Below are 63042 nucleotides of genomic sequence, written 5' to 3' on the forward strand. Positions count from 1 at the left end.
ATCCAAAGCGACCCAGTGTCCAACTCTGTTGATTAGTGCTGCTGTGAGCATAAAAACAGTTTACCCCTCATCTTTCACTCTGGTTCAGGTTTTCTTACCCTTCCAAGTGAGGAAAATAGTGTCACCTCATCTCAGGACACCAGCAGTTCCTTAACGTCGGCTACTACTCCAGTCCACAGCAGCAACTCAGACCCAGCCACCAGACCTCCAGGGGACTCCACCAGCTCTCCAGTCCAGAGTAGCACCTCTTCTCCAGCCACCAGAGCTCCTGAAGACTCTACCAGTACTGCAGTCCTCAGTGGTACCTCGTCCCCATCCACCACAGCTCCAGTGAACTCTGCCAGCTCTCCAGTAGTTCACAGTGACACCTCTTCCCCAGCCACTAGCCTTTCAAAAGACTCCAACAGCTCTCCAGTAGTCCACAGTGGCACCTCTTCAGCTCCAGCCACCACAGCTCCAGTGGATTCTGCCAGCTCTCCAATAGACCACGGTGGTACCTTGTCCCCAGCCACCAGCCCTCCAAGGGACTCCACCAGCTCTCCAGTCCACAGTAGTGCCTCTTCTCCAGCCACCAGAGCTCCCGAAGACTCTACCAGTACTGCAGTCCTCAGTGGTACCTCATCCCCAGCCACCACAGCTCCAGTGGACTCCACCAGCTCTCCAGTAGCCCATGGTGACACCTCGTCCCCAGCCACCAGCCCTCTAAGGGACTCCACCAGCTCTCCAGTCCACAGTAGTGCCTCCATCCAAAACATCAAGACTACATCAGACTTAGCTAGCACTCCAGACCACAATGGCACCTCAGTCACAACTACCAGCTCTGCACTGGGCTCAGCCACCAGTCCAGACCACAGTGGTACCTCAACTACAACTAACAGCTCTGAATCAGACTTGGCCACCACTCCAGTTTACAGTAGCAGGCCATTCTCTACTACCAAAGTGACATCAGGCTCAGCTATCATCCCAGACCACAATGGCTCCTCAGTGCTACCTACCAGTTCTGTGTTGGGCTCAGCTACCAGTCTAGTCTATAATACATCTGCAATAGCTACAACTCCAGTCAGCAATGGCACTCAGCCTTCAGTGCCAAGTCAGTACCCTGTTTCTCCTACCATGGCCACCACCTCCAGCCACAGCACTATTGCCAGCAGCTCTTACTATAGCACAGTACCATTTTCTACCTTCTCCAGTAACAGTTCACCCCAGTTGTCTGTTGGGGTCTCCTTCTTCTTCTTGTCTTTTTACATTCAAAATCACCCATTTAATTCTTCTCTGGAAGACCCCAGCTCCAACTACTACCAAGAACTGAAGAGGAACATTTCTGGATTGGTGGGTATCAGCCTAGTCTCTGCCATGTGTCCCCTGACATAACTCTTCAGGACTGCATGGCTCTCACATCACTCCTGAGTCTTCTCCTCTTCTCCCAGTTTCTGCAGATTTTTAACGGAGATTTTCTGGGGATCTCTAGCATCAAGTTCAGGTACAGTTCTGGATTTGACTTGGGGGAGGCATGGGCAGTCTCGTGACTTTGTGGTGTCGGGATGGGGTGGGGGTGAGGAGAGGAGTGCTGAGCTATAAGCCGAGAGTCTATCTGAGCTCCCCGTTTTCTGTGACCAGGCCAGGCTCCGTGGTGGTAGAATCGACCGTGGTTTTCCGGGAGGGTACTTTTAGTGCCTCTGACGTGAAGTCACAGCTTATACAGCATAAGAAGGAGGCAGATGACTATAATCTGACTATTTCAGAAGTCAAAGGTGAGGTGATAGCCCCAGCTGCAGCCTGGCACCATAGTATGGGGTTCTACCGCCTGTTTACTTCTGGTGCCAGGAGTGGGAAATCCACCTCCCTTGGGACTTCCCTGACCACCGTTTTCCCTTCTAGTGAATGAGATGCAGTCCCCTTCCTCTGCCCAGTCCCGGCCTGGGGTACCAGGCTGGGGCATTGCCCTGCTGGTGCTGGTCTGTATTTTGGTTGCTTTGGCTATCGCCTATTTCCTTGCCCTGGTAAGTCTCAGGCCTTCCGAGGCGCGGTGTGCCCTGGGTAAGTGGAACCCCGCTGGCCAGTCCAATCTCCTGTCTCCGTAGGCAGTGTGCCAGTGCCGCAGAAAGAGCTATGGGCAGCTGGACATCTTTCCAACCCAGGACACCTACCATCCCATGAGTGAATACCCTACCTACCACACTCACGGACGCTACGTACCCCCTGGCAGTACCAAGCGTAGCCCCTATGAGGAGGTAAAGTGTATCCCGCAGCAGCTTGGGCCAGCGACCTGGGCAGGGTGGGGCCTTATGAAGGGGAGCTTGGGAAACCCAAGGAACCCCAGAGAGGTGAGCAGTTGGAGCCCGGCAAGGTTGGGAATGGAGGTCGAGTTCTGGGAGACCATGGGAGACAACAGAAAAAAAGTGTCTGCACTACCAGTCTTCCCCCAAAAGCCTCGCCGTCGTCTACCTGTACCAATCTGTACTAATTAGGATGCCCAGAGGTGAGGCGAGGAGATCCTGTGCCCCTGGGAGCCCCGCCCACTGCATTCCCCGCTGACCTCCTAGGGGTCGGAGAGTAGATACAGGGGGCTGGGGTAGGGTGGGAGGGCTCTGGCGGAAGAGATTTCTCTTGCTAGATGAGTGTGCTGAGGGAGTTTTAGGAAAGCAAGGGTCCCTCTCTCTTCCCTCCCTCAGGCCTTTCCCTGCGGAGTCTCGTAAATAATTACTGTGGCCACCTGAGACGGAAAGGCTAGTGAGACAGAAAAGCCAGTGGGTGGGGAAGGAGACAAGCACGTCCTTTTCTTGCCCCACTTTCCTCCTCCTCCAGATACACACACACACACACACACACACACACACACACACACACACACACACACAGCTCTTTGGGCCAGAGGATCAAAAACTAAAAGGAGAGAAAGATAGGCGGGGCCTACAAGAGGGCTAGGGACCTACAGCCACGCGGAGGGGGGTGGGGGAAGGGGGCCTTGGAGTTGTGTGTTTACAGTCACCTGGCAGCTCTGGGGCCAGCAGGTGCACACTCGGAATTAACCCCTTGAGAGCTTGCCAGGCCCCTGGCCCCAGGCGCCTTCAGGGTTTTACCTGGAAGATTCTTTTTCCCTGAATTTCTTTCCCCTTCACTCAGGTTTCGGCAGGTAATGGCAGTAGCAGCCTCTCTTATACCAACCCAGCTGTGGCAACCACTTCTGCCAACTTGTAGGAGCAAGTCACCCCACCCACTTGGGGCAGCTTTGGCAGTCCGCTCCCTCAGTGGTCACTGCCAGACCCCTGCACTCTGATCTGGGCTGGTGAGCCAGGACTTCTGGTAGGCTGCTCACGTCCTTTGTCAAGGACCTCAACTACATAAGTCTGGTGAAGCCCAGCCCTGCCCTGGGGGACACTGGGGTAGTGGTGGCTCTCAGAAGGACTGGCCTGGAAAACTGAAGACAGGGATGGGAACCCAAACATAGTTGAATAAAAGATGGCCTCCTGTTAGTTATGCCAGCTGTGGTTTTTCATCTGCAACTCTTGGGTCAGAGCGGCCAGGACGAGGCTATAAAGGGCCTGGAAGAGGCCTTTGGGGGAGGACTCCCGAAGGCAAGGAGCCACAGAGGGTTGGAAGGCTGGCCGCATTCGAAAACAGGGATATGGGGAAGAGGTGACACAGGGACACAGAGGTGGCCTGAGAAAGAACCAAGGAATTGCCTCTCTCCTGTGCCTGGCGGCCCTGCAGGAAGGAGGAAACGAAACTTAGGCAAGCTCCAGTGGGCCTGCCCCAGACCTGGCCTCAGCTCGCACCCATGACTCTCTTCGGAGGCCAGCCCATGCCCCTCTCCGACTGGCACAGTGCCCTTAAGGCAGCTCTATTCTTAGCTGTCCAGGTGTGAAGCAAATCCTTGGACCACAGATAACAGTAGCAGAGTCAACACAGCCGTGATAAGCCAGGGCTGGGACAGATCCGGGTGCTGTTGGCACCAGGCCCTGGCCCTCAGCCACCCCACCCGCCACTGCCTCTGGGTGGGCTCTCTGGCACCCTGGGAATGAGGAAGTGGTTCTAGTTCCCTGACCCCTTTAGGTCGACACCATGCCACGCCCTCAGCTACATCCCCTCAGGGTCCATGTCTGCGGTCCAGATACCCAAGGTAAAGTTCTAGGCAAGCAGTCGGTGCTGCGCCCCCTGGCGGTGAGAGTCTGTTGGGGTCTGGGCCTTAGGTGTAGTAGGACCTCCTACCCTTGGGTGTCGATGGGTCGGACCAGAAATGATCAGGAATGGTCTCACTCTAGGAAAACAGAAATGTGCCTGGTGTCACAGTTTATTGTTTATAAACCATGAAAATTACAGCTGTTGCTCAGCATAGGCCTAGCAATGCCCACTGTACGGAGGCAGTAGCAGGCACCAGAGGCCTAGCTTGGCCCAACCCAATGGGGACACCAGCCTTAACTGAGTTCCCAAGGGAGACTTGGCACGTTGGCATGGGTGCTGGATAGGTAAAGCATGCAAGAGGAGAAGAGGGACAGAAGGGACATGCAGCTGGAGGGTATAGGGACCCAAATAAATCAGGATAGGTTCTCCTCTGTCTCACTGGGAGGCTCAAAGCCTGGCTGCCAAGGCTGCAGTCAGCATCAGTGGGGCAGGGGGGCTTGGCAAGGCAAGGGCAGAGTTGTTAGTCATATCCAGTGTTCCAGGCGCCCTCCTGGACAGGCCAGGGACAGAACAGGGCTTTCTATGCCTTGGTTACGATGCCAAGGGCGGGACCTGGGTCAGAGACATGATGAGTCTGCGGCCTAGGCCAACAGGTAACACAGAGAATGAAGGACATCCAGAGATAAGCAGAGGAAAGTCCCTTAGTCAAGGGAAGCCCTGGGAAGACACCGCTGGCAAGGTATGGGGCAGGGCCACATGGTTAGGGAAAGGCTGGGGGAGAAGCTGTTGGGAAAACAAACTCGATGCCCAGAGGCTTGGGGAGCAGAACTCAGGTCTGAGAGGGGGCCTGAACAGCTCAGTCCAGCTTGGCAAAGCCCCCAATGGTGACTTTCCTCTCAGGCTTGGTGCCCACGGGCTCCTGCAGCTGAACAGCGCCACCCCCAATGAAGCAGAAGGCAGGGCACACAGGCCCTGAGCAGTCCAGGGGGCACTCCAGCAGCCCACGGAAGGACACAGCATCCAGGAAGGAGACCCGTCCCCGCTCGTAGTCCAAACAGATACCTAGGCGGGGTGGCAGGGGCACTGTGCAGCTGGCAGCGGGGCCATCCCTCCCTGTCAGCCCCGCATTAGAACTCGCTCCGGAACCCAGCAGGATCTTGCCCATGCCGATGGTCAGGAAAGCAAAGGGTGGTAACGCCTCCACGGCAGCGTCCTCAGCACCGCTGTCGTGCCCACTGTCTGGGTCGTATCTGTAGGAGGGGGAATCCAGAAGAAAGATGTTGGGAGGCAGAGGAAGGGAGTGGGGTGGGATCAGGGAGCTGGGTGGGATGTTGGAAGGATGTTGGGGGACAGGAGGTTGCAGGTATTAAGGTGAATACATGTTGAGGGGGGTTAGACTGTAAGTCTCCAGGCTTTTGTCTGTGTAGGAAAGGTGAGTGCGTGAGAAAGGTGTCATGGGGAGGAAGAGATGGACTGTTGGTACAGCACACTGGAGAAATGTGGGTCTTGTCAGGATAGAAGGTGCTGAGAATCGTGGTGCTAGGGAAATCAGGTTAGGGACACGGCTTTGGCAGCCGGGGATGTTGGAAGGATGAGGTCACCGTGATTAAGACGAGGTGGGGTGAGGGCAGGAGCAGAGTAAGGATGTCGGAAGAGAGGTGGGGATGCTTTGGCATCAGGATGTTGGAAGGATACAGGAGTACGGTTGACAGAATTCCAAAGGGAATCTGTGCTGGGGAGGAGACATCTTGAGGAAATGGGATGCTGGATGATAAGAGAGCTCGGAGAGAAGGTTCAGGACTGAAATGAGGGGATGTGAATGAGACACTGAGAGGCAAGGACGGCTGTGGAGATTTGTTTAAAGGAAGAACATGGAGATGTTGACAAGGCAGGTGAAGGAGGTCTCAGGGAGAAAACTTTTCATGGGAATCTTAGGACACGGGATCTTAGACAGGTGCTGAACTGGGCTCGAGTGACAGATGGAAGGAAGAGGTAACAGCTCTGCCTTCTATTAACCCTTTTTCCAACCATACACTCTGAAAACCTCAAAGTCTCTTCTGCTGAGCCCACATCTCTTCCGTCCACAAGCCTCTCGGGCTGGCTTCCATGCTCCTTGCTCTTACCCAGCCCCAGTCCCACCTATGAAAGTCTGGAGGCCCGTCACCACCCTCGCCAACCCCAGCTTCTTTCCCAGAGCTTCATTTCCCCCACCTCCCCCCTTGCAGAAGGGCCTGACCTGGGGCTGATCACATCCGGGGCACCCTGGAAGCTTTCCTGAAGCTTGCTCTCCAGCCCGACGCCCACCTTGACCAAGTAGGAGGCAGGGTCTACCGCACAGGCCCAGTAGCTGCGGCCCTGGGTCACAGCCACATCACCCAAGACCACGTCCACACTCAGGTGGCAGCCCGTGAGCAGCCGCTCAGCAGCCAGCAGCAAGGGAAGCCCTGGGATACTCCGCACCGCTCTCTGGTCCTTGCTGATGGCTAGCCGCTCTCGGCTCGCACCCCAGCGGCCATCAAGGAAGAAGTGCAGGACTGGAAGCAGGAGGTTGAGACAGAAGGAAGGATTTCAGGGACACACTGGTACTGGGGACTGTGGGGTGTCAGCACAAACACTGGGAATTTTGGGCACAGGGAACAAATTGTCAAGGAATTCAGTCACCAGGAGCTGTCAGGGGCCCAGGGGAATAGGGCGTATGAAACTGAAATAGAGATGTAGGGAAGAGAGAAGCATCCCAAACAGACTTGGGAAGCCAGGAATAGCCGAAGTGGACTGGTGGGCAGAGAAAGCAGTGTCCCATCTCTAGCTAATTCAATGATTCTGCAACCCATTCTCCATGATTTGTCTGTGGGCCATCTCCACTATGGTCCTGTTCCACCTGGTCCCATTCCTAACGCCGCTGACCTGAACCTTTCATCCCACACTTTGGTTCCCATACTTGACCCCTCAACCCAGCCCTTTCACCTGAGTGCTGACCACACTTGGCAAGCCACTTCCCTAACATTGACTGAGCCCTTGCTATAAGTCAGAAGCAAGGTTGTTTTGTTTTGTTTTTTCGAGACAGGGTTTCTCTGTATAGCCCTGGCTGTCCTGGAACTCACTCTGTAGACCAGGCTGGCCTCGAACTCAGAAATCCGCCTGCCTCTGCCTCCCGAGTGCTGGGATTAAAGGTATGCGCCACCACGCCCAACTAGAAGCTAGGTTTTTATACGTACCATTTAATAATGGTGTCATTACCAAACCACTCTATTAAATATTATTATTACTTCTGTAGAAGAGGACTCTGAAGTTCAAAGAAGGAGAAAAATGTGGCTCAAGACACAGTTGTCAAGGGGCAAAGGTGGGCTTAGAACCTGGGCAGTCTAGCTCTAGAGGAAGTGAGTACAACTCACACATTAAATTGTACAAATTATATAAATTAAATTGTATTGCACTGCTCTTCCGGTGCCCATTGGGATTGAGCTGAGTACCTGGGCCATCCTATACCCTCTGCGTGAACATCTCTGTCCACCACATGAAGCCTCTTGTCTGTGTACTCACCAGGGGCTGGGGGTGTGTGCAGGTGCACATCTTCACTGTACTCTCCGTAGCCAGCCTTGTTGCAGCCACGGACACGCAACACGTACACAGAGCCCGTGTCGGGGTTCTCAAGAAGGGCGCTGGTGCCCCTCACCTCTTCCCGGCGCTGCCAGCGTGTAGGGCCTGGCTGGGCGGGGACATCTGTGCGCCGGAATTCAACGGTGTAATGCCAGGCAGGTGGTGAGTGAGGGGGCAGCCGCCAGCACAGGAAGATTTGATCATAGGCAAAGGTGCGTTGGGTGTCTATGACGGGCGCTTCGGGCACTGTTGGAAGAAACAAGGGGGTCAATCAGGACCTGGCACGGAGAGTGGTTCAGGCAGGAAAGAGGAAGCAGCGGGAGCCGGGGGGGTGAGTGTAGGTGAGGGAGCTGGGGAAAGGAACTTTCTAGGCACTGGGTGGACAAGGCAGGGCCCAAAGGAGAAAGAAGTGGGCGAGCACCGGACAGGGGCGGAGCCCGAACTCTGGTCCTAGTTTGCCACTACCCTAATTTGGCCTGAAGTGTGCCACTTTCCCTCTCTGGGTCTCAGTTTTCTCTTCAGTCAAATGACAGCATGAGACCAAATGAGTTCTGAGGACCCTCATGGCTGAGACTCTTTGAGGTAAGAAGGAGCCCCAGAACGAGGCAGGCAAAGGCCACTGGAACCCAGGCAAGAGAGCCCTGAGCGGGGAGGGAGGTAGAAGGATTGGGAGGGAGGTAACAGGGTCAGCAAGACGGAAAACAGGAAGGCAGCAGAGGGGAGCGAGCTTGCTAGCCGAGCGAGCGGTGCATGAAGGTCAAGAGGAAGAGAATGGGAGTTCAGAGGGCAAGGGTCAAGATAACGAAAGGTCAGAAGGACCAGGGTTATGCAACAGTCTAAGGAAGGAAGGTGGAAGGACCAAGAATTCAGGGTACATTAGGAGAGAAGGAAGCAGTATGTGGGTGGCCAGGCTGTGTGGGAGCACAGGGAGAGGAATAGGGCGGGGCCCAGCGGGTGGCAGGGCCCCCAGGACAGGGCTGCTGACTTGCCTGGGGTGCTCCGGAGCAGAGTCCGCGGTGGCCACAGCCTACAAAGAGAGAGGGAGAAGCAGCGCTGAGCGCGGTAGGATGGTGTGGGTGTGGCGGGGTTGGCTGGGTGGGAGTGGCTGGCCAGGCCAGGCAGGAGGCCAGGAGGTCCCTGGTGGGCACTGCCCCCCGGGTCCGCTGCAGGGGGGAAAGGGAAGAAGGTTCTGGTTGGACACGGGCCTGGCTAGCTCCTTACCTCTCAGGAAGCTAAGCTCGGTCAACAGCTTCATCTCACGCCCCACATCCAGCTGGCAGTGGCGGAAGGAGGAGCTGGCAGCTGGCCGGAAGGTCTGGAGGGCCTCGGTGGCTCGGGCAATCCTAGAGCGGGGTAGGCAAGGGTCAAGTATTGCCAGGTGGGCATCAACCCCTCCCTGGCATCCTACCCTACCTATCCCTAGAGCCACTGCATCAGAACTCCCTCACTCTTGAGAAACTAGCATCAGGCTGGCCAAATGAAACCCCTCGAGGCAACAGCTCTCCACCCGTGTATTCTAGCTACTGTTAGTGACACCCACGGAGCCCATCTCCCTGGAGCCTGCACCCTTCCCTTGTGACATGCCCCTCGGTACCTGTTATGCAGCTGTTTGGCTGCTTGTACAAAGCAAGGCTGGTCTGTTTCCTTAAGGACTTCCTGCGCATAACCCACCAGACCGGAGCCATCCAGCAGGCTCTGGTGTTCATGGATCTGGGCACTGAGCCGAGATAAGCGCTCTTGCTGGCATTCTTCGATGGCCTGAAGCAGTGAGGCCCGCTTCTCTTCCAGCACAGCCCCTAGTCCCCGAACCAGCTGGGACACCTCCTCTTTCGCCTGCTGACCACTCACCTGTCCAAGGAGGAACACCCAATGGATAAGAGACTTACACCAGCACTTGCACCCGCCCCCAAGACACCACACCATACTATGCTGGGGAATTTTGTTCATTTCATCTATCCCTCTATGGGGCCAGGATCATGACTGGCAAAGCACCTATACCACAGATATGGTCACCTCCTGACCATTTGTACTAACTGTCTGAATGCTCACGTTGTAAGTGTAGGCTAAAGGGAAGCAAGCCCCTTCTATTTCCTAGATTTTTCGCTTGATATAGGAAGCCAAAATGAATATAGAACAAAAATACAAGAGTCCTGTTAATTTTATATCTACTTAAGATCTTTTTTTTTTTTTTTTTTTTTTCGAGACAGGGTTTCTCTGTGTAGACCTGGCTGTCCTGGAACTCACTCTGTAGACCAGGTTAGCCTTGAACTCAGAAATCTGCCTGCTTCTGCCTCCCAAGTGCTGGGATTAAAGGTGTGCGCCACCACTGCCCGGCTGGGATCTTTGAAAAAGTATTTTTATGTGCATAGGGGTTTTGCCTGTATGTGTGTCTGAGGACCAAGTGTGTGCCTGCTATCTGTAGAGGCTAGAAGAGGGTATCAGATAACCTGGAACTACGTATGTTTGCGAGCCACCATGCGGGTGCTGGGAGTTGACTCTGGGTCTTCTGGAAAAGCAGCCAGTGCTCCTACCCCACTGATCTCTCTTTCCAGCCGTTATTTGGGGATCTCTATAAGAGACAGGGTTTCATGTACCCCAGGCTGACCTTGAACTCACTGTGTACTGAAGAGAGATCCCCCTGCTTCAATTTATCCAGTCTTGGGATCACAGCATAAGACATGGTGACCCACTTAAAAGTTTAATTAATTAATTAGTTTTTATAATTTAAAAAATATATCATTTATTTATATTTTTTTGTGCGTTGGTGTTATGCCTGAATGTATGTCTGTGTCAGAAACCCTGAAGCTGGAGTTACAGATAGTTGCAAGCTGCCATGTGGGTGCTGGGAATCGAACCCAGGTCCTCTGGAAGAGCAGCCAGTCCTCTTAACCACTGAGCCAACTCTCCTTCCCTTATTAATTTAACTTTTTTAAAAGAATAATTCAGGTGCTGGAGAGATAGCTCAGTGAGAAGAGCAAGTAAGCACCGAGCAAGGACTGAGCTCACTTCTTAGCATCTATCAAAGGTAGCCGAGTGACCTGTAATGACAGGTCCAGGAGATCAGTACCTTGGGACTCCATGGGCCACCCCTCTGCATGGGGTGTACTCACAGACACACACATTCCATGGGCCACCCCTCCGCATGGGGTGCACTCACAGACACACACATCCACACATGCATAACACCCGAGGAGTTATTCTAAAACCATACAGTTGCATTTTAAGTATTTATTTATATATTTATTTATAAATTTAGTAGCACCCTAACTGCATGCCAGAAGAGGGCAACAGATCCCTTTATGGGTGGTTTTGAGCCACTATGTGGTTGCTGGGAATTGAACTCAGGACCTGTGTAAGAGCAGCCAGTGTTGTTAATCACTGAGCCATCTCACCAAACCACTGCAGTTACGTTTTTAACTTCGTGTACTAATGCAGCAGAAGGTATGCCTACTCTTTCAACATATTTTTTACCTTAAAATATCTGTTTCATTTGTGTGTGTGCGTATGTGTATATGAGATTGTGTGTGTGTGCGTATGTGTATATGAGATTGTGTGTGTGTGTGTGCGCGTGTGCGTGTTTATGTACACCACATGTGTGTAGAAGCCCCTGAAGCCCAGAGGACGGTATCAGAGCCCCTGGAGCAGATTCCAGGTGATCATGAGCTGCCTTGTAGCTGCTGGGAACTGACCCTGGGTCCTCGGCAAAGGCAGTAGGTGCTCTTAGCCACTGACTCGTCTCTCCAGCCCTCATGTGCCCCCGCCCCCCGTGATGGAGATGCACATGCCCCACCACAGGCCCTGTCCATTCCAGGGCACTGTATTTGTGAAGAAATGATGGGATACGTGGATTTATGGGCTGGAGTAGTCGATCCTAACCATGTTGCTAAGAGACAAACAGGGAAAGGCTAAAAACTAGTGGGCGTTAAGAGCTCCTTTAAATAGTTGGTCATTTGGATACATCGCAGCCCCAGTTTCCAGTATCCGTCAAACAAGACTGTTCTGGGACCTCAGTGTGTGAAGGAGGGCCTTTTCCAAAATATCCTCCTATCTGGATGCACGTCAGAAAATGCAGTAAATGCCCTTTCCGAGCCTACAGTTTGTCCAGCAACTGCAACTTGAAGTCACCATTACACTAACTGCTCATATTTTACTCTAGCTCTTTCATAGTCTTAATCTTTTTATTTCTCACCCAAATAAGAAAGGCCACGCCACGACGGCACTAATGTCCACGTGTGGACCACTAGCTGCAGCACACTGGTGACTGTGCCATCACCACCATCTACTGCACTGCCCGCTAATCCAGACAACCCAACAGAAGGTGCTTGTTCCCCACCCCAGCTTCATGGTTGTGCTCATGTTGAATCTAAGGATATTTGAGCTCCTTAGCCCCCAGCTATTGCCCTCCTACGCTCCCTGCAGCCCCAGCTCCAGCCCAACCCAGGGTACTGGTGTTCTTGCCAATGAAGTTTAACCAGAGCCTCCACCAACACACACTCTCCAACCGTGGGCTCTGAACTGGCAGTAAGGCAATGGGACATAGCCACCCACGAGGGACTGAAGGCGCACGTCCATGCCCTTCCTCACCTCAGTGTGCCTGATGGTCTCTTCCAGCTCACAAATCTGGGTCTGCACAGTGTCCTGGTTTCCCAAGATGTATGCCAGGCTCTTTGTTAGCTTATCCTAAGGGCAAAGAAAGAGGTGGGCATCATCCTGGCTCTGCAAGAAGCAAGTCAGTAGGAGGTGTGTGGTGGTGTGTGTTAGTGCTAGGGCTGAGGAGGTAGGGGGTCTTTACCTTGAGGGCCTGGTAGGCACTGAGCACTGGTGTGATCTTGTGCCCACTGTGGGTACGCCGTACTCTGCAGAGTTGGCACACCAGTCGTTGACATGTCTTACAGTAGTGGGTCACCTCTTCCTTGTGGTCTGGACACATCAGACCCTAGGGATGTAAAAGATAATGAAACAGTCAGCCACTTGTGTGTGTAAGGATGCTGACCTACCAGCAATTGCTTGCCCCTCTCCAGCAGTCAAGAGAAGGAAGTGGAAATAGCTAACTAGTTATTGTGCTCCCTAGCGCCACCCAATGGTGAACACCAGGCATTAAAGCATTTGTGAACTGACCAAGCCATGGCCTAGCACTGCTCCTCCATCTACTTCCTAAGTTCATAGTATAACAATGGTGATAGAGTTCACCTTTGTTCACCATTGCGCCCAACTCCTAGAAAAGCATCCTGCATAGAAGCAACTTTTTTAAAAAATATTTTTATTAGGTATTTTCCTCATTTACATTTCCAATGCTATCCCAAAAGTCCCCCATAACTTTTTTTTTTTAATAAAAACTCTGGGGCAGAGTTTTTCTGTGTACTCAGGCTGGCCTTTAACCTCCAAGTCTCTTTATTCACCCTTCCAAGTGTTGGGGGCTCAGGCACGCGCCACCATGCTTAGCCAGATAACAAACATCTCCTGTGATCCTATCAACAGCCCTGCAGGTATAGTTACAGCAGAGTAGATTCTCTCATCTCTATGCAGCTGCTGAGATGAGAGACCCATAGATGTTGAATCTTCTGTTTAGTGGATGTTAGAGACATGGTCTGATAGACAGCCAGGTGTGATGGTGCATGTCTGTAATTCTAGTGCTCAGGAAACCGAGAAAATGGGATTTCCATGAGTTCAAGGCTAGCCTGGGCTATATGGCAAAACGCTGTCCTGTTGTTTTTTCTTAATATTTTATTTTGAATTATGTGTATGTGTCCATGTGTAGAAATGTGCATGTAAGTGCAGGAAACAGAAGAGGCCAGAGGTGATGTACCCCTGGAGCTGCAATTACAGGGAAATAAATGTGATTCTCTGGAAGAGCTCTTAATCAGAGAGCTGTCTCTCTCCAGCTCTAAGTCCCTGTCACGCACACGCACACGCACACGCGCACACGCGCACACACACACACCCTTACCTAGCCCTCTTTAGAACTCCACATGCCAGTCATCTCCAACCCCTGGTTCAGCACCACTGTGGCCCCTCCCACTTCAGACCGCGCAAGAACTGGCTCACCTTGGGGCGGAATGAGAGAGTGGGTAGCGTGGGCTCATGCTGCGCCTTCTGCGTGCCCCAGGGGTGGAAGAGCTTGAAGCATTCGTTACAGAAGGTAGCTCGACACTCTGTGCAGCCCTTGGTGGCCTCTAGTGGTGGGGGCTTGCACAACTGGCACAGGATGGCTCCTCCCACACTCACACTCTGGCGGTACCTCTCCACTACTCGCTCTAGGGTCAGGTTTCGGAAAAGCCCGGAAAGGCCCCTCTCCCCCAGCTCCACATCGCCCTGGCAGGCTGGGCACGGGAATAGGATCGTCTGGGGGTGCAAGGCACCACGCTTCCGCCCAGGGTATGTCCCAAAGCCTGTAGATGGACCCAGGAGGCACAGGTGAGAATTACAACTGGCTGGGGTGGGTGACATCTGGTCAATTAAAACGTGGAATTTCATTGCGCCAGAGATCAACTCTCATTAGAATTTCAGACAAGCAGTAAGAAGCTCCACCCCAGAATGACAGACAGATGCCCCTGACCCTCTTCCATCTTTCTACATCCCCACCCCATCCCACAGGCCCCAGCCCCACCTGACTTAAGGAGCCGGTCCAAGCGATCTGGCTTGGGGAGAGTTCTCCGAGAGAGGCGGGGGCTGCGGGTAGAAGGGGTGGAAGCAGGAGAAGTGGGCTCCGAACTCGGATCCCCACCATGGCCTATGTACCCCTGCTGGCCCAAAACCTCCCGGGCACAGGCCTGGCACACGTTGTGGGTACAAGGCAGCACTAGTGGCTGCTTGTACATCTCTTGACACACTGGGCACAGCAGTTCCTTCTCCATGTTCTTCATGCTTGTCTGTGGAGGGACCAGGAGGTTGTGTGAGAGCTAGGACACTTGGGCAAATCTCAGCCCGGTCCCTTGGCTGCCAGGAAGGGCAGCACAAGCTACCTACTGCTTTGGCCCAGTACCCGCCTTCGTTGGTTCACACACCTCCCCAGCTCTCTGTCTCTTGCTTCGGCTCCCCTCTTGGGGAGCTTAAGGCCCATCAAGAAGGTACAGTTGGAGCTCTGGCCTCCCCCACCATCGCGCCCCACCCCCATCACTCCCGCTGCAGCAGTGCTGGCAGGCAGTCCTCCCGCCTCACCTGTCTCCATCCCTCCATCTCTGGATTAATAGCATTTATTTCAAGGGCACCACCCATTCTACAGCTGGGTGTTGTCCCCCGCCCCTTTCTCTAGCAACCCTTAGACGCATGACTGCTCCCCGCGGCCAGGGTGCGCTAGCTCTCTGAACCGGCTGGGCACTGGCCGGCGCCCCAGCACCCATCCTCCATTCTTCAATTCTATTTCTTCCAGTCTCCCCAAATCAATCCATCCCTCTTCGCCTTCTTATACTAGAGCTATCAGGCCCAGTCTGGTGGAGAAATTCGGCCTGCTTCAACCCTTTGCCCAATCTGGGGTGGGGGAGGAGGGAGCGCCCCGCCTACCTGCCCCCTCCCCACCGGAAGTATCCCTCCCCCTTTTGGTGAGGGGTCTTCTGGCTATTCCCCACCCCCACACCTCACCTTGGTCCCTCTCTTCGCAGCCATCCCGGTCAGGGGCGCAGCTGACACAAAGGAGGGAGGGAGAGGGAGGGAGGGGGAAGGAAGTGGTGGGGGGGGAGCAGGGTTGGCACCGCCTCTGGGAGAGACGGGCACGGGTTACCATGGCAACCGCAGGCTGCACGGCAGCTAGCGGGGNGGTGGGGGGGGAGCAGGGTTGGCACCGCCTCTGGGAGAGACGGGCACGGGTTACCATGGCAACCGCAGGCTGCACGGCAGCTAGCGGGGGGGGGGCGGGTTGGGGGCGGTAGGGTGGGGGGTCGGGAGGGGTCCAAATTGGGAACTGGACCCAGGAGCGGTTTTTTCATCACCACCACCACCACCCGTCCCGCCACACCTGTCCTCAGTTTCTTGGAAAACATCCAAGCTCACACATGCCCCTTCTCATAGTCCTGGTGCACGCCTGGCAGCTACCCCAAGCCTACCCGCTGGGTCCGGGCAGCTTCTCGCTGCCTACACCCCAGCAAACGGGAGTCTCACCACTCGGCTGTCCCCAGGATCCCTCCACACTTGCGTCTCCGCCCTCCCAGTCATTTCTGACTTAACTAATCCCTTCTCTATATTCCATATTCTTCCTGGACCCCCACCTGTTCAAGGGTCTGGCTTGCCCCGACCCTTTACATCCCCACCCTTCCCCTTGACCCCACCTTAACTCACACTGATGCGGACTAGTGCATCCATGATGGAAGTGAAGGTCTGCATATCCTCACCCTCAGCCATGGCCCTACTGTGCCCGCCCGCCCCCGGGTGCCCGATCCTGGCTGCTGCTGCGAACCCGGGGCTTAATGCAGGAGCCGGGTGGGGTGAAGGGAGGGGTGGGGAGGGTGAGATGTCACTGCGCATGCTCCAGGGACTAGCTTCGAACTGCGTCCGTCGAGGTAGGGGGTGGGAAATAGTTCTTCCCACGTGGTTCTCCAAAGGCGGTCTAGGGGGTGGGTAACATGGAAGGGTATTTGAGGTAGGAACCATTCCTCCTATTAGAAGCTTGCATCGATTCCTGGTCATACTAGTCACATAAAGCAAGAAGCTCGTTTCAGAGGAAGAACTCCAGGTGGACAGTGCTACATCTTGGGTGGAACATATCTTCGGGAGTTGTTGAGGCAATTATAGTGGATCAGGGAGGTCTGAGGAAGTTGTACGGGAGATGACATGAATAGCAATGAAGGCACAGGTGACTCTAGGCCATGGGATCATGACTAAAAGATGTGAGTGCAGCTTGTCCAGAGAGACAGCAGATGCCTTGGCTACAGAAGGCTGGAGACCAAGTAGGGCGGTGGCCTAGAATGCTCTTCGAAGCATTATTTCCTCCTTGCCGCAAGAGGGCGCTGCACCCAAGGCGCGTAGAGGAAGAAGTAAAGCAAGTCCACGTTGGCCCCGACGCCTGCGTACAGACAACCGCGCCGGCTTTGGCTCCCCTCTTTCTCCAGGGACACGGATTGGACCACGGACGGGGCGTGATGGGTAACCGCACCGGCGGGATGCCCGGGCTGCACTAGCGGGGGTGGGCGTTGGGGTGGTCCTCTTTTCTCCGTAGCCTCGGTAAAGCTGACGTGTCCTGGGAACTAGCATTTCCTCCGGACAGGCGGGAACTTGGGTGTGCAGGACCGGGTGGTTCCTGGAGGTCGCCGTGGGGTGGGGGCTGGGTCACTTGGAAGTGGTTGGTGAGCCAAGCTCGGGAGTGAATCTTAGCCTGACTCTTTTTTCTCATTTATAGTAGTCGGTACCGGGACCTCCTTGGCGCTGTCCTCCCTCCTGTCCCTGCTGCTCTTCGCTGGCATGCAGATCTACAGCCGCCAGCTGGCCTCCACCGAGTGGCTCACCATTCAGGGGGGCCTGCTGGGCTCCGGCCTTTTCGTCTTCTCCCTGACTGTATCTTCCTGGCTCTGGAAGGGGAGGCGGGGGTGTATGAACAGAACATGGGCGGGGGTGGGTGGCAAGGGCTTTGCGGTCCCTCTACTTCCTAGCCCTGTCTTGTTGCGTGAGTTTCTCCTTAATTACATCACCCAGGCCTTCAATAATCTGGAGAATCTGGTCTTTGGTAAAGGCTTCCAAGCAAAAATCTTCCCTGAGAGTAAGTGAAACTCAATAGTTAACTGGACTCCTTTTTTTTTAAAACTTCTCCCAAACATGATGCCGAATTTCCCTGTGCTTAGATGGTAAAGGAGAAATACATTTGCTTAACACAATCTTGAAGACAGAAGATGCTCTCAGATTAAGCATTTTATTGGAGCTGGAAGAGAAGCACAGAAAGGAAAGGGGGGAGGTGAGGGGAGGGAGAGGAAAAGAAAGAAAAAGGCCAATCTGGTCTGCTCTCAGGACAGGTTTCAAGTGAACAGTCAAGCCTGGGCTGATGTCTGATAGGCATCCTGGAGAAGGTGTTCTTTGTCCCTGTGAGGAAAGAAAGCAAGACCAAGCCCACGGAGGGATTCTGATGTGGAACTGAGCCCGCACTATTGACTGCTGCTGGAGGAGATTGTGAAGTCTGTGTTCACTGGGATGTTACCAATAGCAGGACCCCTGACAGAAGGAGAATAGAGAATAACCCATGCTGGCCTTGAACTTCCTGTGTGGCTGTGGATGACTCTAAACCCTTGACTGGCTGATCCTCCTGCCTCCACAGTTTATGAGGTGCTGGGGGTTGAGCCCAGGGCCTTGAACATGCTAGGCAAGCTCTCTCCCAACGGAGGCACATCTTCAGCCCTGATAGACCAGTTTTTGTGTGTGAAAATCCTTGTTAGATGGTTCATATAGAGATCTGATGGAGAATAGGGCTCATAAAACAAAGCCAGCATCAGGACCAAGCCACTTGGAAAGCCACGTGCTGGGAAAATCAAGCTGTTGTAGCCCCGTGAAAGACTCACCCAGAAACCCCGAAGCCCGCCATTGGCTCCAGGTTGATGTCTTCACGGCCCTGTTGCAGGTTCCAGAGCTTCCGCCCAGCAATGCCCAGAGCTTCTGTCTCTTCCACTCTGTCCCATGTGTTTCTTATATGCTGAAAGAAATTGTTGGAAGGCAAAAACCGAGTCTTTCAGCCAGACAGGGATGGCACAGGCTCTTAATCCCAGCACTAGAGGCAGAGGGAGGCAGGTCTCTGTGAGTTCAGGGCTAGGGCAATCTACAGAGCAAGTTCTAGGACAGCCAGAGCTACACAGTGAAACCTGTCTTGAAGTGAGAAGAAAAAAATCCTCTTCTTTGCCTTCCTTTCTGGCTCCAGCTGGACAAGTGGACCTCTTAGCCCCTTCCATCCTCTCATCCATATCCTGTCCTCTTAGAGAGGCCATAATCCTCTTTCCTAAGTCATGGGAACAAGCCTGCTCTCCGCCCTTCTAGAACATTGTATTTATTGATTTACTTTTGAGGCGGGATCTCACTGTGTTGCCCAGGCTGGCCTTCCCACTGTGTAGCCCAGGCTGGCCCCCCCCTTGGATTCCTGAGCTTACGTGATGCTTCCTGCCTTATCCTCTGGACTGGCTTTCCCAGCACGTGTAGGCATATACCACAGCGTTCACTTTCTTCTGTGTATGTGCGGGGGTTGGGGGGCTAGGAAGTTAAATGACACATGGAGCCAAGCTAGTCAAACAAAACGCCATTCATATCTTCCCTTCGTGTCCTGAACAAGTGTTCAGGCACAAGGCATTTGAAATCCCTGCTTTTGTCAAGGCATACCTATTTTGTTTGTGTTGTTTTTCTAGTCAGGATTTCTCTGTGTAGCCCTGGCTGTCCTGGAACTCCCTCTGTAGAGGAGGCTGGCCTCGAACTCACAGAGATCTCTCTGCCTCTGCCTCTAGTGCTGGGGTTAAAGGTGTATGTCCCCATGACGTAAGTTTTCAAGCAGGTTCCTCACAGGGTTCTAGACTGCTCCTACTTTTCTGTTGCTCTTTTGAGCGCCTCCTGATTGACACTCCCTCTTCCTGTCTCCCCAGTTCTCCTCTGCTTGCTGTTGGCGCTCTTTGCCTCGGGCCTCATCCACCGAGTTTGTGTCACCACTTGGTACGTATCTGACAGCTGGGCAAACGGTACAATGACACCGTGTCTTGTGGGACCAGATCTTCCTATGGTGTTAATCGTCCCTTCCCTTCCCACCATATGCCACCTCTTCTGTTCCCCCACCCCCTGTTATTTTTTTTAAAGTTTTATTTATTTATTATATGTAAGTACACTGTAGCTGTCTTCAGACACACCAGAAGAGGGCATCTCATTACGGATGGTTGTAGCCACCATGTGGTTGCTGGGATTTGAACTTGGGACCTATGGAAGAGCAGTTCAGTGCTCTTAACCCCTGAGCCATCCCCCCTCCCCGTTTTTGTCCTTAGTTTCCCAGGCCTAAATCTGAATTCTTTACCTGAAGCTGGTGTCTGCCTTAGTAGCAACATGCCTATTGGTATAATGACTTATTTTCACCCACTAGCTTCATCTTCTCCATGGTTGGTCTGTACTACATCAACAAGATATCGTCCACTCTGTACCAGGCAACAGCTCCAGTTCTCACACCGGCCAAAATCACTGGCAAGGGCAAGAAGAGAAACTAACTGTGAATGAGTAATAAAGTTGGGTCTTTGTAGCTGTGTCTGTGAACTGTGACAGTTGACTTCATCTGCCAGTGCCCGAGCTGGGCAGGTGCTGCAGCATCCTCGCCCTCCACTGACAAGAGTCATTGTGGGAGAAGAATGCAAAAATGATCGGGGTCTTAACCTATGGGGAGAGAGGTTAAAGAGTAGATGACACAGGAGGACCTGCCTTTCAGAACCTAACTGGTGTGCGTGCGCGCGCGTGTGTGTGTGTGTGTGTGTGGGGGGGGTATGTGCACATATGTGGGGGGGGTGCACACTGCGTGCGTGTAAGGACCCTGGGTTGGTCACTGACCCTTGCTTCTTCACTCTGGCAATCTTGTTTCCCTCCCCCATTTATCTTGTCTTCAAGATAGTAAGAAATCCATAAGTCTTTTCAGGTTAGATCAAAGAGCAGCCAGCCCACAGCCTCAGCCAAGTCTTGATGAAAATGAGGCAAGTGGCCCCAGATCCTGCTCTGTGCTGTCATGAGAAGCAGCTCTCTGTCCACAGTGCTTGTCCTTTAGAGCACCAAAGTCCCCCCTCCCCTCTCCCAGTGGATGCTCCAAACTTTAGGAACCACCCATTTTGGTCACTTTTGTATACTCAGTAGTGCCTGAGAGTGGGAAGTAGGTTGGTTGAATGAAAAAACTTATCCTTCAACCCTTCTAGGACAAAATCCTGCACATTTAGAGGCACCTAAAGGTTAGGGAATAAGGCTCAGTAAAGATGAAGCCAAGTGTTTAAGGAGGTCTGGTGAAGGATTATTAAGAGGTCACACTGCCCAGTCAATCACTCTTTACCTGGCCCAGGAGGAGGAACTGCACACTTTGCATAAAGTGCCGACAGAGGGCGCTGTGAGCCCATCTATCCTGGATACTCAGGCCGACCTCTCCCTGCATATTGGTCCTAAAGGACTAGGCGGTGCTCTAATTCTTTGGAAGCCAATCTAGGGAACTCAAGAGGCCAGGCACCGTACTGGAAGGCTAGAAGCATCACTTCCTGTTCCTGGGCTAGGAATTGGGCAGAATTTTCAGTAGAGATCAGTCTTTCTGAGCGTGGCAGTTGAAAGCTCATCTACTTGAGGTTGAAGTGTGGCGTGTAGAGCCCTCTGAAGGAGGGTGTCCAAAACAGGTCCTGGGTCTATGGGAAGGTTCTAGGTGGTACAGTCAGACCTTGATTTTCTCCTTGCCTGGAGTAGGAGCACTGGGTAGGACACATAGCCCTGGGATATGGCCTCCTGAGGGTCAGAGGCTTTCAGAAGGCTTGGGTGGAGTCAGGCAGTTAACAAATACCACTTCTAAGGTTTAGGAATGTGAGGGGAAGATCAGAGGTGACCCAGCAGTGCTAAGGAATCGATGCATCTGCTGTCACCTACTGTGTAGGACCAGGGGCAGTATGTGCCTCGGGATAGTGACCCATCCCTCAGGAATGGGTGGATTCACAAGGCAGGTCGGCGCCAATAGCAGCTTTACACTCAGCCTATCTGTGGTGTCTAGTTGTAGGCTATACACACCTGACCTGCCAATTAACCCTGACAGAGATATCACAGTCTCTAATCACCATCATTAGGTAAAGGGACCCGAGGATATGGTGCCTTCCAAGACCTGAAGGTGAAAGAGACAAAGGAATTTGGGGTTCCTGGGACTCTGCTCCAGCCGGGTGGCAGAAGACCTATGGGAGAGCAGGGCATCTCCCCACCCCCACTCCCCGGAGGACAGAGGGAGGCAGATGTTTCCTCCTGTTCACTCACACGTGGCAGCGACACCCACAGGCACCCGCCCCCAACTCCGGAAACAGAAGTAAATAATACGTGGGCGGAGTCGCTGTAGTCTGGCCCGAGGCTTCTGGCCCCTGACCTGACATGCTCCTTGGAGTCAAAGGTGATACCACCCTTCAAGAAGGCAATGGGACACTGAGACTGAGGCAAGTGGGCTAGATTGGCCTCCCTCCCCGGGACAGGCACAAGCATGAAAAGTGCCTGGCATTTAGGGCATACCAATGGGACAGGGCGGGACCTGGGGGCGCCCAGGGCAGGCGGGAGGGCTGGTCTGCGCCAGCCCTTGGCTCCAGCCCTTTCCGGCCCTTATTGTCCTTGGTGAGAACCGGACACTGTCCTGTTCCCACTGCCCCCTGCCTCCACAGCTCTGCTCCCCAGGGCCTGGGGAAGGATGTTGGGAAACAAGAGAGAGGCAGAGACCCATAGAGACAGAGAAGCTGAGAGACAGAGGCACAAAGGAAAGGGTTCTGTGAGAAGGATACACTGAAATCCATTGTGAAGTCACTGGGTGGTGGGCTCTGTGGGAACCTTGGTAGAATGGGAAGTTGGCAGCCCTGCCTTCTTTGGGGGACTGCTGGAGTCTACAGTCCTTGACAGGTTACAAATAGTGCTACCTCCTAAGCAAACAATGGCCAGAGCCCTAAGGCAGACAGCCGGGGCACTTAATTGTCCCCTTTAGGTACATTTCTTGGCTTCCCTTCCAGGGAAATGGAAGTTCCTGGGGGCTCAAGGGCCAGAGCCAGGATCTGGTTCCTCAGTCCACCCTTTCTAGGGCTGAGAGCCAGATGTGCAGATACAAGCTGTACCATAGATGCTGCTTGGTTGAGTTCCTACAGAGGCACAGGGAGAAGCCCCTAACTGGCTATAGAGTTAGGCGTTCTCAAATACCTATAGCAAACAGCTTTAGGTCAGCTACTGGGAGTGAAGACTTCAAAGCTTTCCCTTAGGCTCCAAGGGGCAGCCACACCCAGCTAGGCTCTTCCGCACTCTTCAGGCCTGTGCCAGGTGGGAATCCTGGGCCCCACAGGTCTCAGCAGCTCCTTCCTGGGATTCAGATCCTTTGCCAACTGGAGAGAGATCCAGGTCCCTAAATCTATAGAGGTTCCAGCGACAGTCAGAAAAAAACAGGCATGCGTCTACTTAACAAATTATTTTTCTTGTACATGTAGAGTGTATGTGGTGTCCTCACATGTATGCATATTCACAAGCACACGGATGGGTGGATAGGCACACGTAGGCATGCAAAGTTGGAGTTCAAAGTTAAAGTCTAGTGTCTTCCCCAGCCTCTCCTTATTTATTGAGGTAGCGTCACTGAATCTGGAGTTCACAGACTCCAGTTAGTCAAGGTAGCCAGCGTGTCCTGGGACGCCCTTGTCTCTGCCTCCTGGGTGCTGGGACTACAGGAGGTTGCCATGGCCACCTGGATTTTTGGGATATGAACTCCTCTCCTCACCCGGCCCTTTCTCCACTGACCCATCTCCCCCAGCCCAACATGAACAGTTAGTTAGCATGGTGTGGCAAGTGTGCTAGCCACACAGTCTCTATAGGACTCAGAAATCCCCATGATAAACTAAGGTTCTATTATGTCCCTTCAAGGTCTGTGGCAACGGGCACACCGGATTTGCTGGGCTATTCTGTGTTATGTATATTTGAAAACTCAAAAGTAAAAGCTCATTCTTTTTTTATGGACAATTCCTTCTGTTTTCCTAGAGGATCTGACTCCAGCTACACTGGGGGACAACACCAGAAACTTTAATTAGAGCCATCACCACCACCACCACCACCCCACCCCACCCCCGAAGCAATAAAGCCTAAGCCAAATGGGTTTCCTCACTGTGAGGAGGGAACCTCAAGGTTCCCAGAGAATGTCTCACACCTTGAGAAAGCCTGGAAAGAAAAGCAGAGGGGGCCTCCAGGGCAAGAGGCAGAGGCTTCACTGTGAGCTTAGGGGAACTGGAGAGCAAAGACACTGACCCAGGCTCAGCAGAGAAGGGCTGTATTCTCTGTGTCTAGGTAAACTGCCCTGAGCTCTGCCCTCAAGCACTTTGAAAGGATTTCTGGGGCTTGGGTGTGTGCATCCACCTGTGTGGGGAGACTAGGGGTGAGGCTAGTAAGCGCAAGGTGCAGGGACCCACCCTTTCCAGCCCTGTCTCTAGACTGTGCTCCAGGCCAACTTTAGGTTTGTAGGCACTGTGAGACAGTGGGAAAGAGACACTTCTTTTTTTTTTTTTTGTGGGGGCGGGGAGGGGGGATGTTTCGAGACAGGGTTTCTCCGTAGCCCTGGCTGTCCTGGAACTCACTTTGTAGACCAGGTTGGCCTCCAACTTAGAAATCCGCCTGCCTCTGCCTCCCAAGTGCTGGGATTAAAGGCGTGCGCCACCATGCCCGGTTGAAAGAGACGCTTCTTAAGTTTGTTATTGCTGCTTAATTTAATGTGCTCAAGTGTTTGCCTCTGTATATTTATGTACACCGTCTGTGTGCCTGGTGCCTGCAGAGGTTGTAAGAAGACACTGAATCCTCTAGAACTGGAATTACAGATGGTTGTGAACTCTCCTACGGGCACTGGGAACATAGCCCAGGTCCTCTGTAAGAGCAACAAGTGCTCTCAACCGGAGTTGTGCCGTTTTTTCCAGCCCTGGTTGCTTTTTGAATCAAAGTCTCATGTATTCCAGGCTAGCCTCGAATTCCTTGTGTTGCTAAAGATGACCAGTTTCTGGTCCTCTTACCTTCACCTTTCCAGTATTGGGATTGCAGGTCTGAGCCACCAGGCCTAACATTATTTGGAACCAGGTGTAGATCCAGGGCTTCCTGCACAGTAGCACAAGAGCTACATCCTAGCTCCAAGAGAAGCACCTTGAATTAGACAGTTCAGAGGTGTAGTTTGAACTCTGACACTGAGCAGGTGAGTGACAGAGGCAGATTGAGTGACAGGAGCAAATTTGAGTGACGGGGCAGATTGAGTGACAGGGACAGAGTGAGTGGTTTCTCCACACTTTAGACACCTTGTCTGTAAAATGAATTGAATAATAGCTACCCTAGATTATAGGGATAAAGGTTTGAATTAAATCTAAATCCTGTGGGAAGTCTTTTTTTTTTTAAGATTTATTTATTTTATGTATATGAGTACACTGTAACTGTCTTCAGAAACACCAGAAGAGGGCATCAGATCCCATTACAGATGGTTGTGAGCCACCATGTGGTTGCTGGGAATTGAACTCAGAACCTTTGGAAGAGCAGCCAGTGCTTTTAACCGCTGAGCCATCTCTCCAGACCCGGAAGTCTTATATTTAAGAAACGTTTGTTTTTATTCTTTTCTTTCCTTTTTATTTTGTCTTTTTTTTTGTTTTTGTTTTTGTTTTTTCAAGACAGGGTTTCTCTGTGCGTGCCTGGCTGTCCTGGAACTTGCTCTGTAGACCAGGCTGGCCTTGAACTCAGAAATTCACCTGCCTCTGCCTCTTGAGTGCTGGGATTATGGTGTGCACTACCAGGCTGGGCTGAGGAGTATCTTATATGATGATGACACCTTTTGGGGCGGGGCAGGTACTAAGGTCTCACCATGGTAGATGAGTACTTTAACACTGAGTTTTAGATGAGATTAATTTATCTTAAAGGGGGCGGGGCAGGGTGCTGGAGAGATGGCTTAGTGGCTGAAGCGCTTGTACTCAGTTAAAAACTGGGTTCAGATCCTCAGGTTCCATATAGACTGCCAGATGGGTGTGGTAGCCTATCTGTGATTTCAGGCTTAGTGGGTGGAGACAGGAGGTTCCTAGAACAAGCTGGGTGGCAGGCAAGACTAGCCCCGTAGAGTGAGTGAGTGAGCTCCAGGTTTGCATGAGTGATGCTGCCTCAAGGAATATGGTGGAAGAGCGATTAAGTATGATTCTCTCTCTCTCTCCCTCTCTCTCTCTTTTTTAAAGATTTTATTTATTTATTTTTTTAAAAAGATTTATTTATTTATTATATGTAAGTACACTGTAGCTGTCTTCAGACACTCCAGAAGAAGGAGTCAGATCTTGTTACGGATGGTTGTGAGCCACCATGTGGTTGCTGGGATTTGAACTCCTGACCTTCAGAAGAGCAGTCGGGTGCTCTTACCCACTGAGCCGTCTCACCAGCCCCTTTATTTATTTTATATATTTGAGTACACTGTAGCTCTCTTCACACACCAGAAGAGGGCATCAGACCCCATTACAGATTGTTGTGAACCACCATGTGGTTGCTGGGAATTGAACTCAGGACCTCTGGAAGAGCAGTTGGTGCTCTTAACTGCTGAGCCATCTCTACAGCCCCAAGTACAATTGTTTTTATTTTGTATTTTTTTAATTTAGTTTTTCTTTTTTTTTCTTTTTTTAACTATTACTTTTTAATTTTGCGTGCTCACTCGGAGTGGGGTGTGTGTGTGTGTGTGTGTGTGTGTGTGTGGTGTGGTATAAGCCAAAAAAGGTGGCTGGAGAGACAGCTGTGGGTGCTGGGAACCGAACTCTTACATTTTTGGTTGTGAGCCTATCAAGTACAATTCTTGACATCACTATCTACACACACAGACACACACACACACAGACACACAGACACACACACACACACACACACACACACACACACAAATAGAAAAAGGAAAAAGTGAAGGAGGCCAGTGGAGGTCACTTACCTAGCACACAAGAAATCCAGGATTCAACCCCAGCTTGAAAAAAAAAATAGATTGGTAGATTTTGTTTGTTTGTTTGTTTGTTTGTTTTTTGTATTTTTTGTTTTTTGAGACAGGGTTTCTCTGTGTAGCCCTGGCTGTCCTAGAACTTACTCTGTAGACCAGGCTGGCCTCGAACTCAGAAATCCGCCTGCCTCTGCCTCCCAAGTGTTGGGATCAAAGGTGTGCGCCACCACTGCCCAGCAGATTGGTAGATTTTGAGTAAAGCAGATGCTGTTTCTGTCGTGGATCAGCATCATCTGAACAGCTGAAGGTCAGATAGTTAGAACAAGACATGGCTGTCCCTTAGTGGGAGGGAGCTGAACGGGAACACAGCCTCTGGACTTGAGCTGAAATACTGGAACTTTCCTGGGCCTTGGCCTGCTGAACCACCCGTCAGACTCTGGACTTGGCTGATTCCATGACTGCTGAGCCAATTCTTTAAAAGTCAGTCTACCAGGCCCCTTCTCTCTGCCACTGGCTCTGATTCGTGGGAGAACCCTGACTCATGCGCTGTTTTCACAAAAGGAAGGAAAGGCTAGCCTGACTGCGCGACACTACACAATCTTGGGACTGGCAGGCAGCACATTGTCAACACTCACAGTTGCTGTTCCCATGGGCTCCGGCCTCCAGCTTCAACATTTTTTTTTTTTTTTTTTTTTTTTGGTTTTTCGAGACAGGGTTTCTCTGTATAGCCCTGGCTGTCCTGGAACTCACTCTGTAGACCAGGCTGGCCTCGAACTCAGAAATCCGCCTGCCTCTGCCTCCCGAGTGCTGGGATTAAAGGCGTGCGCCACCACGCCCGGCCATTTTTTTTTTTTTTAATGTATATGAGTACACAGCCATTGTCTTCAGGCACACCAGAAGTGGGCATCTGATCCCGTTACAGATGGTTGTGAGCCACCATGTGGTTCTGGGAATTGAACTCAGGACCTCTGGAAGAGCAGTCAGTGCTCTTAACTGCTGAGCACTCTCTCCAGCCCCTTGAATATTGTCTTGTATTACACGTATTTATTTGTGTGTGCTCTGTCCGGTATGCCTGTGGAGAGTAGAGGATTAACTGTAGGAGTCAGCGCTCTCCTTCTGCACTGTAGAGTAGAGGACTAACTGTGGGTCCGAGGGATAAAACTCAGGGCAAGCCCCTTGACATGATGAGCTACCTCCCCAGCCCTTTTTCAGCTTTCCTGGGGTACAATCCTGCTATATTGTACCAGCTGGCATGATGCTTGCGACCTAGCCCAGGATGGTTGCAAGCATGTGACCATCCCTTAGCCTCAGCCTTCTCTATGATGGATGTTTCTCTCTACCTGATATAATAAATATTTGTTTGCTTCTTGTCTCTGTCTTACAGTATCACCTTATTGAAAGGAAGGGATTTGTCTGCTTAATAGATCGGCTTAGTAGGTAAGTCCTAATTGACTAATTTTTTCTTTTTTTGCAGAAGTGAAGCTTCAAACCCAGAACCTGTGGATACTAGGCAAATACTCCACCACTGATCTACACTCTGCTCAGAGCTGCTCATTTCTTACAGGAGAGTCTCACTGTGCTGTGTTGTCTAGGCTGGTCAGACTCAAGCTCAGGCTAGCCTATGGCTGCAGCTCCCTGAGTCTCTGAGACTAGGACAACATTGTACTTCCTTAACTAACAGGTGTTTTAGGTGGCAGGAGGTTCTTGTGCCTACAGATAAACAATAGGGAACCCAGGAATGTCAAACACGAAGCACTGTCTCAGTGTAGGAGAGCTCTACCTGTTTTCCACACAGAAGGCTGGGAGTGGATGTAGTTTGTAGCCTGGTGATCTATGCAGTCTGCAGGGCCATGGTACAACCAAACCCCCAGACTCTCCCTCCCTAGACCTTTATATTCAGTTTTGTTTCTTAGTCAACAGAACCCATCCTTAGGGGAGATGTTACACGTGCTTAATAGCTTGGTGACTTCTGTGCTCTATGTATGACAGAGACCACAGGAGATTCTCCCCTAGGCCCTTAAGCTGTCAAACCCATCTTTATGGAAGACGTCATATGTACTTTGCAAAAGTATTTCAGTGTAGTCACGCCTGAAGCCTCATTGTGCACACGGGATTGAGATAATTGTTACCAGGAAACTTTTTCCCAAAACTGTACATTTAGACATGTTTAGTCTAAAATAAACTGCCTGGGTGTCAGACCTTCGAAGTTTGAACCAGCACCGTGCTACGTTGTGTCGAACCTCATTCCCTTATTGCCTCCTGCCGATTGTCTCTGTGATGGCAGTGGGCATTTGCAAAGACCCCACTGGTGTTTATGACAGGACAGTCAGGACAGCCACCAGTCGCATACCACGGCACGCTGGGCTCTTCGGGGGAAACCCAGCTTCTGCCTTGAGGCAGTTTGAAAACACTAAACTCAGATGAGCCCCATGGTTCTGCCAACTGCTCAGGTCTATTTCTGGGTCCGTCCTCCCTAAGGCTGCCATGGTTTCCTGTCTGGATGCTTTAGGGCGACTTCTCTGAGAACCCTGATTCGCCTGAACCCTTTCCCTAATCAGGACGACATCTTTGATTTGTCATTACCCAGTAAAGCCTGTCTGTAATTTTCCCAGTATGTGTTTTGTTGATTATATGTATGACTGTTGTAACCCCCAGGAAACTGTGGGGACCTCACCTCGAGGGCAGGGATGGACAGAGTCTGACTACCTGGAGCCCTCCTGAAGGACTCAGTAATCATCCGTGGGTACCTGTATGTAGATGAACCCCTGACCAAACCCTTACCTTCACCATAAACACATCTCCTCAAGCTGCTGGTGGCTGACCCTAGGATTTGTGCATGCTAAGCAAGCTCTTTACTACTGAGCTGTACACCCCTGTACCGATACCTTTTTGACTTATTTGCTTTTATGTCTGTGCTTTGCTTGCTGGAATGTATGTGCACGAGGTGTGTGCCTAGTGCCTGCAGAGAACAAAAGAGGCCACCAGATCCCCTGCAGTTATAGATGGTTGTGAACTCTGTGGAGGTGCCGGGGACTAAACTCAGGTCCTAAGTGCTCTTGCCTGCTGCCAGGAGTGCTTTACAATAATTGTTTCTTTATTAAACCGGGTGTGGAGGCACATGCCTTTAATCTAAGCACTCCAAGGCAAAGGCAGGCAGATCTCCATGAGTTTGAGGCCAACCTGGTCTACACAGAGAGCTCCAAGACAGCCAGGAGTACATGGAGAGATCTCATCTCCAAAAACCAGGAAAAAATAGATTTTTAAAAATTAATTCATGATATGTACACTGCTGTCTGTGAAGATCAGAAGAGGGTTATAGATCCTGTGGGTTAGAGTTATAAGCAATGGTGAGCTAGCTGATGTAAGTGCTGGGAGCTGGACTCAGGTCCTTCAAAAGAGCAGTATGTATCTCTTAGCCACTGAGCCATCTCTCCAGCTCCCTAATACAACACAATAGTTTTACAGGGGTCCCCAATCACCTGGTCCTGACCAGTTTTCCCAGCCTCTCCTGCCATTTCCACCCTGTGAAGCATTCGTAGTTCTGGAGACAGCCACAAGAATTACTCAGCATGAACTGTCACACCTTCAAGCCTTTGTTCAAGCTGTTCCTCAGCTTTGCAAGCTGCCTCTGCACGCTGCCTCTCGACCTAGACAGCTCTTACTCATCTTGCCAGAGTGGAGTCAGGTTCCTGGGCATCCCTGAAGTCTTCTCCGCCTCAGCAGTCCAGCCTTGCTTCTCTGCGTTCTGGTTAACAGTAAACCTTCCTCACTCTTCAGTGACTAGGACAAGGAGCCCTCAGGATTAGAATGTGTTTCCTTCTGAAACCTAAGCTAGAAAGGTAGAAAATTGCCAGCAACCACAAGCAGAAGGAATTTCTCTGAGACAGTTCTGATCAGTGAAAGGTCGGTGAAGGCAGTGTGGGTTCTTGGGAAGTGTTTAGCAGATACTATCTTTACTATGTGGATAGGTGTTTTGACTGCACATAAGACTGTGTACCGTGGGCAAATCCCCTGGAACTGGAGTTAATGATGGTTCTGAGCCACCATGTAAGTGTTGGGAATTGAATCCAGGTCCGCTGGCAATATGTGCTCTTAACTGCTGAGCCAATTCTCCAGCCTCCATATAGCTGTTGTTATTGCAGTTGCGGTCCCCCCCCTCCTTCTCCTCCTCCTCCTCTGTCTTTCCAGTCAGGGTTTTTCTGTGTAGCCCAGGCGTTCTAGAACTTGATATGTAGACCAGGCTAGCCTTGAATTTACAGAGACCTGCCTTCCTCTGCCTCCTGGTTGCTTGGGACTATACACGACAGGCCTCTTGCTTCACCTTTCCAAAAGCCGAGATTACAAGCCCAGGTCATCACATCTGGGTCCCATATTTACTTAAAAGTGCGCTAGGTGAAAGGGGCCTCCTACTGGGTCAGGGCACCCCAAAACAAAGTTCTCAGCACCAAGGTGACTTATCTGCCCCAGAGGGACAAAGGGTGCGGGAAATAAGAGGCAAAGATTAGAGATAGAGGAGGAAGGAGAAGGGGAAGGCAGCAAGTGGAGGGGGTAATATTTGTCCCAGAGGACAAAGGACTGCCTCTGAATAGAGAGGAGACAGACAGGGCCCATGGGCAAATGGCGGTTTATAAAGGCAAAAGGGGGAACCCCCACTGTGTTAGGATGAAGTGTTTTAATTTTTTTTGTTTGGTTTTTCCAGAGACTGGGTTTCTCTGCGTAACACCCCTGGCTGTCCTGGAACTCACTCTACTGTAGACCAGGCTGGCCTCGAGCCCACAGAGATCCATCTGCCTCTGGGATTAAAGATGCGCACACACACACACCCGCATTAAGATGTTTAATTTTGATTGGACAGGTGGAATGGATGAGCCAAAGGGGGCTTTTGCTTGCTGGATTTCAGTACTTTGATAGCTGGACCTTGGTGGTCAGCCTCAGGGGGAGGAAGTGGCCGAATAAGGGAATGGGTCTTGGTGGCTGGCTTTAGGAACGTAATCTAATAGTTTTCAGTAAGGCAGAGGGGATGGGGGAGAAGAGCAGGTCTGACAGAGCCCTGCCCGCCATGCTCGGTTGTCTGCAGTCTCTTCACTAGGTAATTTTTTTAAGGTTTTATTTTTACTTGCATGTCTGTCTGTGTCACATATGTACAGTGCTCTGAGGCCAGAGGGAGGTATGGAATCTCCTGGAACTGGAGTTACAGGAGGTTGTGAGCCTCCAGGCCTGGGAATAGAAGGGAACTGAGGTCCTCTGCCAGAGCAGCTCGTGCTCTAACTGCTGAGCTGTCTCGCCAGCCTGCAGACGAGCTATTTTGGTATAAGGTATGAGGTTGAAATCTAACTTTTCTTTTTTAAACAGCAAACTAGTTGCAGATTTTTCTGTTTTCTGTGTTTGGTGCTGAGGACTGAACCCTCGGCCCTTCCTCTGCACTCAGCCACATCTGGCCCTCCAGAGGTTCTCCCAACAATCCATATTCCTTGAGATCCCACCTCTAATATGTGATGAATTAGGATACTGCTCATTTAATTTCTTCTCCCCCCCCCTTTTTTAAAAAAAGATGTATATATTTCATGTATGTTGAGGACACTGTCACTGTCTTCAGACACACCAGAAAAGGGCATCAGGTCCCATTACAGATGGTTGTGAGCCACCATGTGGTTGCTGGGAATTGAACTCAGGACCTCTGGAAGAGCAGTCAGTGCTCTTAACTGCTGAGCCATCTCTCCAGCCCTCTTCTCCCTTCTTAAAGATTTATTTTTTTTTAAAGATTTATTTATTATTATATGTAAGTACACTATAGCTGTCTTCAGACACACCAGAAGAGGGCGTCAGATCTCATTACAGATGGTTATAAGCCACCATATGGTTGCTGGGACTTGAACTCAGAACCTTCGGAAGAGCATTCATTGCTCTTAACCACTGAGCCATCTCTCCAGCCCAAAGATTTATTTTTATTTTATTGTTATTGATAGGTTATTTCTCAGCCAGTGAAGTGAGTCAATTCAAGCCAGATTAGATTATATTAAATGCAGGTTTATTGGAAAACTGCTCTCAGGTGAGTTCACTGGCCCCAAAGACTGAGGCCAGGCAAGTTACCGTGGGGAGGTTGGAGTGGAGGGAGAGAAAGGGTGCAATCAGAGAGAGAAGAAAAGAAGGGGAGGGTTAGGGAGGGGGGAGAGAGGAGACCAAGATGTCTGCATTATATAGGGAAGAGCCTCTTGGGGAAGGGCAGCCCAGCTCCTGGGTTGGAAGACAGGGTATGCTAGGTAGGGACTGAAGGATGTTGGGAGAACCTGGAGGTCAATTCTGCTTTGATGTGCAAAATATGTATCCCAGTCCCTTGTCCCAGGGTATAAAACAGTTTTGAGCATTTTGTAGGCACGCCTGGCCACCACCAGCCTGCAGAGACCAGAAAAGAACATTGGGTCCTCTGCAGCTGGGGTTACAGATGACTGTGAGCTGCTGTAGGTGTCGGGAACCCTGGGCTTAACCAATGCTGTTAACCACTGAGCATCTCTCCCGTCCCTTCGGCCCTTCCTTTTCTTGAAGAAAATAAGCAGAACCTTGGTGCTCTGCATCTTTTTCTACCTCCCAGCTTCAGCCCTTCAAAAATAAAAAAGAATTTAATAATGATCATTGGCAGAAAGATAACTATTCACTGGGCAGCCTGCGTGTATCTTGGCCTGTGGGACACCGTTTAATGGTCACAACATGCTGCAGTAGCCTCCAATTCTGCTCTGTTTTGTAGCAGGAGTCTAGCCAGGCCTGTGTTTGCCTCCTTCCTGAGTAGGCCTGAGGCCCCACCCTTCTGTCAGCCTTGCTTTTCCTGCTGTAGGCTGAGACTCTGGAGCAGCCAACATGCAAGATAGCATTTGGGTGTGGACAAGACCGTGGGGATTAGAAGCATCCTGGGCATTTCATATCCAGGGCATACTACAGGGCCTTTCCTTTCGGCTTGTATTTCTGGAGAGGGATGGGGGAGAACCTTTGTGAGGGGCATGTTCTCATAGGGAGGTCGTCACCGCGGGCAGGCATTCTTCTTTAAGGAACTGTCTTTAACAAAGGAACTTACTTACATAGTTATGGAAGTGGGTCAGTTTTACAAGTATCTAATGAAAACTAGCTCTCCCTCCCCCTCCTGTCCTCCCCTGCTGAACTCCTGTCTCTCATCCCAAAGCTGCTGCTTGCTCCTAAGATTTTCATCTCTATTTCTAAATAATATAAGATTGTTTTTCTTTCCTTCCTTCCTTCTGATTTCATTCATTTATTTATTTATTTATTTATTTATTTAGGTGATGACCTTTGTGCCCACTGGCACGGCCTCCTAGTAGACTCGCCATAGAAGGAAGATTTAATTGTCACTGATTCTCATTTTCCTAACACACAGTCTTACTTTACCTCCTTGACTTAAATGTATTCTAAGTTTTAGCTAAATTTTTTTTTTTTTTTTTTTTTTGGTTTTTCAAGATAGGTTTTCTCTGTATAGCCCTGGCTGTCCTGGAACTCACTTTGTAGACCAGGCTCGCCTTGAACTCAGAAATCCACCTGCCTCTGCCTCCCGAGTGCCTGGATTAAAGGCATGCAACACCACTGCCCGGCAGTTTTAGCTAATTTAATATTTAATTTTTACATTGCTATTGGTGTGAAAATGAGCTCAGGAAGAATGTGAAGAGTTCAGTTGAATGCGATCCCAGGAGCCTGAGCATCAGGCCAGCCTGGTACAGGCCACAAAGCAAGGCTAGAGAGAAAACTTAAAAAAAAAAAAAAAAAAAGGAAGAGAGATGTTTGAGGGGTTGGAGAGATGGCTCAGTGGTTTAGAGCACTGGCTGTTCTTCTAATGAAAGGTTAGGGGTTCAATTCCAGCACCCACATAGCAGCTAACAACTGTCTGAAACTCCAGTCCCAAGTGATTTGACTCCCTCACACAGACATACATGCAGGCAAAACACCAATGCAAGTAAATGAAAAATAAATAAATCATGAGTGAGAGAGAGAGAGAGAGAACGCCAGAGGACCAGTGAATCAGCTGTGAGATTTCATCTTCTAGAAATGTAGAAGCTACTTGCATGAAGCCTCATCAACACGACTGGCTAAACCACCACACTTAGAGACCTAATAGACATGCTAACCTGGAAGGAGGAAAACTCATGAGGCCTCAGCTCTCTCTCTATATAGATGTTAAGATCATGTGATGTCATATGCCTTTCATCCCAGCACTCAGAGGCAGAGGAACACTGATCTCTGAGTTCAAGACTAGCTTGGTATATGGACTAAGTCCCAGGACAGCTAGGGATATATAGAGAAACTCTGTTTTGAAAAAAAATCACAACAACAACAAAAGATGATCAAGTACAGTTCTTGTAGCAGAGCCAGGTTCAGTCACTGCCACTTTGCTTATAACCATCAGTAACTCCAGTCCAAGGGGATCTGACAGCCTCTTTTAACCTCCTTGGGTAGCAGGCACATGTGTGATAAATTCATACATAGAGGCATACCGTTGATACACGGAGAATATAAATCTAAAAAAATAAAATGAGGCCATACATTGAGAGAGAGCAAGGGAGGGGTTGGAGGAAGGAAATGGAGGAGGGAAAGTAGCATAATTATACTCTCAAAACAAATTTAAATTATGATTAAAAATTCTGAAGGGCTGGAGAGCTGACTGAGTTCACCCTTGTCTGTAACTCCAAGCTCTGACACCCTCACACAAACTTTCATGCGGGCAGAACACCGATGCATGTAAAATAAAAATTAATAAATGACTTTTTAATTGAGGCCAGCATGTGGTGGAGCACACCTTTGAACCTAGCAGGAGGCAGAGGCAGGAGGATCTCTGTGAGTTTCAGGCCAGCCTAGGCTATAGAACAAGAGGTCCAGGATAGCCAGGGCTACACAGAGAAACCCTGTCTCAGGGAAAGGAAAGAAAGGGAACAAAAAAAGAAAACGGCACATTTCACTCTTGTCTGTCATCTCAGTAACATGTTTTTTGTTTTTGTTTTATAAATAATAATTGTTGGTTAACATTGAAGGCTTTGAGAAAATAAGGGTTTTGGTTTGTTTCTCTTTTATTTTACATGGATGGGTGTTTTGCCTGCATGTATGTCTGAGCATGTGTCTGGTGCCTCGGGAAGTCATAAGGTGTCGTCAGACGCCCTGAAACTGGAGTTACAGAAGGTTAAGGGCATCATGTGGGTGCTGGGAATGGAGCTCAGAGGATCCTCTGGAAGAGCTGCCAGCGCTCTTAACTGCTGAGCCATTTCTCCAGCCCCTCTGGATTCCTTTCTGACATACCAAAGTAAACTAAATTTCCAATCCAGCTACAAAGCTTTGAACAATGGGTCTTTGAACATTTGTTAATTTTTATTTTATGTGCACTGGTGTTTTGCCTACACATGGGTCTGTGTGAGGTCTTGGAGTTACAGTCTACTTCTATCTCCACTTTGTGATTTCCAAGTGGACCCTCAATCCACTCAGACCAGATTTTTTTTCCCTTTAAATCAGGGCCTTCTTTATGTAGCTCATGTTGGCCTTGAACTTGGAGCAGCCCTGCCTCCTGAGCCTTGGGGTCACGTGGATGTCGCCAGGACTTTCTCACTCCTCATTGACTCGTTTTCCCGACGACAGAGTTGCTTGAGGGAAGGTTTGCTAACACACACATTTAATTCTAGCCCGGGGAAAGCAGAGGCAGGAGTAACAAGGGTTCAGGGCCATCCTCAGCTACATCCCATGCTCTAGGCCAGCCTGGAATATATTACATTAGACCCTGTCTCAAAACAAAGCTAACACCAGGCTGGAAACAGCTCAGCTGTTAAGTGTGCTTGCTGCTCTTCCAGTGGACCTGAGTTTGGTTCCTAGCTCCAGTGTCAGACAGCTCACAACTGCCTGTAACTCCAGCTTCAGGGGATATGATATCCTCTTCTGGCTTCTGCAGGCACCTAAATGTACCCAGTATACGCTCAGATAGCCACATCTACGCACACATAAATATTAAAACCCAAATAACCCAAAAATCAAGCTAAAGAAAACCCCCTTGTTTTATTTAAACTGTTATCTCTAAAGGTAACCAACCTCTTTTTAAAAAAAATTAAAAATAATAATTTATTTGTATTTTCTGCATATTGATGTTTCACCTGCATGTATGTCTGTGTGAGGGTGTCAGATTCCCTGGAACTGGAGTTACAGACAGCTGTGAGCTGCCATGTGGGTGCTGAGAATTGAACTAGGGTCCTCTGGTAGAGCAGCCAGTGCTCTTAACTGCTGAGCCACCTCTCCATCCCCTTGCAAGCAACCCTTTATCATATCCTGTAATGGTCACGGTCTTCTTTCTTCTTCTGTTGAATTGCCTTGGAATCACGGGTATATGGGCCTGTGATTTGCGGTTCAATTTGACATGACCAGCCTATTTCTTCAAGACAGGATCTCAGATTGGAGTTCAAGTTTATTCTGGGTACTCTGTAAAATCCTGTTTCAAAATAAAAAGGGCTCAGTGGTTGAGAACTTGCCTAGCAGGTGTGAGGCAGTCTGTTCATCTTTGCTGATTGATGGGTGTGTTGGAAGAATGCTTGAATAATTGAATGAGTGGGCTTTCTGCCCTGGAGAACCTAGTTTATTTAAGGGGGGCGACTTAACACTCCCATCTTAACGCAGCGATTCGGCGTATCCTCAGATTGTCCACAAGTTCCAGCCGGTATCGATGTGGGTCTCCAGAACAAAACAGGGCAAAAACTCTTCTGAACTCAGATTTTCGAAGAGCGGTGTATAACCAACCTGGATCTGAGCGCGGCCGAAATTGTCCTAAGAACTACAGTTCCCAGAAGGCAGCCCGGAAAAAGGGCGGTAGTAGAAAGGGACTTCCGGATGCTGATGCGGGCCTTGTCAGCGCGACACACGGAGGTACGCTTAGGTGGCGGGCAGAGTGGAAAGATGGAAATGGGTGGCGGCGACTGGGAATAAATGTCAGATGCAGAGCGGGGATCGGTAGAAAGAACCCTTATAGCTTTGATTTTTCTCTCTGCAGCCAACATGACGAAGTTAACACAGTGGCTTTGGGGACTGGCTCTCCTGGGCTCTGCCTGGGCTGCCCTGACCATGGGAGCACTGGGCTTGGAGTTGCCTTTCTCCTGCCGAGAGGTCCTGTGGCCACTGCCTGCCTACCTGTTGGTGTCCGCTGGCTGCTATGCCCTGGGCACGGTGGGCTATCGCGTAGCTACATTTCATGACTGCGAGGACGCTGCCCGAGAGCTGCAGAGCCAGATCGTGGAGGCCCGAGCTGATTTAGCACGCAGGGGACTGCGCTTCTGACACCTAAACCCATTCCAGTCTGGACATCTTTCCTCATTCCGAATTAAAATGCAGTTTTATTTTCTAATCTTATGTAGTTTTGAGTATGGAGGATAGGGATGGGGTGGGGTGGGGTGGGGTGTGGGATGGGGATTCTATATACTAGAGGTCAAGAAGTGAGTGGGCAGGAGAATCACCTTATCAGGCCTTACTTAGCTTTGCATTTTGATGGTATTCTGTTCCCTTCTCAAGATTTTCTTTTTCTGTTTGAAATAGGATGCCATGTACCCTAGAATGGCCTTGACCCCAGCCATTTGGCTGGGGATTATTTCGATTCTAACGTCTAATTACAGGCTAAACCCACCATGACTAGTTTATGTCATGCTGGGCTTCAAACTTGGAAGTCCACAACTGAACTATATCCCCAAAACAGGTTTGTTTACTTATGTATATGGTTTTAATAAGTAGTTCAACCTGGCCTACAACCAACCTGCTGTGCTACCCAGGCTGCCCTCAACCTGTGGTCCTCCTGCTTCAGCTTCAACCTCGGAAGTGCTGCAATTACAGGCTTCCCATACAAGGCTGTGCAGGAAACATGGGTCCCTAACTTCCTTCCATTCTTCACAGCTTTCAAGTTGGTTTTGTTTTGTTAGTTTGTTTTTGAGACAGGGTTTCTCCATGCAGTCCTGACTGTCCTGGAACTCAGTAGATCAGGCTGGCCTCGAACTCAGAAATCTGCCTGCCTCTGCCTCCCAAGTGTTGGGATTAAAGGCGTGCACCACCACTGCCAGGTTCCTTTTCTTTTTAAAAGGTCTTCCTGGATCTTTCTAACTTCTAGTTGTTTTTTGTTTTTTAAAGATTTATTGCCAGGTCTACAGAGTGAGTTCCAGGATAGCTAGGGCCACACGGAGAAACCCTGTCTCGAAAAACAAAAAAAAAAAAAAAACAAAAAATATTTATTTATTCTATGTGTGTGAGTACACTGTAGCTATCTTCAGACACACCAGAAGAAGGCATCAGATCCCATTACAGATGGTTGTGAGCCATCATGTGGTTGCTGGGAACTGAACTCAGGACCTTGGGAAGAGCAGTCAGTGCTCTTAACCACTGAGCCATCTCTCCAATCCTAACTTCTAGTTCTTTCAAATCCCTTTTCTGAGCCAATCCTACAGGCCTCCAGGCACTAGGCCCTCCATCTGTCAAGTCAGGCAGGTTGGGAATGGTGAAGAACACATCACTCTGCAGGCAGGGGTGGGGTACAATTTATTTTAAGGCACATTCAACTAATACCACCTCAGCCTCCGAAATGAGAAAAGATGATCTCCTGTAAAAATGTGATTTCATCCCACAGGTCCTATCTGCTCTAAGGAAAGATCTTTGGTCCCTTTAGTTTCAAAGCCATCTTTTTCTCACAACCCATTGCAGCTATGGAACTGGTCACAAGGACCAGCAGAAACAGGAGCTCTGTTTGGTATCGACTTGGCACTCGGGTGCCTGGGGTCAGGTCTGCAGGAGGCGGTACTTCCTGTCTTGCTCAGGAGGGTACTTGCAGAAAAGCCCGAGGCGGATTAAGCTGGTGAGAATTCCTGGAAGGTTGGGCACCTGCAATCAAAAAGCTGCTAGAAAGACCAGACTCTCTGCTTTGTAGACCCAACGTCCCTATCTAGAGTTTGCTTACCGCGATGTATGGGTCTCGGAGGCGAAACCCATAAATGGACCAAGAGGCGGAGCAAAAGAGCGTGGCAATGGTCAGCGAGAAGGAGAGGCGCTGGGTTGATTTAGTCTGAATGATCTTGGCCTACGGCAAAAATGTGCCTGGTTCAGGTTCATAGAACCATTCCTGAGTCCTCCCAGAGAATGTCCTCACGGAAAAAAGACCACAATCCCTGTTGTGTGTCTTTCATTCAGCCCTTTCCTGCATCCCACTCACCTACCTCTGCTACCTTGATTTCTTCCAAGAGCTGGGCCCCGCCCCCCGCCCCAGTATTAGCCAGTCCCTGGTTCAGGGAGCCTAGCCCTTCTCCGCTTCTCCCCTACCTCTTGGCCACCCCTACTCACCAAGTCAGCCAGTGGGGAGAGGTACATGCTGATGGTAAAGACGCTACAGAAGAGGCCTAGCTGCTGAAGCCGGGCCTCAAGGTCCGGCACCAGAAGCCAAAAGTAGCCATAACCCAGGAGAAGGACAGCCAGCAGGGTTGCCGTCTGCAGGAGCACACCATGCTGCAGGGGAGAGGCGTCTTACATGCATCTATACCCAGAACACTCATCTCTCTGCTGGAATTGCCTCCTCCTGTCTTCCGCCATGCTCTAATGGGGAAATCAACTTTTTTTTTTTTTTTCGAGACAGGGTTTCTCTGTGTAGCCCTGGCTGTCCTGGCACTCACTTTGTAGACCAGGCTGGCCTCGAACTCAGAAATCCGCCTGCCTCTGCCTCCCGAGTGCTGGGATTAAAGGCGTGCGCCACCACGCCCGGCGGAAATCAACTTTTATCCCGGCCTTCATGTCAGCCTCTCACCACTCAGTTATTTGAGAGAAGTCTCAGCCACACAACACTGGAGGTCCCCAGGGAAGGGGAGAACCATCTTTTTTATCTCCCTCCCCTTTTAATGTGAGCTTCACATACATGTACAATAAGAGACCAATAAATGTTAGCATGACTGAGTGGGGAAGCAGAGCTAATGGCCATTCTTAGCCATTGGCCCTGGTCCTAACCCTAAAGGAACTACCAGACAGTATAGCCCTCTCCCCCGAGCCTGTTGGGGGAGCACAGGATATCCTGACACCACGGGGCTGGGGCTGGGTAAGCCACCAGCATTTCGAACAAGGGGAGGGTGGGTGGCTCTGTGTGCATTTTGAAGGGTTGACTTCATGGGCAAGGAGAACCACAAGGGCCTTCTAGGAAAGGGAATTAATGCCGTCCCACTAAGCTTCCAGGAAATAGAACTGTATGCTCTGCCAACATGGCCAGCTGTGGGGTGGAGGTGAGTCCAAGGGAGGGCCTCTACCTTCTGGGGACTGTAATGCAGATATGCCAGGATATAAAGAGTCTGAAGCACGGCCCCCACGGTATTGACGATGATAAGGGTCCCGTCTCCCTTCAAGACTCCATAACTCAGCCAGCTCAGGTTGCTGTGAGGGAAGGAGGATTAGGGTCCAAGGGGCTGCTGGGGTTGCAGCGGGTCCCCAGGGATCTCTTGCACCTCCCGCAGCCTTTCCCATCACAGCCAACAACACTCTCACTTGACATCCGTGGTGAGAAAAGGCAGAAACTGGATGTTGTCCACGCTCCGTGTCCTCTGCATATGCCTGAGGTCCGAGCTGGAAGGGATCCAAAGGAAATTGTTAGGAGTGGGTAAAAGATTCCTCGGTGTTTGCTAGTCATCCTGAACGACAAGCAGATCTCCCCCCCTCAGGCCAAGAGGCAGCCTCGCCTTGGACCCCAGATCATCCAATCCTATTCCACTATTATTCTGGGTTCCAAAAGCAGCCAGAAATTGCAGCCACGTCTCTTGCCCGCTTTCATTTCTTGACTTCCTGCCCCAGCCCAGTCCATCCGCACTCTCACAGGCCAGTGGAGAACATGCCCAGGGTGAAGAGCACGCAGGCACTGGAAAGGAAAGAGTCTGCCACGCCGCCCGCCTCCATCCCACCGGAGCCGGTTCCCTAGCCCAGCGCGGAGTTCCAGCAGCTCAGAGGAGCTGCGGAAGGCGAAGCTCCGCCCCTCCCCGTGGAACCGCGCCGGAACCCGCCCTCGCCCGAACTTCACCGGAACTGGGGACCCAGCCAAACCAGCGCCGCGTGCTGGCCGGGTGGTTTGCTGTAATGTGCGGGCCTGGGTCCTGATCGTGCCATTCAGATTGCGTTTAGTGGTTTTAGTAGTGCCCCTGCATTTGTCCCCGGCCCGGCCCGGCCCCTCCTCACACTGCGCACCCCTTGCATCATCTAGACCACTAGTCTCAACTTCTGTGTTCTTGTATGCTCTTGTGTGCTGGACCACAAACCTCAAATTTAGTCTCTCAGGTCTTCAAGGAGCCCCCAGTCCATTGGTTACCCAGCTTTGGGAGGGTTTTCCTGGAGGTTATTGAAACCTCTTTCCAGTCTGTCCCCCAATAGCAGGAATTGCCATCCTCTTTCAGATGTCCTCTCTTACACGACCTGCCCTATCCAAGGACATGCCTACCCTGGCCCCCTGTTCCAACAAACTTGCTGCTGGGAACTTTCCCTCCCAGCCTCCCACGCGGCTCTGCTGGTGGGGCAGCGCACATGCTTCAGCTGGCATCCAGCTCCCTGACTCACCCAGACAGCATGAGTACCTGCATGGTGTGCCAAAGCCCAGCGCTCGAGGCTGGTGAGGTTGGACAGGAAGAACAAAGAGTGGGTGTGGAGAGGAATCTATAGCCCACTCTTGCAGGGAGTTGTGCAGAACCCTCAGGAGTAAACACTCCTCCTTTAGCCTGGTAAGAAGCATGTATTTTTTTTTAGAAAGAGATAAAATAAAAAAATAAAACTAAGTTTTGTCATGTATTTTTTTTCCTGATCCTAGCCATTTATTTATTTTGTCTTTTACTTACTTTTTTGGTTTTGTTTTGGTGAGACAAAGTCTCACATTGTAACCCAGGCTGGCATTGGAATTTTGGCAACATTGCTTCAACCTTCTGAGTGTTGGGGTCACAGGCAAGAGCCACCATGCCTGGCTACTTATGTTTTGTGCTCCTGAGGACTGAACTCAGGGCTGACACATGTTAGGTAACCCTCTACTTCTTGCGGTACATTTCCAGCCTTTTATTTTTGAGTTTGAGGCAAGGTCTGAGTTGCTCATGCAATCTCAAGTTTTTAACCTTCCCACCTCAGCCGCAAGAGGAGCTGTGCATTATACCTGCCCCCCCTCCCCCCACGTTGCTTCTGTTTAGCACACAGCCTAACACACAGCGGGGACACTGTGGTCACAAATCAACATGGTGGGGCAGAAAAGCAAGTCCATAAAAAAACATCAATTTATTTTGAATCCAAAAACACGGTATAAAAAAAACCCTGCAGTCATAGAAATGAGCAGACACAGCACATATATATACAGACACTGTACATGTGGGCCCTGCCCGTTAAGCTAAACTCCACAGACTGTACACACGGGCACTGCCCTTACATCTACACTCTAAAACCAGGCTGCTTTCAGTCCTCCTGTTGGCACAGCTCCAGGGAATGTTGCCCCAGGGATGGGGAGGATACAGTCAGGGCCGGGCTACAAACCTCTCTGGCAGCCCAGCAGGTGGAAATCTTGCAGAGATGCTGGGTCAGCCCAAGCTGCCTCTCCTGTACCTGGCTCCCCCGCAGGAAGCTGTCTCAAGCTTTTCCTTCAGTCAGTTCATCTGCACATTATGGCTTCCTTGGAGAAGGACGTCTTTACCAAGTTCAGTGTCCAACCGCATGACCTCGGGCTCTTTTTAGCCCTTCTCCCACTGAGCCCTCTTAATGGGCCAGGTCTGCACATCTTGTTTCTTTGGCTTAAAGGTAGAAACTTCAGGTTAAGGACCTTTTCCACTTCTTTCTCCATCCCTCTGAAGTGGAGGCAGGGATGGCACAGTCGGGCTGGTTAAACTCTTTTCGGTTAAAACCCTTAATACTGAACCTTCTAAGGCTTCATGGTGGCGTCTTGTGCATGTAGTGGGAGAGGTTCCCAGGGCTGGGGCTTTGGGGTACTTATCCCTGCCCCTTAGTCCCATTCCAATCCATAAGCCAGGGCAAGCGTACACCCTCACTGAGATTGCAGCAGCAGCAGTGGTAGGAGCAATACTGCCCAGACCAGTGGGAAGAGGCGGGGGGCGGCGCTGTAACCAATGCTGTGCAAAACCTGTACTTCCGGGTCATCTGTGAGGTGAGAAGGCAAAGACAGACAAGGTAAGTGTTTGCATCGGCTTCCAGCCACACAGGATTTAGTCAGCCCGTATGTGGCTAGGGAGCCACCTTACTCCTCAGCCTCTTTAAACAAACCCCTTCCTGTGACCCAGACCAAACTGGCTCAGGCTACCTACCTGCTTGGAGTCTCTTCTCCTGTGGGTTGGCATGGGCCTGGGGACTATGAGCTGAAAAATAAGAATGGAAGTAGATCAGGCTTTTTGCACCAGGAGGCAGAGAGGCAACTTCCACCCCCATCCCAGATCACTAGACCACGCCCACCCAGCACGGATGGAAGGAGGTGGTCCACAGGGCCTGACACTCACTGATTTTGCCATCGACAGTCACCTTCAGCTTCAAGCACTGGGATTCCTGATGGTAGATAGGTTTGGCTGTAAAATAAATCCATAGGATGGTAAGGAAAGAGCCTTTGCTAAGACAGGAGCTCAAAATTGTCTGACTCGTGCCCTGTTTAATTTTTTTTTTCTTCCGAGACAGGGTTTCCCTGTGTAGCCCTGGCTGTCCTGGAACTCACTCTGTAGACCATGCTGGCCTCAGACTCAGAAATCTGCCTGCCTTTGCCTCCCAAGTGCTGGGATTAAAGGTGTGCGCCACCACCGCCCGGCTGCTCTGCTTATTTTTTATTTATTTATTGGAGGCAGGGTCTCCTTACAGAGCCTGCTCTGGGACAGACTATGTAGACCAAGCTGGTCTCAGACTCACAGAATTCCACATGCTTCTGCCTCCCAAGTGCTGGAATTAAAGGTGTGCACTTTAATTCACACCCCACTAAGGCTAAGTCTCTTGTGTCTGCTTTCCATCTCCCTATCAGAGTGCTGGGATTACAGATGTACACTATAGCATCTGGCTTTTGATGTGGGCTCTGGACAAAATTTAGGTTGTCAGGATTGTGCAGTAACTGCTTTTTAAAAAAACTTAATTAAATTTTGGGATGACAGGATCTCATGAAGCTCAAGCTGGCCTTGAACATGTTATGTACGGTTGAGGATGCTCTTGAATTTCTGATCTCCTGCCTCTACCTTCTGAGTGCTGGAATTATAGGCAAGCATCACCTCCCTCCCTCCCTCCTTCTCTGTATAAAATATTTATTCAGTGTGTGTGTGTTCCATGTTTAGAGGTCAGAGAACAATTTGGGAAAGCAAATTCTCTCCTTCAGTCACATGGGAGCTGGGGATCAAATCCAAGTTGTCAGGTTGGCAGCAAGCGCCTTTTTATTTGCTGAGCTATCTCATTGGCGCTCTCTCGCTCGCTTGCTCGTTTTTGTTTGTTTGTTTGTTTGTTTGTTTGTTTAATATGTATGAGTTCACTGTTGCTGTCTTCAGACACACCAGAAGAGGGCATCAGGTCCCATTACAGATGGTTGTGAGCCACCATGTGGTTGCTGGGAAATGAACTCAGGACCTTTGGAAGAGCAATCAGTGCTCTTAACTGCTGAGCCACCTCTCCAGTGTCCCCCTCCCTCTTGTGACAAGGTTTCTATATGGTAGCCCAGGTCAGCTTTAAACTAACCTTCCCAACTCTCCTTGCTTTGGCCTCCCCAGGGCTAAGGCTGTAGGTGTGTCCCACCAGACCTGTCCCTACTCACTTCAATTCCTTTCCCCCGTCTGCACCTGATTTTAAAATTTAATCTTTAAAAATGTTTTTAGAGCTGGAGAAATGGCTCAGTGGTGAAGAGCACTAACTTTTCTTCCAGGGGGCCCGAGTTCAATTCCCAGCAACCACATGGTGGCTCACAACCATCTGTAATGGGATCCGATGCCCTCTTCTGGAGCATCTGAAGACAGCTTTGGTGTACTTATATAAATTAAATAAATAAATCTTTTGTTTGTTTGTTTGTTTGTTTGTTTGTTTTGAGTTTTGAGACAGGGTTTCTCTGTGTAGCCCTGACTGTCCTGGAACCCACTCTGAAGACCAGGCTGGCCTCGAACTCAGAAATCCACCTGCCTCTGCCTCCCGAGTGCTGGGATTAAAGGCATGTGACACCACTGCCCAGCAATAAATAAATCTTTATATATAGAATGTTTTTAAGCTGGGCGTGGTGGCGCACGCCTTTAATCCCAGCACATGGGAGGCAGAGGCAGGCGGATTTCCGAGTTCGAGGCCAGCCTGGTCTACAAAGTGAGTTCCAGGACAGCCAGGGCTATACAGAGAAACCCTGTCTCAAAAAACAAAAAAACAAAAACAAAACAAAACAAAAAAAAACAAACAAACAAAAAAAGAATCCTAGAATGTTTTTAAAGGGGCTGGAGAGATGACTCAGCAGTTAAGAGCACGGACTGCTCTTCCAGCGGTCCTGAGTTCAATTCCCAGCAACCACATGGTGGCTCACCACCATCCGTTGTGATCCGATGCCCTCTTCTTGTGTGTCAGAAGAGAGCAATGGTGTGTGTGTATATATATATATATATATATATATATATATATATATATATATATATGTATATATATGTATATGTATATGTATATATATATATATATATATCTTTAAAATATTTTAAAATTAACTTTACTCTTGTGAATGCTTTGTCTGGGTCCTGTGCTGTGTGCCTATTGCCTTCAGAGGTCAGAAAAGGACACTGGATCCTCCGGAACGGGAGCTCCATTGGACTTGTCGTTGCTACGTGGGGCTAGGAATCGACCAGTGCTCTTCACTGATGGACATTCCTATCAAATCTGTTTTAGGCAGGGTCTCGCTTTGGTGCACACTGACCTGAAACTTGGCACCAGGATTACAGGGTGAGCCCACACCTAGCTAGCTACCCGTGGCATTTATCTACGTTCTGACCAGTGTGCAGCCCCATCTCCCGTTCTCTGGAACAACGCTCAGCTTTAGCAGTGGAATGACAGGGCCGTGGACTCTGTCCCCTCCACCCAGCCCATCTCACGCCCCCAATCTGAAGTTGGGTGAGGTGTTCATGTGTAACCCCCTCTTTCCCTGGACCATATTCTACCATGCTGACCTAGACTCAGCCAGAAGACTAAGGCCCGGATCTGGTCTTCACAAAGCCCCTGGCCTGCCTGGTCTCAGAATACATCAACAGGTTTCTGCTGCCCTCAGGAGAAAGTCTGAACCCTCACTAGTATCTGGGCCTGAAGAATCTGTCCGACCCACATTCTGAGCGAGCACAGCACTCTATTTCATGTACTCTCTTTCCAGGAGCTGTCACCCTCCTTTTGTACGTGTGCCCTCCTGTTCCAGTCATTCTGGACTCGGCCTTTTCTGTCTTTGACCTCGGGCAGGCACATGGGTCATTTTCCCAAGTGTCGGGGCTGGAGAGATGGCTCAGCAGTTAAGAGCACAGGCTACTCTTCCAAAGGTCCTGAGTTCAAATCTCAGCAACCACATGGTGGCTTGCAACCACCTGTAATGGCATCCGATGCCCTCTTCTGGTGTGTCTGAAGACAGGGTTCTCATATACATTTTCCCAATGTCTGGTGTTCATGTCTATCATACACTGCTCTCCTGCCCTGCTGATTTATTCGGGATCCTTCCCAGCTTCCTCGAGGACAGGGGCTAGGAGTGTTTTTGACCTTTGTTCCCATTTACCAAACAGAGTGCCTAAGACACCTGAAGCTCGCACCACATCCCTGATGCGAATGGGAGAAAACTGAGTTTAGACTCTGAAGGGGAGGCTCTCAGCTACTTGACTCTCCACTAAGCATGAGGCCACCAGTGCTCTGAGGCCTGCCCCTTGTGCACTCACAGATGTAGTAGTAGCTGTGTCCTTCCTTGAACTCCTTGCCCAAGATGAAAGGCGTGAAGCGCTGGAATTTCTCAGACAGCTTCTCCGGGCCATGCTTGGCACTGGGCTGGTTGCAATTCCACCGGACCTGGTCCTTGGACTGGGGCTGGCATGCCACATACTCCTGGTGCTCCACCATGTACAGTGTGTATCGCTCCATGGCTGCATCTGCCACAGAGTCGCCCTCGTAATGTGGGCAGATGATGTCTAGGTAGTCATTCAGCTGCACGTGCACCGTGTAGTCCTCCTCACGGAACCTGAGCCCGGGCAAAGCAGGAGGAAGCCATTCAGTCAGAAGTCAGCCCAGAGCCTTGAACTTCCAATGCATTACATTGTCCCTCACATCTCACACTGGGGTCCCAAAGGCTTTCCAGAACCTCATCTCCCGTATTTACTGATCTTGACTTCTTCGTTCCCTCACTACCCATCTCTTACTCATTATCCAAATAACATCCACCAAGAGTCTCTCGGGTACCGAAGTGCCTTCTAGAACACTCCAGGCATTCGCCCGAGCAAGGGATTCTAAACATTTCCGTAGCCCAGTAGCCCACTTTCCTTTCTATTCTACTGATGACTGTTCCCCGGGGACTTCTTTAAATGCTGGTGTATAGACTGCACTCTGGGCTGATCTGTGCTTAGGAGCCCAGGTCTCTTTCTCCTTCCCATCCTTCTGAGCCCTGTCACATCCCTGTCTTACCCCATCCCGCCCGCCCCTCACACTGAGTCTCCCTCAGATTCCCAGTGTACTTCAGCATCCCAACGCCCAGACCAACAGATTCACAGATAATCAAACCCTCTCAGTGTCCCTCAAACCTTCCTTTCCTGTTACTGTTACTCGGATTTATGTCCTCCTGATCTCCTCGGTCCACTTTCTCACTCCTGAAAATCTCTGTGATTTTATCTCCAAGAGTAACAATTTCGCCTTCCCCTGATGAAACACTGTGATTCTTAGACCTGAGGCTGCCCCAGCCCTTCCCTCCTCCCCAGGTGGAGCCAGCTCCTCTCCCCTGGTTGGTCCCCCCAAGCCCTGCAGGCTCCAGCCTGACTGCCCACTGGCCCCTCCCCCTGAGCTCCAGACACCTGGCTCCAGCCTGGGTAGGGTCTCAGCAGCAGGAAAGTGCTTCCCCCCTCCCACTGAAAGCCAGGCAGCTTCTCTGAATTCCCCCAAGCACTGCCAGGGAGAGGCTCAGCAGAGCTGCCTGCCAACTTGCTTTCAACCCGAGTCCTTGGCATGGGTGGTGCCCATGGTGATGGTGGGGTTCCACGGTGGCCACCCACTACCCAGTCATCATGACCCCTTAGAGGCCTGGCCTTGCAACAGCTTGCAGCCTCTAGAAAGAGACTTACCGGCCCCTCCCCCACGGGGGGGGGAAGAGAGAGAGAGAGAGAGAGAGAAGCAGAGGGAGGCTTTTAAAATTCCTCTCTGGAGAGATAAACATAGAAGCCATTTCAGAACAGGTATTTCAGCTCTGGGCCTGGCGTCTTTCCCCTATTCCCGTGATGGGCACTGACTCACTCCTGCCTCATCCACCTCGCTACCCGCCCAGGCGCTCTTGAGAGCCTGTGAAATTTTACCTCGTCAAAAGTGAGCAGCCCCCAGGACCCCAGGGCAGCCCAGGACTGGTTTGCCCCAGTGCTGGCCTCTGGGCACAAGCGGCAGAGAAATCTGATAGCTGAGTATCTGTCTCTCCAGGACCAGGGCCTAGCTCACATGGCACCTTTCTCTGCCACTGCCTTTGCCTGGAGCCTGGTGAGCCCAGGATTAATGCCCACTACCCTGAGTCACCTATGCAACCCTACACCCGCCCTGTTCATTGCCACCTCATCTCTTCCCCCAAGCTGGGCCTGGCTAGACCGCCCATGACCTCCACTCTAGACTGGCTTTCCTGTGGCTGTAAATAAGACAGGGTTATGTGTGTGTCCAGAGGGCCAGGGCTGAAGCTATACTTAGCGTACTATCTCCTACACTTAACCTGCCTGTGACACTTAGTCTCCATTTGGAAAAGGGGGTTCTATTAGTGGTGGGGAAGACAGGGAGGGGGGCAAGGAAGAGGCTCCTTCCTGAAAGAGAGGAAACCTGGGAGCTTGGGAACGGAAAAGGCCAGGGTTCCCCCCTCCCTACTCATGACTTCCCGTCCCCTCCTCCTCCTTCAGCCGACACCTGGCATGGGCATAAACAGGGACTTTGCTCTTTCCCACTACTAGGGCAGGACTAGGTCAGGAAGGCAAGGGGCAGGCTCAGGGGCAGGCGCAAGGGCTGGCGGGCCGCAGCAGCACTCCAGGGCCAGGAAGACAGCGCCTTCAGGGTGGCAGCTGGCTCTATCTTGCCCTCCGACATGCCCTAGACAACAGACCCTCGATAGGCAGTGCCAGTGGAAACTGGCCCAGCATCTCTCTCAGGGGAAGGGGAGGCAGGCTCACTGGATCTGGGAGGGATTTAATGGCATTCTGTGGCCTCGACTTCTCATCTAGGCTGCTGGGCGGCTTCTTCTTGTTCCACCATATCCCCCTCTTAGGTTTTGCCCTAACACTCTTCTCATAACTTGAAGAAACTCAAGGGCAAGAACAAAGGGCCCGACAGTGTCTTCCTCTCAATACCATTTGCTTCATAGCCCTAAAACCTGCTCTGGAGAAATTACCTCCTTCCTGTTACAGCCTTTGTAGCCCTGTGAAGCCCCACTCTGCTCCTCCCTAAGCTTTCCAGAGACACTCCTCTTACCAGTCCCTTAGTGTGACCACCTCAGCCACTCCCTCGGTCGACCCATGCACAGCATGTGCCTAATTTATGCCCCCCCCAAACCTTGGAGGCACTCTTCAGGGTCTCTTAAACACAGAATGAATACCTAATGCCCAAAACTTAGATTCCTACAGAGGTTCTTTCCAGGGCCCCCCTGAGCGCTGTGCTTACTCTTGACGTCCATAGGTGCCTGTTAGTATACAAACGCCCAAGTGGCACACAAAAATGAGAGTGCACAGGAGTTTCATGGGACTTAGAGAGCCCCGGAGGCCAGGGCCGACGTTCCAATTCTTAAGGCAGGAGCACCCAGCAGGAGATCCTTACTTTAGAGTGATGAGGTTACAGAGGGCAGAAAGAGAGGTCTGAAACAGCCAGCGCCTGTGCAAGCAGGCATGAGCAGGTCGGCTGTTGCCAGGTAGTAAGGGGAGATACAGACAGAGGTGGGGAGCTATAGAGTCCAACCCATCCCTGGCCACCTCTCCTAGGCGCAGGCCAGGGGTTGGCAGGGACAGTTACCCTGCGAAAGGCCATTGCCAACCCGGCACCCAGGATGCCAGGGAGTCTCAGGGCTTACTTGGGATTTGAACTGTTCCAGAAGACGATGTGGCGGTCAGCAGCGGCCAGACTGCAGCACAGACCCAAGAGAGGGGCCCAAAGGAACTCCATAGCGCGGGGCCGGGCCAGGCCAGGACGAGAGCTCTGCAGTGTAAGGTTCCCACAGGCTTCTCCACGGTACAGTAGGCACCACGATCACAAATCTGGCCTCTTCGCTGCTCGACTCCGCCTTTTGGGCTGGCGCCTCCAACACCAGCCCCGCCCCCGCCCCGCCCGACGCGCGCTGCCCCAGGGCTTGATGGCTACGGTGGAGGTGGGGGAAGGGAAAAGGCTCTGGGAGGAAGGACTCCCATATCTCAGGGATGGAGAGCGCTCCGGGGTCTGCACAGATCCTCTCATAGCTGTGTGTGCTCTCTTACGGGGGTGGGGGTGTCTATGTGAGGCTCTGTTGGCTTTGTGGGACTGAAAGCCATCGCAAGCTGGAAAAATGGAAGAACTTATACGTGTGGGTCTGGGAACCAGTGGCTTCAGGACTCGGTTTTGCAGCGCGGGGCGCCAATCTTGTCAGGGTATGAGGTGGGGGGATATAACCACACCTTTCTTGAGATTCACACCCAGGCCCGCGCACTCGCCTTCTCACACTCTTTCGTGACCCCCCCCCCGTAACACTCCCCCATGCCTTGACTCTGGCTTGGCTGCCCCTCCCCACACAGACGCGGCTGTTTGTTTTTGTTGGGTTTGTCAATGTTGTCTTTGTTCAAGAGATTGTGTCATCGCTTAGATGCCGGGAATAAAGTGCGACGTTGTGTGTGATCGAGCATGTAACATGTGCGGCCAGGGATAAGGGCTACTCAGTCCATCAGTACTTTATGCGAGAACTCATAGTTGGGCTCAGGGGCTGTAGGGGGGGGGGGGTGTTCCTAATATTTGCAATAGCGCCAACTTACGCTAATGACCTGTTTATACATTTCACGTGTGTCTTGAGCGAATGCGCTCTTGCAGATGGAATATGGGAATATGGTCATGAAGAGTGACAAACTAACCGACCTGACACATGTACATATGGCGTGTGTAAATGCGTGTGATGGCGGGTAGGTGTAAAGACACTTGTGTGTGGAAGCGTGTGAAACGCCTGACATACATATGCTAATGTTTGTGAACAGTGTGTGAAGAAGAGGAGAAACGTGTTTGGGCGTGCAGCGGGGGTGGATTGGAGTGGGGGTAGTTTGGGCGGCTGTGTTTGAGTCTGACTTGGGTCTTCCAGTCGGTGGGCTCTCAGTACCAGGCTCAGAACCCCTCCCCCGCTCCATGTAAACAACCCTGCAAGAATTCACCTCTCGACTCAGCAGCTGTCTGGAGAGGGGTTGGCGGCGTCTGCGCCTGAGATGGAGCTGGCGGGCAGGTGTTTGATTAGGCTTGAGTGCATTCTTGGAGCCGTAAAGTCAAAAGCTGAGTGCTTGGTAGTTTGCGTGTGTGGCGGTGAGCCCGTGTGCGTTGCAGGGTGTGATGGGCGGGGGTTTCTGTCCCTGGTCTCTCTTCTTTGCGGCTGCGCATCAGGACAAGCCGCGGACCCGGGGATCTTTGCAGGGTCCGGCCCAGCTTCCGAGGCTTCCAGGCCGTTTCATCCCGCTTTTTTACGGCCAGGCTTGGCTGCAGACCCTGTAATTACATCGGGCCAGGACGCCGTGGCCAGCTCGGTGTTGAGCCTGCAGGGGAGGAGCCAGGAATTGAGGAGGGCTCTGGCTTTCCTCCTTCCCTCCTAGGAGGTGGGCCCTGCTTGTCGCTCTCACCATAAATATTTACTGAACTCCAACAAGGTGCCGCGCCCCTAACCCTGCCCTAGGGTCAGGGTCCGTCTTTACTCAAGCATACGCCACCGGCGCGCAACCTGCCCTGGGCGACGTGCCTGAGTCCCATGCGTGCGGCTCGTCCCTCCTTCCGGGTTCGAAGTTTATCCGCTGCCCTAGGGAAGCACCTCACGCGCTTTTTGCTCACCTGGAGGAACACCAAGGTGAAAGTCTCCCACGCACACCACGAGGGTTCCTTTACTTCATAGGGTTTGGTTCTGTTCTCTGCTTAGTGGCCGGCGCAAGCGCTAACAGTAGCCGGTCATTGTTGAGTAATGCCACTCACTATACAGGTGTAAACATGTGGCTGCTGAGAAACTCGCAGAGTTAGACAGTGGAACATCTTTAGAGAAAATAGCCCAAAAATTGCCTCCGGGGAAGACGGCTTTGGTCCGGATCACCTCTGCTGGCAGCCGATCTCCCTGGGCTCAGCCTAGGGTGGACGTGCCCACCTCCTGCTTGCCGGAGTGTGAGGCTGGAGCAAACTGGATGGAGAGGGTGGCTGAAACTTGGGCACTGACTGGACGCAGAGCCTCTGGCTTAGGATGATCTCCAGCATTTTCACTTCAGGCCTTGATCCTATCCATGTTTTTGCGCTTGTAGAGGTAGCTCATCTGTTTTGGCTACCCCTTGGCTGGGTATTGCACCTTAGGCCGCAAGGATGAGGCTAAGATAAAGTCTCTCCCTCCGGGAGTCCTGAAGTCGATAGTGAACTTAGGTTTGGGCACATGTTTTCCTGGACTTGGGTAGTAGAGGAAATACGCTTGGCAAAACAATCTTGCTAAGTGCTGAGACTCAGTCCCGCAACACATTCGCAGTGCTCCTGGAACCGCTGCGCCGCCTGGTGGGCAGAGAGGAGATGCGGCTCTGTGAGATGCGGACACAGACAATAGGAGGGACTTCAGAACACAGAATAAAATCTAAGCCTCCTGGGCGTCTCAGTTCTAGCTCGCCCCGGCGTGTCTGGCTTTGTTTGGGGCTACCTGTTACCCTAAAGTTGTGTACCTGCGTTGTCTCTCAGCACTCCCATCCCCAGGCAAACATCTGTGCTAAGTGGCAAATATGTATGAGCTGTCTGTCTGGGGAAAACCCATCTGTGAATTTCTTCTGGGAATTTTTTGGGGGTAGGGTTAACTCTGGGTGTGCTGGGTGGGGGTGGGGCGATCCTGTTCCCACAGAGAGTACTGCCTAGCCGAAGGCAACTTTTCCAGACTACAGCAGCCACCAACACTCAGCAGCCTGACTGGATGCTTCAGGCCCCAGGGCATCTCTGGGTCCTTGGATGAGGCAGTAGAACAGTGGGCCCTGAATTTGGAGCGTTTCTGCCTCACTCTGAAGGTAATTTAGAAAAGTAAAGTCTACAGTCTCTCACCATCTGTACAGAGTAAATGTGTGCACATTTTTTCTGTTTGGAAAATACAGGGAGGTAAAGAAACGAGCTTCTAATGAGGGTGTTGTCTTGCTGGGGTTTTTTGTTTGCTTGTTTGTTTGTTTGTTTAAGATAGGGTATCAAAGCTGGGCGTGGTGGCGCACGCCTTTAATCCCAGCACTCGGGAGGCAGAGGCAGGCGGATTTCTGAGTTCGAGGCCAGCCTGGTCTACAAAGTGAGTTCCAGGACAGCTAGGGATACACAGAGAAACCCTGTCTCGAAAAACCAAAAAAAAAAAAAAAAGATAGGGTATCATTAATATGTAGCCCTGGCTGTTCTGGAACTCATTAGATAAACCAGGCTGGCCTCAGACTCACAGAGATCTGTCTTCCTCTGCCTCCTGAATGCTGGGATTACAGGCATGAGTTAAGGGGCTAGAGACATAGCATAGCAGTTAAAATCACTGGCTGTCCATCTAGAGGACCAAGATTCTAATCCCAGCATTAGAGACAAACCCTCTCATACTGGTCTACGTTCCCTGGTGTCCATGGGCTGGCTTTAAACTCATCGTCCACTTACCACAGCCTCCTAACTTTTGAGATTACAGACATGTGCTCATACTGAAAAAAAAAAAAAAAAGGGCTGGTGAGATGGCTCAGTGGGTAAGAGCACCCGACTGCTCTTCTGAAGGTCCGGAGTTCAAATCCCAGCAACCACATGGTGGCTCACAACCATCACATGGTGGCTCACAACCATCCGTAACGAAATCTGACTCTCTCTTCTGGGGTGTCTGAAGACAGCAACAGTGTACTTACATACATATAAATAAATAAATAAATAAATAAATTTTTAAAAAAGCTTTTGCTAGTCAGAATCAAAAGCCTTATCTTACCTGAAAAGGTCTTAGAGGTTACTTAGACATTCACACATATCCGCATGAGAGAGAAAACACACAGAGGAACAAATGTGCAGAGAACACTCTGGTATAGCCGACATCCCAGAATATCAAACTGAATCTGGTGGAGTGGTAGGAGAGGAGACAGGCGCTGGTGTAGGGATCATGTTGTGAAGGACCCGGACACCATGCCTGAGAAGGCTGCATTAGTGCATGGGCGCCCAGCTTGGGGCCGCACTCAGAGCTGTCTTTTTGTTTTTTTACTTTTTTAAAAAATTTATTTAAAGATTTATTTATTTATTTTATATGTATGAGTACACTATAGCTGTCTTCAGAAATACCAGAAGAGGGCATCAGATCCCATTGCAGATGGTTGTGAGCCACCATGCGGTTGCTGGGAATTGAACTCAGGACTTTTGGAAGAGCAGTCAGTGCTCTTAACCTCTGAGCCATCTCTCCGGCCCACAGAGTTGTCTTTTTTATTTTTTTTTTCTGTTTTCTTTTTTTTTTTTCCTTCGAGACAGGATGTCTCTGTGTAGCCCTGGCTGTCCTGGAACTCACTCTGTAGACCAGGTTGGCCTCAAACTCAGAAATTAGCCTGCTCCCAGGACTTGGGAGGCAGAGGCAGGGGGATTTCTGAGTTTGAGGCCAGCCTCATCTACAGAGTGAGTTCCAGGACAGCCAGGGCTACACAGAGAAACCCTGTCTCAAAAAAACAAAAAACAAACAAATAAAAAACAAAAAACAAAAAAACAAAAACAACAACAAAGCCCAGAAACCCTTTCCCACCCCATAATCAGAGGACGTCTGAGGTCCAATCTTCTCTACCTGTCTGCTCTCTCATGAGCCTGGTTGACAAGTCGATGCTGGTATAGAACTCCATCCTGTGTGACTGACATGGTCATTTACCTTCTTGAAATCAGAGTGGCTAACCGCATCCACAAGGCACTCTGACAGGATCGGGGATATTAATATCCCCTGTGGAAAGTTGGGAGGTGGAGGAAGACTCATTAACTCCTTACCTGAGACCCGGGGACTCCTGTGTGCCCTCCACCCTCAGTGTATGTAATCCTGCCATCGCTTATGGTCTCTGGTCTCTATGTGTGTGCATGCGTGCGTGCGTGTGCATGTTAGCGATTACAGGAGAGAGAAAGCTAACTAAAAGAGGGACTTTGATGAGGTGATTTCTCATGCTGGGGTATTGTTTTCTGTTTTTTTTTTTTGTTTGCTTGTTTTGGTGATGCAGTTGTTTTGGGGTTACCCTCCATCTCCTAACCCTTTATCACGCTTAACCCTGTAACTCCTTGGTTCACCGCACAGGACTGCCAGTGCCGCTCAGTCTGGTATGACTAGGTGCTCACACCTTCTGAGGAGGAGTCACACAACACCTTCAAGCTTCAGGGGCTATGGGAAGGAAAGGTGGCAAGGGTCCCCAGAACACACTCTCTCCCAGGGCTTGGTGTGGGCTTCAGGCTGGCCTCAGCTGTTCAGTGCTGGACCAAAGCCTCTCATGTACACACACCTAGCAAGCTTTCTACCACCGGCCCTTTTGCTATTTTGTTTGAGGCCAAGGATCTTGCCAGATTGCCCAAGCTGCCCTTGACTTTATGTAGCCCAGACTAACTTTGAACTTTCAGCCCTCCTGTTTCATTCTCTGAGGAGGCTGGGCTTACAGGTGTGAGCAACCATATAATATTTTTCCAATTATGGCTAAGATGGTCACTGTGGAAAGTTTGGAAGAGCAGAGAACATCACTCAGGGAAGCTGCCTCTGAAATGCACAAGCTCTGGCTCTTCCTGCAAACACCCTGAGAGGTTATGGCTTGATGCTCAGGAGGCCAGGGTGGAAGCTCTTATGTTTGCTGTAGCTCTTATATTTGTTTATGATGGTATTGTTCACCTGTGCCTTTGATGTCTTGGGTCTTTTGGGGACACCACAAACACTGCTTCAGGCAGAGCTCCTGTGCAATTAAGGAGAATGAGGTGCAGATAGGAAAGGTGCTATTTGGGTCTTAGTCCCTGGTGGAGCTTATGCCCTAAGGAGCTATTTCTGCCCACTGCCCATATCCAAGGTCCCAGGAGTGAAAGAAAGGCTTCCAAGTGCCTTGAGAAAGCTGCCACGAGAAAACGGAGAGCCTGTGTTCAGAGAAGGAAAGGACTAGAGCAGGGTCTCTGCCCCAGAACCAGAGCATTGTGGGTATGCAGAAGAAAGAGCAGGCTTGGATGGGAGGTCCTAGGACAGGAGGACCTTCTTGCCATGGGTTCTGAGACTCTGTCCCCAGAGCTTGAGCCAGCCTGGCCTTCAGCTGAAGTGGGCAGAGGTCCTGATAGTGCTCACCTGTGCACTAGGAACCTACTAAGAGACCATGATTCAGAGGGCGCCTGGCAATGCCACGTGAGTCAGAAGGATGGTGCCAAGGAGTCCGAGTTTGTGTCTTGGCTGTGGAAACTGAAGAAAGTTATTTATTCTCATCCTTAATGGCTGCTTTTGTCTCCTCAGACCCTGCTTGTGAAATGGAGGCAAGAATGCTCTCTTCCTGGAAATACAGGAACTGAATAAACTGTTGACTGGAAGAAGGCCGGTGGCATGCCTGGGGGAGGAGGCTTCCTCTAGCAGCCTGTGGTCCTAGCCTTTCCAGGCTGATTAGATACTGTGCTCCTGGAGGAGAGGAGGGAGACTCTAGAACACAGTATGGTAGGAGGGGGAGGCTCATGAGCATGAAGAGTTGTTGTATTGTAAGGATGTGACAGATCCCCTAGGGCCATGGCAGCAAGAGATCGGGGTCACAGTCTGGCAGACAGTGGGTGGTAGGAAAGCTTGTGAAAAGTGGTGCCATGGGAAGGAACAGTGCATAACCAGAGGGACTCTAGGGGCTCTACTGTCTGGTCTGGCACCTGCAAGAGTCGGGGGTGGGGGTGGGGGAGATGGGGAGAGTGTCTGTCCCATGGAGCCATGCTTGTCTCTCCCCTGTCTGTTCTTCCTGCCTCCTCTCTGGTTGTCTGTCTCTAGCCTGCTTGCGGCCTTAGCACTAACAGTATGCTGGACACTGGCTCTGCGCAGCAGGTTCTGCGCTAGCTGTTAAACAGGAGTGTGGATGGACTTCCTAATGGTGGGGGTAATACAAGAGACATAGGCGGGAGACACAGCTGGGGTGGCACAAGGTAGGGACCAGAACTACTCAGAGAGGTTGGAGCAGAAGGATACAGTAGAACACAAGGTTAGGTGAACAGGGGGGCCGGGAGGGGTGTTTCTGTCAGGGAATGTGCCAAACAGACTCTGGGATGGTCCTCCCGTGAAAGGAGTCTGAATTGAAATATGCTGGGGCATTTTTTAAAAATATTTTTTAGATTAATTTTATTATGTATAGTGCATGAATCACCACATGCGAGCACAGTTCCCAAGGAGGTGGTAAGGTAAGCCTTGTGGGTCCTGGGAATCAAGCCTGAGTCCTTTGCAACAACAAGTGCTCTTAACCCTTGAGCCACCTATCCAGCCCCAGTTGAGCTGGGACATTTTAAACTGGACTGGAGAAGGAGCCCTTAGGCCACCCCAGGCTGGCCTCAAAAACAAGCCTACAGGATGGGTTTGACTGTTTCCCTAGGCAAAAGGGAAACAGAACTGGGAGAGGTTTGAAGGATAGTGGCCAGTGTCTGGGGAATAATAACAGTGTTAGCTCATGTGTATGGAAGCATTTTCCAGCCTGGGCTCACTTGAAGCCCTTTGTGTTCAATAAGGCCCTTCTTTCACTATTAAAATCAACATAGGAGCTAGGCTATACTGGTGTCTTCATTTTGCATATAGAAGCACAGAGAAGCTGGCGGTGTTCCTGACAACACACAGTTAGAAAGTAGTAAAGCCAGAGTGTGTAACAAGACAATAGCTTGAGAGCCCTGCATTACCCATTCCTCGAGAGAAATACTGAGGCCTGGGGCAGCCCACTAGGAATAGACATGAGACCATTTCAGAAACAGTCTCTTTGGGATGTGTGTGTGTGTGTGTGTGTGTACATGTGGTAAAGAGGTGAGCCATTCTTTCAGCATCAGGAGCTGTGGTGGTAGGCACTGTTAGGAAAATTAAGAATCACTAGTTGATTGCCCAGGTCTAGTCTCCCAATGCCCAGGCAATCATACACTCCCCCCCCTCCCCCGCCCGCAGGACTCCCGATGCACCAGACAAGCTCAATCCATCGCTCAATCACTGAGCTAAGAATTCACTTCTCAGCAGTCAGTCATGGGCCTGATTTCACTTGTGGCTGCACTCTGTTTTTTGAGTTCTATCCCTCAGGCAGGTTAGGGCTGACCCTTTCCTTCCGGTCTGTGAACTGCTAACGCTTCCATTTCCCTCCAGTGAGTTCTTTTCTTGCTTCAAGGGAGACCCAGATCAAGTTTAGTCACTGACAAGCCCGAACCTGGACCATCAGAGAGGGAGTAGGTAGTGGGTATGAGGGTCTGCCAGGATGGAGGTCTCGTGCATACAGTGTGTGTGTGTGTGTGTGTGTGTGTGTGTGTGTGTGTGTGTGTGTGTGTGGTGGTGGTGGGGCTGATCTGTGTTTGCAGGAAGGACACAGAGTTCCGTTTTAGCAGGTCACATTTCAGTGCTTGGAATTTCCTGAAGAATGAATTGTCAAGAAGCTGCAAATTGGGGCCCAGATCTGGGTACAGTTCCTTCAGTTCAGGGTGTGGAAAATGAGCCCAGGATTTAACTGCGCTCCCCTGAATCACCATGTGAAGGGCCGGAGAGCTGGAAGCTCCCTGCCTCAAGGAGTCAGAGAGGTGTCAGAAGAGGGAAGGGCAAGACAGGCACTCAGTCAGCGAGGCAAATGACTGGCTGGTGTCCTGAAGGAAGAGGCCCCGCTTACGGTTCAGTCAGTGCGAAGGAGGCTCATCTCAACCTGTCCTGGTCTATAAGGCCATTTCCCAACCTAACCTGGTGACCAAGAGCTGTTGCATAGAGAGCAGTCAGGCTCGGGACACTTACAGTGGCTGAGAGATAGGGTATTCCCTACCTAACCTGAGGATGAAGGGGAATCCCAGGGAACCCTGAGGTTGCAGGCCTGCACCTGCAGGCTCAGTTGTAAGGATTTCCTTTGGGTTGGGAAAGCCAAGCTGTAGATAAGGAGGGAGGAAGCCACAGAGATACCCAGGAGATGCATGAGGAAACAGGATTGGGGGGGGACTCCATTAAGAGGAGAAGGTGAGAGCTTCAAGCAAGTGTGGCTATTTCTCAGAGTGGGGCTGGGAGACAGAGGTGGGTGGAGACAGGGGGAACGGGTAGCACCAGCTCTCCAGTCACTGGTGTCTTTAGGCCTTATCCCGGCAGAGCATGGGCCTTAGAGACGGACTTTCTCTCAGGAATGCAAATCCCCATGCCAGTATACCCCTGACCCTGGGTAAGTCACAGGCGCCCCCTTCCTCCTCTAGGAAAAAAGAATATACTGCCTGTGCTTAGTATTAAGTGAGATTTTGTTTTAAAGTGCTTGGTGGCTGGCAGGTCTGGCACACAGAGAGACTTTCCATGAGCTGTTTCATAGTGGCTCTTATAACAACCCATAATAGTAAGTTGCAACCTAATGGGTTCTCTCCACTGCTTACTGACATGTGGGCCTTCCACTGTCCTGGTAGGTTCCACTCAAACCCTGCCACCCTCCCCAGAGGGAGCTTCATGCTTGTGTGTCTGTGCTTGCTGAGGGTGGCAGCTATTCCCTCCAGTGTGGCACGTGGTGTTCCTGCTGGCAGGAGCTGGGGCATCAGGAGCTTTCTCGTTTCACCTCTGTTAGGAAGTTCCCACGGCAGCTGTTTGTTTCCATGTGTCACTTTTCAGTCCCAGTGGCACATGGAAGGTGCCACCACCTTGCATGGGACTGGCCAGAGAGTGACTTTGGCTGCTTGCCCCTTTGCTGGCTTGTACTAGGGTTTCAGCTCTGTCTGAGCACAGCATCTTTCCAATGAGTCAACTTGGAAACTTCCTCAGCCTGTCTGGCCGTCACTCCTGACTGCTCGGTGACCTCTGACCCCAGCGAGTACACAAGCTGTCAGGTTCTCAGTAAGTGACTTGCTATAGCCCCTCCTAGGACAGCAACCCACTCCTGCAGGAAGCCAGAACAAGCTAAGTTCTGTCCTGGGTGAGAGCACCCAAAACAAAGAGATCAGGGTTGAAGATCCAGGGTTTGATCGGTCAGCATCAGAAGGAGTCAAACCCCTTGCACAGCTTGAAGTGAAATTTCTCCAACTGTAGGCTACATTTAGCCACCTTCTATGCCAACCTCTCTCTGCTAGGCTGAGGACAAACTCACGACCCTCCCCCAGAAGCCTCACTCTGTCTCACAGACTCCTGTTTCAGCAGAACCCTCCCCTGATAGACATGATCCCTGTGTGTCAGGACACACTGGAATGTTCTATAAGACTAGAAGATGGCAAGGCAGGGGGTGAGGGGGGTGAGGGAGGGTTGGTGTCAGACATCTATTGCCCCACAGGAAAAGGGGACTTGGCTGTAGAATAGAACAGTCTAATCTGTAATGACAAGAGATGGCTCAGTGGCTGACTGAGATTGGGCCAGGAGTAGAATTGGCAGGGAGGGTGAATGCAAAGGGTCACACAGCTCTTTGGGAGGCAGTTACAGACGCGAGTACTTTCGGTGTGTACAGAGTGCTCCTAGGTATCTGGGGGAGGGGGAGCGGAGAGCAGAAGGATTGTAGTTGTATTGTGTGCAGGAGGCTGGATGTGGTGGCACACATCTTTAACCTCAGCACATGGGAGGCAGAGGCAGAAGGACCTCTGTGAGTTCGAGGCCAGCTTGGTTTACATAGCAAGCTCCAGAGTAGCCAAGGCTATTTAGGTAGAGTTTGTTTCTATTTTTAGATTTTTAAATTTATTTTTTTGAACACTCCAGAAGAGGGTACTGGATCCCATTACAGATGGTTGTGAACCACCACGTGGTTGCTGGGAATTGAACTCAGGACCTCTGGAAAAGCAGTCAGTGCTCTTATCCACTGGCTGAGCCATCTCTCCAGTCTGAGATGTTGTATCAAAAAACCCGAAAAGGTGAGAGAAATAAGAACAAGCATTGGAGAGACGGCTCAGTGGTTAAGAGCAGTTGCTGTTCTTCCAGGGACCTGGGGTCCAGCTCCAGGCATTGGGTTCTCCCCGCTGGCTTCCTGAGTTACCTGCGTACACATGCATATGCCACTCGCCCACACTGGCACACACACACACACACACACACACACACACACACAAATCACTACATCCTTTTCTTTAAAAATTACTCTTTTGGGGGCTGGAGAGATGGCTCAGTGGTTAAAACCATTAGCTGCTCTTCCAGAGGTCCTGAGTTCAATTTCCACAACCACATGTTGGCTCACAACCATCTGTAATGGGATCTGATGCCCTCTTCTGACATGTCTGAAGACAGAAATAGTGTCATATAAATAAATAAATCTTTTTTAAAAAATTACTCCTTTAATGATTTTTTTTTATGTACATCGGTGTTTGTCTGCACATATGTCTGTGTGAGGTGTCAGAAGTCCTGGAACTGGAGTTACAGACAGGTGTGAGCTGCCATGTGGTTGCTGGGAGTTGAGCCCAGACTCTCTAGAAGGGCAGTCAGAGCTCTTACCCACTGAGCCATCTCCCCAGTCCCCCAAAGTTACTCTTTAAAAAAAGATTTATTTATTTATTATATGTAAGTACACTGTAGCTGTCTTCAGACAAACCAGAAGAGAGCATCAATTTTTTTTTTTTTTTTGGTTTTTTCGAGACAGGGTTTCTCTGTGTAGCCCTGGCTGTCCTGGAACTCACTTTGTAGACCAGGCTGGCCTCGAACTCAGAACTTCTGCCTGCCTCTGCCTCCCGAGTGCTGGGATTAAAGGCGTGCGCTACCACGCCCGGCATTACTTTCAAATCTTATTACAGATGGTTGTGAGCCACCATGTGGTTGCTGGGATTTGAACTCAGGACCTCCAGAAGGGCAGTCAGTGCTCTTAACTGCTGAGCCATCTCTCCAGCCCCCCCTTAAACAGCTTGGTCTAGCTGTTTTCTAGCAAGTTCCAGGATAACCCAGGCTAAACACAGAATCCCTATTTTGAAAAACTCCACCCCCAAATTACTTTCTAAAATGAAATACCAACTATCACTGGGAGGCCTGCTCTTCTCTGGTGGGGGGCAAACAGGGAGGGAAAGGGAGAAGTAGGGGAGAGGAGATGTAGAGTAGAAATGAGGAGGAGGGCTGGTGAGATGGCTCAGCAGGTAAGAGCACCCTACTGCTCTTCCAAAGGTCCTTAGTTCAAATCCCAGCAACCACATGGTGGCTCACAACCATCCTGAACAAGATCTGACTCCCTCTTCTGGTGTGTCTGAAGACAGCTACAGTGTACTTACATGTAATAAATAAATAAATCTTT

The 63042-nt window shown here is 50.8% G+C and overlaps 6 protein-coding genes across 10 annotated transcripts in view; 3 read left to right on the top strand and 3 right to left on the bottom strand.

The window, feature by feature from the left end:
• Positions 1 to 3454, top strand: part of Muc1 (mucin 1, cell surface associated) — a 4197-nt gene extending 743 nt beyond the window's left edge. Inside the window, exons 2-7 of one of the 2 annotated variants that reach the window (XM_021158375.2) lie at positions 89 to 1329; positions 1428 to 1480; positions 1618 to 1751; positions 1879 to 2000; positions 2082 to 2231; positions 3124 to 3454. In XM_021158375.2, coding sequence (XP_021014034.1) covers positions 89 to 1329; positions 1428 to 1480; positions 1618 to 1751; positions 1879 to 2000; positions 2082 to 2231; positions 3124 to 3198 — 1775 coding nt within the window. In that variant the 3' untranslated portion in view covers positions 3199 to 3454. The remainder of the gene's footprint in view (positions 1 to 88; positions 1330 to 1427; positions 1481 to 1617; positions 1752 to 1878; positions 2001 to 2081; positions 2232 to 3123) is intronic. The other variant, XM_029474894.1, reaches the window with a different exon arrangement.
• Positions 3455 to 4256: 802 nt separating this feature from the next.
• Positions 4257 to 16172, bottom strand: Trim46 (tripartite motif containing 46). 4 transcript variants are annotated; one of them, XM_029475464.1, is made up of 10 exons: positions 15981 to 16172; positions 14327 to 14588; positions 13765 to 14108; positions 12512 to 12655; positions 12304 to 12399; positions 9314 to 9567; positions 8941 to 9062; positions 7663 to 7965; positions 6359 to 6656; positions 4257 to 5372 (listed from the first exon to the last, which is right to left on the bottom strand). In XM_029475464.1, exons 2-10 carry the CDS (start codon positions 14580 to 14582, stop codon positions 4979 to 4981), a joined length of 2211 nt encoding a protein of 736 aa, XP_029331324.1. In that variant the 5' UTR covers positions 14583 to 14588; positions 15981 to 16172; the 3' UTR covers positions 4257 to 4978. The 4 variants fall into 4 exon arrangements, with proteins under 4 accessions (XP_029331324.1, XP_029331323.1, XP_021013472.2 ...); XM_029475463.1 differs by lacking the exon at positions 15981 to 16172 and adding an exon at positions 15298 to 15375; XM_021157813.2 differs by having other exon boundaries at positions 4274 to 5372; positions 15991 to 16167.
• Positions 16173 to 16246: 74 nt separating this feature from the next.
• On the top strand, positions 16247 to 19900 carry Krtcap2 (keratinocyte associated protein 2). The gene is made up of 5 exons (XM_021157815.2): positions 16247 to 16794; positions 17048 to 17202; positions 17341 to 17404; positions 19257 to 19323; positions 19742 to 19900. Exons 1-5 carry the CDS (start codon positions 16569 to 16571, stop codon positions 19860 to 19862), a joined length of 633 nt encoding a protein of 210 aa, XP_021013474.1. The 5' UTR covers positions 16247 to 16568; the 3' UTR covers positions 19863 to 19900.
• Positions 19901 to 27699: 7799 nt separating this feature from the next.
• On the top strand, positions 27700 to 37673 carry Dpm3 (dolichyl-phosphate mannosyltransferase subunit 3, regulatory). The gene is made up of 3 exons (XM_021158868.1): positions 27700 to 27748; positions 36972 to 37198; positions 37323 to 37673. The coding sequence occupies exon 3, from the start codon at positions 37328 to 37330 to the stop codon at positions 37604 to 37606; it is 279 nt and encodes a 92-aa protein (XP_021014527.1). The 5' UTR covers positions 27700 to 27748; positions 36972 to 37198; positions 37323 to 37327; the 3' UTR covers positions 37607 to 37673.
• A 1156-nt stretch (positions 37674 to 38829) lies between these two features.
• Positions 38830 to 41332, bottom strand: Slc50a1 (solute carrier family 50 member 1). Its single transcript, XM_021158473.1, has 6 exons — positions 41151 to 41332; positions 40826 to 40903; positions 40591 to 40714; positions 39644 to 39805; positions 39264 to 39383; positions 38830 to 39187 (listed from the first exon to the last, which is right to left on the bottom strand). The coding sequence occupies exons 1-6, from the start codon at positions 41228 to 41230 to the stop codon at positions 39086 to 39088; spliced, it is 666 nt and encodes a 221-aa protein (XP_021014132.1). The 5' UTR covers positions 41231 to 41332; the 3' UTR covers positions 38830 to 39085.
• Positions 41333 to 42556: 1224 nt separating this feature from the next.
• On the bottom strand, positions 42557 to 50739 carry Efna1 (ephrin A1). The gene is made up of 5 exons (XM_021158972.1): positions 50553 to 50739; positions 47203 to 47498; positions 43804 to 43869; positions 43615 to 43665; positions 42557 to 43450 (listed from the first exon to the last, which is right to left on the bottom strand). Exons 1-5 carry the CDS (start codon positions 50642 to 50644, stop codon positions 43338 to 43340), a joined length of 618 nt encoding a protein of 205 aa, XP_021014631.1. The 5' UTR covers positions 50645 to 50739; the 3' UTR covers positions 42557 to 43337.
• Positions 50740 to 63042: the final 12303 nt, after the last annotated feature.

This window comes from Mus caroli, chromosome 3 (assembly GCF_900094665.2).
Source record: "Mus caroli chromosome 3, CAROLI_EIJ_v1.1, whole genome shotgun sequence".
In the NCBI taxonomy this organism is placed as follows: domain Eukaryota; kingdom Metazoa; phylum Chordata; class Mammalia; order Rodentia; family Muridae; genus Mus; species Mus caroli.

Excerpts from the sequence above, each read along its gene's own strand:
- Slc50a1 (XM_021158473.1), bottom strand. The coding sequence starts at position 41,230 with ATGGAGGCGGGCGGCGTGGCAGACTCTTTCCTTTCCAGTGCCTGCGTG. Across the intron at positions 40,904-41,150 it reads GGCATGTTCTCCACTGGCCT|CTCGGACCTCAGGCATATGC; the intron begins GTGAGAGTGCGG and ends GATCCCTTCCAG. Across the intron at positions 39,188-39,263 it reads TCCGAGACCCATACATCGCG|GTGCCCAACCTTCCAGGAAT; the intron begins GTAAGCAAACTC and ends TTTTGATTGCAG.
- Efna1 (XM_021158972.1), bottom strand. The coding sequence starts at position 50,644 with ATGGAGTTCCTTTGGGCCCCTCTCTTGGGTCTGTGCTGCAGTCTGGCC. Across the intron at positions 47,499-50,552 it reads TGGAACAGTTCAAATCCCAA|GTTCCGTGAGGAGGACTACA; the intron begins GTAAGCCCTGAG and ends GCCCGGGCTCAG. Across the intron at positions 43,870-47,202 it reads ACACAGCTACTACTACATCT|CCAAACCTATCTACCATCAG; the intron begins GTGAGTGCACAA and ends TTTATTTTACAG.
- Trim46 (XM_021157813.2), bottom strand. The coding sequence starts at position 16,053 with ATGGCTGAGGGTGAGGATATGCAGACCTTCACTTCCATCATGGATGCA. Across the intron at positions 14,109-14,326 it reads GGACCGGCTCCTTAAGTCAG|GCTTTGGGACATACCCTGGG; the intron begins GTGGGGCTGGGG and ends GTCCATCTACAG. Across the intron at positions 9,063-9,313 it reads GCCAAACAGCTGCATAACAG|GATTGCCCGAGCCACCGAGG; the intron begins GTACCGAGGGGC and ends ACCCCGCTCTAG.
- Dpm3 (XM_021158868.1), top strand. The coding sequence starts at position 37,328 with ATGACGAAGTTAACACAGTGGCTTTGGGGACTGGCTCTCCTGGGCTCT.
- Krtcap2 (XM_021157815.2), top strand. The coding sequence starts at position 16,569 with ATGCCTTGGCTACAGAAGGCTGGAGACCAAGTAGGGCGGTGGCCTAGA. Across the intron at positions 16,795-17,047 it reads CCACGGACGGGGCGTGATGG|TAGTCGGTACCGGGACCTCC; the intron begins GTAACCGCACCG and ends TCTCATTTATAG. Across the intron at positions 19,324-19,741 it reads CGAGTTTGTGTCACCACTTG|CTTCATCTTCTCCATGGTTG; the intron begins GTACGTATCTGA and ends TTCACCCACTAG.